General features: G+C 41.1%; 4 protein-coding genes across 4 annotated transcripts; 2 read left to right on the top strand and 2 right to left on the bottom strand.

Moving 5' to 3' along the window:
* The first annotated feature begins 12,543 nt into the window (after positions 1-12,543).
* Positions 12,544-21,830, top strand: c20h2orf81 (chromosome 20 C2orf81 homolog). Its single transcript, XM_075469136.1, has 5 exons — positions 12,544-12,600; positions 16,627-16,694; positions 20,388-20,604; positions 20,760-20,966; positions 21,041-21,830. The coding sequence occupies exons 3-5, from the start codon at positions 20,401-20,403 to the stop codon at positions 21,494-21,496; spliced, it is 867 nt and encodes a 288-aa protein (XP_075325251.1). The 5' UTR covers positions 12,544-12,600; positions 16,627-16,694; positions 20,388-20,400; the 3' UTR covers positions 21,497-21,830.
* Positions 15,639-19,670, bottom strand: wdr54 (WD repeat domain 54). Its single transcript, XM_075469135.1, has 10 exons — positions 19,525-19,670; positions 19,027-19,308; positions 18,619-18,681; positions 18,379-18,445; positions 18,041-18,097; positions 17,838-17,965; positions 17,540-17,640; positions 17,183-17,345; positions 16,181-16,255; positions 15,639-16,033 (listed from the first exon to the last, which is right to left on the bottom strand). Exons 2-10 carry the CDS (start codon positions 19,249-19,251, stop codon positions 15,902-15,904), a joined length of 1,011 nt encoding a protein of 336 aa, XP_075325250.1. The 5' UTR covers positions 19,252-19,308; positions 19,525-19,670; the 3' UTR covers positions 15,639-15,901.
* A 4,337-nt stretch (positions 21,831-26,167) lies between the features above and the next one.
* On the top strand, positions 26,168-43,237 carry nol6 (nucleolar protein 6 (RNA-associated)). The gene is made up of 26 exons (XM_075468757.1): positions 26,168-26,301; positions 26,580-26,789; positions 26,940-27,056; positions 27,143-27,322; positions 27,411-27,579; positions 27,728-27,862; positions 29,013-29,176; positions 29,272-29,392; positions 29,511-29,569; positions 29,672-29,773; positions 29,874-29,989; positions 30,741-30,918; positions 31,101-31,223; positions 31,711-31,859; positions 35,327-35,402; positions 36,670-36,810; positions 36,908-37,025; positions 37,211-37,365; positions 37,958-38,121; positions 38,199-38,351; positions 38,465-38,562; positions 38,731-38,855; positions 41,723-41,812; positions 41,906-42,106; positions 42,663-42,764; positions 42,931-43,237. The coding sequence occupies exons 1-26, from the start codon at positions 26,263-26,265 to the stop codon at positions 43,078-43,080; spliced, it is 3,435 nt and encodes a 1,144-aa protein (XP_075324872.1). The 5' UTR covers positions 26,168-26,262; the 3' UTR covers positions 43,081-43,237.
* LOC142382662 (zinc finger BED domain-containing protein 4-like) lies at positions 31,848-35,409 on the bottom strand. Its single transcript, XM_075468758.1, has 2 exons — positions 33,607-35,409; positions 31,848-33,516 (listed from the first exon to the last, which is right to left on the bottom strand). The coding sequence occupies exons 1-2, from the start codon at positions 35,110-35,112 to the stop codon at positions 32,968-32,970; spliced, it is 2,055 nt and encodes a 684-aa protein (XP_075324873.1). The 5' UTR covers positions 35,113-35,409; the 3' UTR covers positions 31,848-32,967.
* Positions 43,238-57,570: the final 14,333 nt, after the last annotated feature.

The raw sequence follows: 57,570 nt of genomic DNA, 5'->3' as shown, positions 1-57,570 counted from the left end.
AACCAGATGCAAAAAGTGATGCATTGCTCAAATAAAAAATACAATCTACTTTAAATCTGCTTAAAATGTTATTATTGAGCCTGATCTCATCCCCTTTAGCGCCAGAATAAAACATACTTTCATACTTTGCCTTTTTTCAACTTGCAGCCTTAATATTGATGGTGAACCATGATTTTTTTTCCCTTACTTTAACCAGTTTTGTTTGCCTAACTAACTGGAAAAGGAGAAAAGAAAGAAGGAAACAAAGGACAGAAATCATTGGTGTTCAAAAAGAAAGTCCCTCAACATTTTCTATAAAACCACTGTCCCATCTACCAATATGTTCATTGTGTGTCATTATATAAAAAAAGAACTGATGTTCCCAGCAACAAACATCGTTATGGTCGGTGTTTTGACAAATGATAGTGTCTGTGAATGAGAAGTTGAGAAATAATGAGAAATAATTCAATCAGTCCAGTGGACTGGACATTTAGCTACTCAACTCATCATTTCAAGCCAAAAGCCTCATGTCAGAACATCTCGTGTTTATAAGTGGTGTGATATAAATAACATTTGGGGATGAACGACCCAGGATTTAACAAATCTCTCTGGCTTATATAATGTTATTATTTGCATGGGGATGATTAGTATAGTGAAGGCGGATTTCAGGAGGCGTGGTGCTTGCACCTTTGATGATCCTTGCTCCATGGCTCAGACCAGTAATTTTAGCTTGTCCACCTGAGCCAGTCTATTTGTGCAAAGCAGCATGAATTACACAATTCACAATGTGCATTTAGCCTGTTTACAGCAATTGTTTTTATCCTTTGTATTCCCCACCCAGTACGTTTTGAAACTATTTGGGTGTATGCTCAAGTCTGGAAAAACACAATTGAGTTGCACAGGCGTTACCACCTTCTTGGAGGATGTAGCTTAAAGCCATTGTGCAGCACAGATACTAGTGAGGGAGTTGAATGTAAAAATGATTAACTCACTGGTTAATCATCAACAATATGTTTGTGCTGCCCTTATTTACACAGATGTTGCTCAGTCTGTGGTCAGTTTAACTAACTTTACTTGATACTTAATACAGGATAGATGAATAATTTTGAACTCATTTCCACCTGCCAAACTCAGCAACACTACCCTAAAGTTAGAACCACATAATATCCTCAGTAACATACTGCTTGCAGACATCCTGTGAGCAGCAGTGGAACTATAGATGGAGATGGTCAGTCCACTTGTGTAATACAAAAACTGCAAAGTCCATATTGTTAAATCAGCCATATACATTAGTCTAATTAAGCGATTAATCACCATGCCCTTTTGGTTAGTTTATGTAGAGTAAAGCATCATTTTGTAGTTCTACATCAAATCTGTCTCACATTAGACTGCAGGAAGAGGTTCACCTCTACAGGAATCTAACAACACATTGACTTCTGGGTTTTAACAGGATCAGTTGGATCTGAACTGGCGAAAAAACAAAAAACAGTGACCCTGGGTTGGACTAGCAACTCCAGTCAGGTTAGACTATTGGTTTTGTTTTGAAGAGAGCATAGACAGATATAAAAGTTCAGTCTCAAAGTGTTACACCAAGTTATGTGACTTCAATATATCTGCAAGTGAACAGTTCTTGCATTGTTAGCTGCCCACAAACATGGCAGTAAATCATATTTTATTCAAAACACAAATGGTATGTGTGATTTGTGGTAATGACACTTAATAACAAAATGAAAACCAAATGACCAGTTTTTTTCACATGACGTGCTAATACCATGCAATCAAAATTAAAGTCATTGTAGCCATCAAAATATGTGACCTTCCCAAGTTTTGTAAACCTATATACATACCATCTAGCAGCTGTGTTAATTGGAACCTTGTTAGGTTATAGACTGACCATATTACCGAGACAGTAAAATTCTTTTCAGTATAATTTAAGTATTATGGTTGTAAGAAATGTTACATTTTTTTCGATAAAGTTTCATTCAGTTTTATTCACTTGTCTCTTTCGTGCACATTTGGTGTCATATAATTGTAGAATATCTTGCTGCAATGTTGTACAATGATTTCATATTAATATTAATGTGGATTTCTGTTAAAATAAAAAAAATAAGCACCTCATTCTGGTTAATGTGCTTTTACATTTCTTCCAAAATCTAGTCAGGTATGTACTGTTAGCAGGCTAATTGAAGGGCCTTCGGTCTTGGTAATTGTAACTAAGTTTATCAAGTAAAACATTATCCTCCTCAACTGGGCTGAAACTGAATTGATGGACAAAAGAGAGGTAATAGTTCAGTGCACTTTGAGCCAATATGCCATCAATTGCATGAACTTAAAGGGTCAATAAGTTGCAAAACAATGTACACCAACACTTTGCTCCTGTTCAGGTTCTTCAAATGATGATGTGTCCTGCTCTAAATTTTCACCTTCCACGTCTAGTGTCTTTCCCTCCTCAACCTCATCCACTACATTTCTGATTCCACTGGATCAATTCTGAGTAATCTCTGAGCCTCATTCATCCATCTGCTTACTGAAGTATAGACATTGGTTTTAAATGGGAGGTAGCTATTCTGTTGGCACAGAATTTGAATAAAGCAAAGCCTGCCATTTTGAAAATTAAGTTCAAGGCTCTGGTTAGCACCATCGCCTCACAGAAAGAGGTTCCTGGTTCAAATTCCGACTGACACCATTCTGTGTGAAGTTTACATGTTATCCCCGTGAATGCATGGGTTCTCTCCGGGTACTTTGGCTTCCTCCCACTGCCCAAAAGTATGCATGTCAGGTTAATTGGTGACTAAATTGACCTAAAACAAGGAGTGACTATGAGCATGGATGGTTGTTTGTCTTGTTTGTCTCTAAGTGACCCTGGCAACCTGTTCAGGGTGTATCCTGCTCTTGCCCAATGACAGTTGGGATAGGCTCCAGCGCACCTGCCACCCTGAGTTGGATTAAGCGGGTATAGAAAATTGATCAATGGATGGGCTCTGTTAGCCCCACTGTGAAAGCATAGGAAGAAGGGCCAGAATGTCCTTTTCACTGTAAAGTAGGACATAAATGGCACCCAACTAAGATGTTTCAGACTTATGTTTCCAGACATAATGTTTTCCATTCCAACTTGATATTTTATGTGAAGACAGTTCTTGACGTCCATTAACTAGGCCACTTCACCATAATTATTCACTGGCACAAAAACTTATTACAGTAACTTAAAATAATATACAATTGATGATGCAATAGTATGTTGACAGCCTGCATGTACCTCCAACATTATGGCCGTGAAATGCCCTTATATGTAGGTCAAAGAATAGACTCAGTAAGTTCATTGGCCGTACGGACCATGTCCTTGGACAGCTTTTCATATTTTCTGTGTTGCAATAGTTTTAGAAAAAGTGACTATTACTTAAAATTTAACCCCACTGTGGACTATGTACTATGTATGTAACTTCTGTTTTCTGTTTTGAGTCTCATCACAGTGAATAGAAACCAACTAGATTTTTGTTGTCATCACAGAGCAACACAGATACACCAGTGCACAAGTGAAGCTTATAACACTATATACAACTTGCACAAGTCTCTCTGCAAAGAGTTGTATAAAATCATTTTACTGTCTTCAGTTATAGCCTACTGACATCAGCTCTTCGAAATTGAACTCAGTTGTGGAGATCACATAAAAAGACGGTTTAAGTCAAGAGGGTTTTGTACAAAAACAGCTTAATTAAGTCTTTGGCATTTACATTTTATTTTTACTGCAACACAGGCAGCATTTAAAAACGGCGTTCTCTTTACTCATTTTCAACTTGGAAAAAGCTCAGATGTCAGGCAGCTTGGGTTTATTACAGCTCCCCTGTCTCTAACAGATTCCCCAAAACTCCTGCTCAGCAAAGCATCAGATGTATTCACTGTCCTGTGAAGGGAATGGAGCAACCTGCCTGGGCTTGCTCCTGATTCAGCATGCAGGGACTCCTAGGCAACTGTCCTCAAGCTTTTGCCAGTAGGCATGAGAGTCATCTCACATTCACGCAGATGCACATAACCAGTGTGGACAAGTGATGGAACATGTTGCTGCAGCTGTGGTGTTACCTTTGGGATTAACTGTGAGTTTTACAAAATATTCTTCGCTGTGCACTGCATACAATGTTTGCTGAGTTCTGCTGACACACAGCATGAAAGGCTGACTGTCATATGCCCGTCTCTTCCCTGCTTTTGTTAGTCTCATTTTCTACACTGTTCTTCATTGCACATGTAGGTGTACTAGACCTTTATCTTAAAGTGTCGTGTACAGCAATTTTCCATTGCCTGTGACCAGTGCTATAGCACCACGGATGCAGCCACACGGGCACAATAGGGGTATAATGGGAGATCCACATGGTTCTCCGTCACTCTCTCAGTCTCTTTCCTGGGGGAGCAAACTGCTGATGCCATTGGTGTGAAAGGGCAATGTCAGCTACATTTCTACAAACAAATACAGCTGGCCAATGTGTTGCACATCCACCACATATAAATGTACATAAACAAACAATACACAACTCACCATCTACACAAAGAAAAAGATAATCTTTGCCCTGTTGAGATCAATTTCACTCAGCAACTCTGTACCTCCACTGTTGCATGCTACAATGGTCTTTGACACAAGCCATCGAATGACCACAATAACATGTAACTTTGAGTGCTGACGGGCTACAATGGGCCTCTCTTTGGGTCAGAGCCTCTGCTTTTCTTCTGCCTGATCTCCCAGACAAAACAGTATTGTAGAAGCCTCGATTGTGCTTGAACAATTGCTCACAAAAGAGGCAAAGACTTACAGACCCCTTGCCAACTGTACCACATTCTGGACTGTGTGTTGTGGTGGTAAACTGGCATCAGAGACATTCATCCACAGAAAGGTTATTACAACACGACTATTTGATTTGTATTAATTTATATATGTCATTTTTTTAATTCATACGAACTGCTCTGTTGAGTTTTTTCTTGTATGACATCAAATACCATAAATATTCAGTGTCTAAAGAAGTGCTTTTTCATGTCATAATGAATTTGATTCGGTCCTGCAATGTTCTTGTGACCTTTCCAGGATGTACACTGCTTTTCCCCCAATTGCAAGCTATGATAGGCCCCAGCCCGACCCTGAACTGGATTAAGCAGGTACAGAAAATGGATGGATGGATGGATCAATTTGATTTGGGGGAATTTTACAAAATTGCAGTTCAAGTTTTAGTGATTGTGGAATTTATTATCAGTATTACAGATATTATCATTTGTGTAAACAGAATTATTTGATTTGTTTTTACTTTTTTCAACATGTGCACAAACTCTAATCTAATTTATTACTATTCATTACTTATTACTATTATGCATGCCACACCGCAGGGCTCTGTTTAGATTCATCAGTCTGAACTACATGCCTTTAATCTAATCATCCAGGAATGGGCAGTTAGGAGAAACCTTTCCTCCAAGTCTGTAAGTGCTTGGTCCAATGCATTTTTTCACACAACATTTCCTTTTACTGTATCATGTTCTTACAGGGCCATTATTTGCAGCATATTGTGCAAATGGTTTTACTATTTTACCTTTGATCAAGCTCTCCAAGCCCAATAAATCTGAATCTCAAATGTGCCCAGATGTGACACAAATAAATGGTGCTTGGGCCCTTATTACAGACTTTTATACATCACATATTGTGCTCGTGGATGTGTTGTACATACTTATATGTGCATTTAATTGATGTGCTTATGTTTACTGACCTTAAAAAAGACAGGGATAGCTGAGTTACCAGGTGTCACTTTTTCAGTGTGTACAAGCTTCAAAGAGACAATGATATAATCCCCACAAAGATTCAATCCCCCATTCTCCATGCATCCATTCACCTCCGTCAGAGGTTGCAATCAAGACCTGGGCCAGCTGGGCACCTGGCCTCTTTGGCCCACTGTCTGGGCTCCATGTATCTCTTCAGGGCGTCACTTGGGCGCTATGAATAGACACGGGTGTGTGCTCATTGCTGTCAGCTGGGCATTGGCACATGTGGCTCATGTCAGCACGGCTGCAGCGCAATGCTCCAGAGTGGCGTCACTGCACCGAAAGCACATCCAAATCGCCATGGAAACAGTGACTAGCACAGCTACCTCTGCCCTGACATACATAGGTTGCGTTTTCCAGATAAACTCTGATGTCTCTCTCAATCTCTGCCTGCTTTTATTCCTCTTCCCTGTTGGTGTCTCTTGTCTATGTGACTTATGACGCTCAACGGGGAACTGGAGGTTTGAAATTCCATCTAGAAGGCTTTCATTTCACAGGTTTTTCGAATTTTAAGGTTGTTTTTGCTCTAATTGAAAAGTACACAAATGCAATTGTAATTTGATCATATCTGTATTTATGTAGTGTACAGGCTCTAAGGTCTACTTTGTATAAAGTTCAAATGTGTGTTTGTGTGCCTGTAACGTTCTCCTCCGGTGAGTCAGTGGCCAGAGAAGTAGCTTAGTTAGGTTCGCCAAGTACATGGTGAGCGTCACGGCTCTTCTCTCAGCTGACTTTCTCATAGCCACAACTTCTCTCTTTTTTCTTCTGGTCCATACACGCTGACATGCAGTGTCAGAGTGACTATCCTTAATGGACGGGTATGTGGGTCACTGCATTTTTCACAGACAGCAAAGAGTTTTCTCAAGACAAATAGACAGATTGCTGTGTTTGTACTTTCGCTCCATTTACCACTTTGTGCTTATTCACATATCATTTACTCTGTCCAGGCTGACAAGCCAGCTGGCAGGGACAGGTACTAACTTGATAAACAAGATTAAATACGGAGTTATTCAGCAGCTGCTTCCTCCACCTAATTGGGTTTTTAGGTTTTAAATCTCCTGAGATCACGGTTGCCGCCAGTCCCTGCTCTCAAAGTTTCAGTTTCTGAATGATAATAATCATTCATGTTCCTCCATGTCTCCTAATCTTTCAGTGCATTTCTGCATAGAGGCAGCAATAGATAGTTTAGTGTAATAGACAGATAAAATAGTGTACAAAAGTTTAAGAATAACTGTAAATAGCCATAACAGAAATATTATCTTCTTCTCAGCCTTGCTCTCTTGCACACAGAGGGTGTACATAGGCAGGTCATATCACAGTCAAGGAAGTACGTTAAAAAAGAACAAAAGAACCGACAATAAGTAAGTCTCAGAATTTAAACCAGTGCGACAGTACATTTTTGGTCATGGGTTTTGAAGATTTTTGTGTTATTTTTGTCAATTTCTTAATTAGCTTACTTACTGCTTCATAAAAAAAGTTTGTTCTATTGTACATGAAAGTTGATGTTGCTTCCTCTGTTTGATGCGTTACACCTGTGCCCAGTCTTTACTTGTTTTCTGTTATCATCATTTGTATTACTACTCTTCTGCTTTTTTGTGTTAGTTATCTGCTTCCTTCTATTCTTTGTCAGTCTGTTCTCAGTTCCACTCTTTCTAGCCAGATACTTATTTATTTCTTATTTTCTGGATAACTTTTTGGACTAGGTTATACTATTTTTTCCCTCTATTTTCTCTCCAGCATCACACAGTTGACGTTTCTCTTTGTTGTCTGCCCTGGGGTCCTCACGTTAACTCAAACCTGACAACAAGGTTGTGAGCATGCAGATTCATGCATGCAGGCACACATTTAATGGGTGTATATTTATGGTGTAACCCCATTAGGAGTGAATGACAGAACAGCTGGGGTATGTTAAGATGGTCAGTTGGTTACCAACTTGTTCAGTTCAATAAAAAAAAAAATCTAATAGGTAATTGCTTTGTCTTTGCAATATTCTAGCATTTTATCTATCTCCCTTCACTCCCCAGAAAGCTTTCATTTACATTTGCAAAGCAAATTATCAGATGAGGTTTCCACATTAGTGGTACAGCATCATATTGGGTTAAATAATGATTAAATATGATTGGGTTAAGAAGAGACTTCTGGGGGAAGACAATGAGGTAAAGCCAAGGAAAATAGTAGAGTAACGGAATTCTGAAGAATTGTTGACCTAGTGGAAAACTGACAGATTTTTAAGTATAGATTTCACAGTCTCCAACAGTATCCAGCAGTTAGAGTTCACATTATTGTGCTGACACATGGATGTTGCTTTGTGCGAGAACAGGGATGGACACATGCAAGCATGTTCTGTAACCATGCAAATGACGGTAGAAAAGTGACTAGAACAAAAATGAATAAAAAAGGAATGCATTTTTTATTTAAACTTCCTCTGATCTGGATGAAAAAGGGTTTTGTTGTCTCTGGGGAATGAACTTGACATAGCATTGTTTTGCTTAGCTTTACTTAATCTTTGCTTAATCTTACTATATAAAGTTGCCCTCTGTGAGATGGTACTGTTTGTGCATTTTAATAAGCAACCAATTCATTTTTCTTCATTGTTTAAAATAGTTTTTGTTGCAATAGTCCAAAAAACTCTAAACACATACCACAATCTTATGATTGAAAAAATGGGGATTTTTTTTCCTGCTCCCAAATAGGGGACAGGTTCTAAACTGCTTTTTTGTGTTCACACACACATGCAGTTATATCTAGCTATAAGTATACCCTACATACTATTTGTACATGTAGATAAACACAAAGAACACACAACCTGACATCTGAAGGAAATGTTTGTCCATTGAATTCAGGTTGTGCCCTGAAGATGCCCATTCATCTCTTTCTCATTAACCCTATTAGCAGTCTCACTGGCAGATCACCATGATAAGGGTTGCCAGGATGTTGCTGTTATTATTGCTCTAACTCTATTTTGAGACTCAATAACTATCTCACCCACACACTAGATGTAATGAGAGGAGTTTCTAGTGTGTGTGAAAAAGAGCAGTCAACCAACTCGTTTTTTTCAGTTTCACAACACTGAATCTGACCAGATCTGAGAGTGCATTTGTGCTCTATTGTGTAGTCAAATTTATTATGCATTCACAACAAAATCGCATTATTAGAATTAATCAATTCCTCAATCTAATCATAAATGCAGACCCACTGAAAGTAGGTACAGATACATACACACACACCGGCAGACAAGTCAGATCTGAGACCGACTTTATTTTGAAAAAGGTCCAAAAAAACAAATCCATCATCATTTCAATGGTGCCATCTGCACATACGGTAAACACACACACACATACAAAACACACACGGACTCCAGCATCAGCACATCAGTATCAGTCAAATCAGTCAAGCAAAACGTTACCCTGTGCTAGGCAACCATGCCATCCTGGGGCAGATGGCAGTGTCTGATCATGTTTATTTTACTTTAATCCAATGCATTTAAGTCCCATTGCCTACCCATGCTCTCTAAATGACATTAATAGATTTACGCCTATTTTGGGTGCGTGTGTGTGTGCACACCTATATCTATTTCCCACTTCAAAACAACTTAGATGGTTATATATCACATACAAAGAATCAATGCTGGGCTCAAGAATGAGTCAAAGTTCATGTGCTTCTCCCTAACTGCTTTCTACCTTCAATCAGAGCTGAGTAGGCCTCCTCTGACACCAACTTCGGCCTGTGGTGTTCCTTACTTTGCTTTCTCTGGCTCTCATTTCAAGATGTGTTTTTTTCCAGCCCTTTGTCTAGAATTTCCATCTTGACTTAGATACTATAAATGACTGGTCCATCACGTCTGCAGACGGTGAAATGGCAGGGCTACCACTGAGCTTTATCAAGTACTTTTGCAAACATCTGTCACTTTTAGATTAAGCTATGCTGTGATTACAGTGATATAATGTGAAGCCCAAAGTCATGCTCTGTCTCCTCAGACCAAAACTTATAAACTACCTTATTGCTTTGAATTGATTAAATAGTGAGACGTAAATCCCTGGTAGTTCCAATTTTTTGTTTTCATCCTTGGGATCTCAGGTTCACATGACTTCCAGACAAGCTTCAGAGTGCAGTCATTATAGAAAATGTAGACATTTTCCCCAGATTAAGGACACATATACACAGGACAGGTGTCATAACATGTATGGATGTGGCTTTCTGTGTTACGCAGTAGTGATGTAAGCTGTAGAGGTGGGCATGCTACCTTTGCTTAACTGTAATCCAGTGTGTAGCAATGAAACAGATCTATCCTGCTGCACCAGTATCCACTTTGCTGGTTCACCTTTGTTAACGAACTGGATCTGTTTTCCAAGTCTTTGTGTCACACCAGTAACTCCACATTCCAGTTATGAGAATCATCAAAAAGAAATCAGATTTACACTCCCTCTACGTAATCTGCTTCATTTGTCTTTGTGCTTTTGAGGATCTCTGCATATTTTGCTGGATACCATTTGACCATGTTGAACCCATATAAAATACAGTCCATTTGAAAAAAATGTAATGTAACCTGGATTTTTTACAAAATGATTCCAACATGCTTTATGTGAGCAAATGTAGTTTATATTGTGAGCATTCTTCTCATAAATTTGACTAATCTAGGTATTTAAACAGTGACCATTTTAGAAGGTGGTAATGAATACATTTATCAGTGCATAAGTCTAAATTTGATTTTATTCATTTTTTTGCCTTGCCTAGAAAATCAGTCCTACCCTCCTAGCAGGTGTTGGTTTTCAAGATATTCATCTGGTAGGTTGTTACAAGCACCTTGGAGAACTTGCCACAGCTTTTCTGTGGATTTAGTGTGTCTCAGGTGCTTGTGTTCCTTTAGTTATCCCATACTGACTTGATAATGTTGTGATAAGGGCTATGTGAGCGACCATACCATCTGGTGCATGTTTCCCCATTTTCGTTCACAGTGAGGACATTCGTTAACACAGGATGATTTGAGGTTATGATGTTTTATTTGGGGTTTTGTTGTCATGACTGTGAATTAATTTGGTACTGATCAGACTGGTGATATTGTGAAAAGGAGGAGAACCTGAAGCACGTGAAGTGCTTAAACTTTTGAACAGTACTACATGTGGCTATATTGTACCACAACAATGGACGAATGCTATTTTTGGATGATTTAAAGATGCTGTTTGGAACATAGTTTGTCTCTGGCTTCATCTGCCTTAACACCATATGTTTCCATCTGCATAGCTGTCAGTAAACAGTGGCAGTGTTTATCACCCCTATCACCAAGGTTTCTTATACATTTCCATCCCATTTCAACATGCCTCCAATGTTACTTATATTTATTCAATGAATCCTTGGGAACTGGTTCCCGATTGCTTCGTCAGAGAGCTGATCTGTCTGTGGCTGCAAGCTGGAGGGGCTTTCGGCTCTTCATCCCCCCTCCCGGGTCTCTGTCCCAACAGGCTTAGTGACAAAGGCAAGTGCAGCTGCCACAAGGCTGGATGGTTAAGAAATAAATTGCCCTACCTCCACCACAATAATGAAGTCACATACACAATCTGATTAAATAGATATGCATGTTGTGGTAATCACACACACACACACACACATTCAGAGACAAGCATTTACCACACCTGCAAATCCAAGTGGTTTTAACCGGCTTGAATGGATCAACTTGTTTTGAGGGATGGAATCTAATGTCCCGGGTTTGGTCGAAACCCATAGGCAGTTTGGGCTGTGCACTGAACAAACTTGTCTTTTTTATTTACTTTTAACAAAAGCAATGTGAGACATACATATCTTAAGAGCTATACAGCTGGTTAGTCTATGGAGTTTAGTCTCATTCATACCATGCTTAGTTTTCTACGTCATCACTTCTAAGCAACACTTTTGGGCCTGTCATTGAATGTGTTGTGTTGTGTTGAATGTGCTATGTGTATTTTTTCCCCTCACTTTCATTAAAAATAGATTGCAAACTGTCTACCAAATGATAAGAGTGGGAGAATGTTTCTCTAAATCCAATATTGCTTGGCCCTCATGCATGCAGTCAGAACCATATCTGAGAACATTTTGTGTTGAGGTTTGATCTGTACAACCTCGTGTCCTCAGCTGTGTTAACACCTAAGAGCCAACTATTGACGAGTGCTGTGGCATTGCACAGCATGAGTGGCCCTGAGGCTGTGACGGCCACACAGCACTGTTGACACGGTTAACAGGGAGATAAATGACTGCTGTTGTTTGTCTCTGTACTTTTCTAATATATTTAAGGTCAAATACTCTTTTTCCAGTCTTAGCCCTTGTCGGGCTCTTCTGCACCTCTCCAGAACTTCTATGCTGTTTTAGTTCTTCGCTTCACTTGTGTATCACTTGTGACCAACCTTTTCCTCCCTTTGTGCTGTTCCAGTTAGTTATGTAATCTCAGCGTTGGTGTCATTTGGGACCTCATATCGACAGTTTAGTTCTTTACTGTCCCTCTTCAGTCCCCCTGATTGGCTGACCCGTTCTAGGCAGCTGGGAAGTTTGACACAACATTACGCACTCAAAATGATCGATTCCATAAAAAAAGCGTGTGTGGTCATGTCATTGTGGTGAATGTTTGTGCTTTACATTTGACCCCGCCAAATCACATGCATGACGGCCATTGGCACCTACCAAATTTAAGTTACATAACTTGCCATGTGCATGGGTTTAAAACAGTCTTGTCAGCTGATGTTATGTGACCAGTGTTGACTGCAAACTAGAAAAGACTAGAACACCGAGATTTAATACATGCTTAGCCATAGACTTACAAACAGTGCACAATTCCTCTGACCTGATTCTTCTTATCCAGTCACGGTAAGATGGGATTATGATACCTGGTTGCCTGATGGGAACTTAAAAAAAACAAGTCCAATTCTAAACCAGCATAGCTGTGCTGATAGGATTTATTTTCAGTAAGGGCAATTTCTGCACATCTTCATTCCTTGATAGCCATATCTCTGTTACAGCCAGGGTTTTGTCTTGCAATGTTTTGTGAGGTCATTTCTCAAACACGAGGAGCAGATTGCAGTTGTTTTCAGGGAATGGTCTTTTTAGGTCTTTGTTTTCATTGGTAGAAAAAAGTAAGACCCACGGCACATACACTGAAGCATTTATTGTGCCAAGAAGTGTCAGAATGCGAGGGAATCACATATATCCAGACCATGTTTTGAATGGTAATGTTGTAATAACTAAAACAAAATAAACACATGAAAGTACAAAATGTACTTTCATGCGTTTATTTCATATGAATTTTGTTACAAATTTGTGTAAATGGCAGGTAGAGACGGTTAAAAGAGCTAATCTAAGAAATGAACGCATATTATGAAATGAAAAAGTATGACCTTCTTCTGTGACATGCCCATATTTACTAGCTGATATGAGAAATGTGGCTCCTGTGATCTGCACAAAGTATCTGTTAGATACGGTTCTTTTAGTTGGAAGCTCAAGAACTGACCGGAGTAATTCAAGTGAAAATGAAGTCTTTAATGGATGGCCACAAGTGCAGTATTTCAGCGCTGGTCTCGGTATGACAGAACTCTCGCAGGAATCCGTCAGACAGAGCCATGATTTCCGGGTATCATTTGTATTTATAGTCTCATAGGTTGGACTCACATTCGACCGAGTATGATTGGACATGAGCAGGTTCAACATGCTTCATCATATTCTCTGGATCAGCCCAAAACAATGGCCCTCATTTAGGCTGCGGCTACACGAAAACGTTTTTCACTGTAAACGATACTTTTTCTTATCGTTTCGCTGTCGCAGCCACACGGAGCCGGCGTTCCCACTACCCCAAAACGATAGTTTTTGAAAACGGGTTCCAGAGTGGGAAAGTTTGAAAACGGCCTCGTTTCGTTTCCATTGTTACAGCTAAAACGTTTTTGCGTCAGTCACACGTTGACGCTGTGAGCCAATTTTAACACTTCTCTATTGTCTCACAGCGTGGCGTGACACAGTGGCGTGTGTACTGCATCGTTTCATCGTTTTCATCCGTTTTCGTCTGGACCTGAGTCTTTACAGCAGCGCGTTTCCGTGTGGTCGCAAGAATTTTCGTACCCGTTTTCAAAAAAAACCTTGTTTCGTTTTCGTGTAGCCGTAGCCTTATCAAGCCGTCGTAGAAAGCATCGTAGATATGAGCGGAGAACTCGTCGTACGCAGAGGCTCAAGTGAGATTTACAGAACATGCGTACCACACCAATCCCATCGTAAGACCGAGCGGCTGTTGATAAATCCGGCGGCTGAAATCCATCGTAATGATCCTAACCACGCCTTCCATAAAAGGCCGCACCTCTAGAATTTGCGACATGGATAGACGAAAGGCGCCAAAGAAACGCTGTCAACGCTGTTGACAGCTGGGACGGCTGTCAACAGCGTTGGCGATGTAAATCGCAGACCGGACGAGTTATGTATTTTCCCCTACTGTGATGGTCAATAAAATGTGATAAACTCCAGATTAAATGAAATCTAAAATTGAACGATGTTTTACTTTTTCTCCAATAAGATCAGGAAGTAGTGGTCCGATATGAAATTTGCCACCAAAGAAGGTCGCAGCTCTCCGACGCAGCATGTCACAAACAGGGGGGGGGGGGGGGGGCTCCGATCCAGGTTTGGATTTGAGTGCCTTGGAGGGGAGGGTGGCTGGCCTGATCGGAGCTACGTCTTTTTTCCTTGAATAACAGAATGCTTACCAAAAGTCAGAATCGCTGAATAAGTTCCTCTCTCCTCCTGAGCGCTCTTGGCTGTGCAGCCTGGTGGTAGGGATCTCTGGGTATGGGGTCCTCTGGATGTACATCTGGAAATGGCACTCCGCATGCAATAATAATATTGCATACCTTATCGGGCGTAGCCTATATAAGGGTTCCCCCCGCAGCCGAGAGACAGATCCACCTGCCCTTTAGGAGCCCTGTACACCTCTCCACAGTGGCAAGCGTACTATGCGCAGTGTTAAAGCGCCTCTCCTGTACGGCTCATAAGCCACTCATCATTTTCCCGAAAGAAATCCTGCCGGTCCCGGAACACTCTCTCGCGCCTGATGCGCGCGTTCAGGTCCTCTAACAAAGCCAGATCTGCCATCGTTTCGCCATTACCGCGCCGCTAGAATCACCTCTTAAATAGGCGGTTGAATAATGAGCCATCACTCTTCCAATTACGGAGTTGTACTTGTTTAATTTTTTAATTTACGTTTATGTTTATATTTATGTTGAAGTCAAATAAAACATGGGCCTTCTTTGAAGTGATAAGTCTGTAATTTTAACCTAGGGATTTGTTGCGACTCATGAGGCACGCACTAACGCTGCTGTTTATGTATGCTATTGCAGTCACCGCAAGTCAAAATGGAAAAGTGCGTACACTGCTTCAGACCTGTCGTGGCGATTTCATCTTTCCTGCGCTCACGATGGATTTGATAAATGCCAACCTTTGCGCAGAAAAGAACGTACACACGACCTACGCATGTTTTTCGTCTTACGCAAGTTTGATAAATGAGGGCCACTGTGTGTGTGTGAATCTGCCCTTGCTTTCCAAGGCTTTCCTAATTGTTTTGTCTTTCTACTCCTGGATCACTTTAGGTCATAATGGAAAAGTACTGAGACTTATTTCATTCATAATGTCTAAGAACAAAGCCAATTTTAACAGTATCCAACCACAATGTGGAGTTTCTGGAATGGCCTATGTTCAGTCCATAAATCTTTTAGGCAACTCAAACCTGCCCTCTAGTGAACTCTGTTTGGGCTGGACTAACACTGCCCTCGAAAAAAAAAAAAAAAACACAGTCCCATCTACTGTTGCATTGGTGACTTGCAAAATTGAAACCAAAAGACAAAATCGCTCTTAATGAAAGCTTTACTCATACATTTTTAAGTAATACATGATGTCTGACTCCTTTATTTGTTGCAGCTAAATCCAGTAAATTAGTACATAACATATGTACAAAAATTTTAAACACACGCATTCTTTTGTGATTTGGTAATCTCCTTCTAACCTTCGTAAAGATTAAAAACAGGAAAACATTAAAAGGATTCCCCCCAAAAAGGATTTTGTTCAATATACCAAATATATCAAAATCTATACCAAAAACACATTTATACAGTTAGCCTCAGTGATCACAAAGATCTATCTATGTCTGTACATAGCGGATAATCTCACTCAGGTCATATCCTGTCACTGCAAAGGCATAGCCGTCAGCATCACAGAACTTGGCTCCACAAATTTGTGTATCCGTCACGCACTCGTTATACAAATGGCCGACCTAAGGAGGAAGTGAGAAACACATGATCAGATACCGACTGAGTAGGAGGAAAAACATCTTAAATAAAACATCAGGTAGACCCTATGTTCATTTGGGTTTTCACTTATAACAAAAACAAGCCCTGTGTTCTGCAAAATGAACAATTACCTCCACACTGTTGGTTTCTGGTGTCATAGTCAGATGCCACACCCTGACAAAAGAGTCCTCAGCAGCAGACAGGAGCTAAAGGAAGCAAGAAGAACTTTCAGAAAGTGGTATAAGAAGGAAGAATGATTAAGAAAATCATCATAATTCCAACTGTTTTTAACTAAAATAATTTAAATGGTGCTTGAAAGATTGTTGACCTGTGAAGAATTTTCTGAATGTTTGCATAAATATGTCAGTTTGGGGATTTTCCTCACAAGTCAACAAAGACGATTTAAAATGAAGACAAAAGCTTTACAACGGATGATTACTTTGTGGGAAAAATGATCAAAGATTATATAAGTTTGTTAAAACTGTGTGAAACTTTGCTTCCAGTATGCAGTGAAACCTTTTTGTGCATCAATAACTGCAACATTTTTTTTTCTTTTTCAAACCTTCTTTGGTCGAAGGAATTGTGCGTCTAAGCGGGCCCAAAAACCATAACATTGTCACCACCACGCTGCAGGAAGGAGATAAGGTTGGTGTGCTCATGAAAGCAGAGAGCTCTATTTTAGACTCGTGTGTCTGTAAAACATTTTTTCTACATCTGTTACATAAACTGCAGTTGGGCACCAATGTTCTTTCAGAGCAGTGGCTTTCTTGTTACATCCTTGCCATTGCCACAACCATTGTTGTTCAGTGTTCTTGTGATGGTAAACTCATAAACATAAGAAACCAAAGTGAGAGAGACTTCATTTGCTTATGAGTGACCTTGAGTTCCTATATAATCTCATAGACCATGACACACTTTGTTCTGGAGAGATCTTTGCTAATTGGCCACTCCTGATCAGGGTCACGGTGGTCATGAATTTCCTCCATCTGTACAAAATGTCTGCCTGTAGATTAGTAAAGCCCAACAACTAAGAAATTGTTTTGTTACCTTTTCCCCACAAACAAATCTCAACTGAGAGAAGAAAAACATTATTTCCCAATCCCTTTCCTATACATTTGGTTTATAAGACTCACCAGTCCAGAAAAAGGAGCAATGTCCAGTGAGTATATCCAGCGAGCGTGAGCATTGACCTCGGCATGTAGAATTCCTGTTACTGCCTCATAGAGACGGATCAGGCCCGTGCCATAACCTGCCACCACTGTACCTTTCCACAACTTGACAGATGAGCAACTCACGCTGACAGCAGCGAGAATCAATGCCATCCGAGAATAAAGAGAAAGGATAATCAACATTTATTTACATAAGCACAGAAAACTTTGAATTTCTCCCATTGGGGGATGACTAAAGTATTTTTCTATTCTACTTTCTTCTAAAACAGTCAAAAGACACCAGAGACGTTTCACAAAACTTAAATATTGTCAAATTCTCACTCAAAACCAGGGATCTTGTTGAGAAGCTGAAATTCCTCCCCAGACCTCCACATACACAAGTTGCCCCCGTCATCTGCTGTGATCAGATTAGCCGTGTACTCCTAAAGCGACAGAGACGACATGGGGAAGGGATTATGTAATTTGTAGAACTGCTGTAGTTCCTGTGGGTATTATATAAAGTAATAATTTATTTAGATGGTCTGTTATTCATGGAAAACCTCAAATCATCCTGTGTTAACGAATGTTCAAACTGACAGCACACACACACACACACACACACACACACACACACACACACCTGACAGCGAGAACACTCCGAGGCCACATCAGTGATGGACTCCTTGTGCTCCTCCAGGACTTCAGACAAGGTAATATTACTACCTTTGCTGGGGACATCAAATACTAAGATGGCACCAGATGAAACACCTGGGGAAAGAGACAACCACACTTTAGAGTTTTTTTTCTGTATGAATTATAAAATATATTCAACTCAGTACTTACCGACACATATATAATTCTCAGCCACAGCCGATATTCCTCGAGCAAACACTGCCTGTGCTGGGACAGAAATGAGCTCTGTCAGTGCACAATACTGGACGTAATACTCTGGTTAAATTATTCCTTCAAACAAGCAACTGTTTGAGTGTTAAAAAAGGTCACATCTAAGAACAATAACAGTGGGTGTATTGGAAATGTATTAGAAACAAAAAAATAATCACATCACCCGATATAATAACCCTCTTAATATACGACCATTTTAATGCTAATGACAGAAACAGGCCTTGCTCTGAGTGAATGCATCAGTGTGCAGTCATTTCAAAGTATTTCCAAAAGTTTACCTGTAGGTGTTTCAGGTGTATCCAGTGCATGCCAGTACACCATGATAGAGCCATCGGATTCATACATCTAAAAACACAAGATTTATATGAAAGTCAGTGGCTGCAAAGACACACGTGCTTTTTGTTACGCAATAACACAAATTCAGTGTAACACAACCCCTATAAGTGTACAAGTAGCAAAAGGAAGCAATACTTCCTCCAATCAAATGCCAGTGACGTCGGAGAGGAGCAGAGACTAACCTGGATGCCCTTCTGAGATGTCACCACCAGCAGATCACGAGAGGGCAGAACACAGAAAGCAGCCTGTTGCAAGAAAATTGAACAGCATCTTTATTCTATGGCCACATACATAATGCAATAATGAAATTGCCTAGCAGGGCAAGTGTATGCACATCTGTGGGTCATTGTCTTGATCTAGCTCATTTCAAATGAACACATTTTCAAATGTTTGAGTTGGGTACAAACAATTCTACCAGAGAAAACGTCTCACTGCGAGACAATGCACTAGAAGCCGTGCACATACATTTAAGAGGAATGAATTGAATGGGTGCCTCGCCAGCACTCCAGTAAAACATGGGTAAATGCTGAGGGTAGGTGAGGATTAGCTCACATTAAAAGCTCACAGTAGAAGTTGCACTGTGGCCTGACCTGCATGATGAGCGACGTGCTGGTTGCGACATTGGGCTCCTTGGACTGCAGCTGACGGTGGGAGTAGTTGAGGCCGTCCCAGGACTCGCTGACCATGTTCACCACGTTAGCATGGGCCACCGTGAAGTAGGTGAGGCGCCTCGCTGCAATGCGCAGCACGTCGAGGTTGTTGTACAACGCTGATGCGCTGTTTTTGATCTGGATGCTCTTCTCTTTGCGATACATGGCGCCACCTTGTTTTAAGTGCACTGATTGTTTGACAGCGTGAGATATGATGTCGGTCTAAAAGAAGACAAGCACAATACAGTCACCACACGTTTAGTCCGCACATATAGTTTTTTAGTTAAGCACACCAATTAGCAAACCGTTACCTCGCATGACATGGAAACGCAAAGTACACAACATTAGCAGCAAGCTAGGCATGTTGGCAAGACGGCAACCGCACATACAAAGGATAAAAGCGGAAACCGTACATTTTGATAGCCACGCTGAACATACCTTTCTCTGGGACTACACGAATTTGGTCTCACCCTCCATCGGCGCACTCGTCATCAATTATTACGCAGGTAAACAAAGCACTTTTCAGGTTAGCAAAAGGATTACCGATGCGTGCTCCGCAGCCATAGAGACGACGCACTTCGACGTATTACGTAGAGAGCGTACCGGTTGCTTAGCAACCAGAGACAACGACGCATAGGATACAAAGATCCGCAAGGTGAAGCCTAAAACTACTCGATTTGAATCTCTGTTAGCGTAATTGTGATTTTTAACGGTAGCATAGTTTATCAACTAAGTGCCTCTCTTATTAAGAGATGATTAGCTATTATTGGAACTGTTGTGACATTATGCGCATCGTCTACCCTCTCAATTGTTGTTTTGTGTTGGAGGTCCCAAGATGGAAATCTCTAGCAAACAGATTAAATACTACATTACATTTGGCTATTGGGACAATTGCACTTTTTCCATTTATTTTATTTTGGTTTCATTTCTTCATTTCCTTCTGCTCATGCAAACAGGGAAGAGTTTGCTTTGCATTTCACGATGATAACCCCAAATTGTGAAAACAATTGCATTTATTACATATTTTTGCATGATTAGATTTCCTATGCATAAGCTGCATGCTAAATATTAATTTTGAAATGTATGTTATGTCCTCACGTGCTGTGCTCATTAATGCCATAAATTAATGCTCCCCTTTTCACATGTGATTGGAAGCGTAATCTACAATGCCTGTCATCTTAAAAACTCGGTTTTGCTATTTTCCTCGGTATATTCATGTGTCATTGTGTTTTTTTGTTTTTTTTTTAAACTCATGTTTGGTCTCTATTATCCGATCATTTGTATTTCATATTTCACACAAGCCTTTGAGCCAAGATGCCTCGCTCTGCACCCAAGTCCAAAGCTGACAAGCATAGACCCAAACCTTCTGTCAAAGAGACCACACCTCAACGCGTTAATCAGGCCATGTGGACCAATATGTTGATCCAAGAGGATGCCGATGAAGTAGTGGGGGAGATTATGGATGAACTAATAAGCAAAGTAATGGACGGCTGTTATAAGGTGCACATGGAAAGACAGGTAAAACTGAAATTCAGTTCAATATGATGCTCGGTGACACTGACATTCACGAATTGACCAGTGAAACAATCTATCATCTTCATCTGTTACACCCATACATGACATACGTAATGATATTGTTACACGTACTGACGCTGTTTGTCTTTGTCATTTAGCTTGCACCTTTCACCGCTTCCTGGGCCAAGAGTTACATCACAGAGGTTCTAGAGCACCAATTTTTGAGCCTAGATGCAGAAGGACCGGAGGAAGCATTTAGAGCAGAGGATTCTGAGCCTATGCCAGCGCTTCCAGATTCCTGGGCTCAAGGATGTGTGCCTGTCGTACATGCTCATACTCATCGACCTCATCACACTAAACAGCAAGTATGTATCTCTTTTTGCAACTTCATCTTATGTATACATATGTATATAAATAATTATATATTGTTTTCCAACAGGAGGTTGATACTGACCACGCTCCAGTGCATATAAAACAAAGTGTCCAAAAGCAAAGTAATGTAAAAGACTCTCTTCAAAATCAAGCTGAAAAAGAAACGAGTCCAAGAAAGTCTGTGAGTGACACATACTACAACGTGCTCAGTTCTTGTCCCCCACCAAAAACTAACCGTCAGAGGAAGCAGCATGTGACTATACCTCCAAAGATTGTTCCAAGCAAATTACTACCATCCCTGTCTTGCTCAACTGCGAAACAGAATGTGGAGGTAGAGGGTAAAACAATGGAACAGAAAACTGCATCGAGACATCAGCATAAAGGCTGCAAGCCCATACCAAAGCTGGATCCTCTCTCCTTGCCTCGACATTGGATTGTTTCTCAGTACGAGATTATGGATGACGACACAAAACCCAACCCCCAAAAACTGAACCGAAATCAAACCAGCAGCAAAAAACACTAAAGCCACTAACCAGTTGCAAGGAGGAGACAGAATACTCCCAGAGGACCACACAAAGGAATCCACCTGTGCCACCATATCCAGTTGACCGGGTTACTACAAGTCCATCACCTCAGGTCAACCCACTGTCTCATTCCTCAAACTGTGACGCCTGATTTTAGGATTTAGTGACTGTATTTGTTTTAAGGGCTCAACGAGCTACATGTTGATTAAATAAAAGCAGTCGCTCTAATACATGAGTATGTTCCATTGTGTCTGCTGCAGACAATGTTGTAAAAAAAATAAAAATGAAATATGGTTTGTAAAAGTTCCGCCTCTTCATGTAACTGTAAGTCCCTCTATACGCTTTGACTTGCATATGTCAATGCGTATGAAATCATTGTTCTTGTGTTTTACCTAAAACTTGCTGCTCTCTGTAATCCATATTAGGACAATGAGGATTTAAAGCTTTGCTTCTATTTCAGTATATTAAAAAGAAAGCTATTTTCTGTGTACTTTTTTTTTGTAAAATCATTGCAAAGGAAAAGAAAGAAGTGCCTCATATGGACCTACAATGCTGTGACTTCTAACAGGAAAGACTCTTAAGATATTCCCCAGAATCAGACATGGATTTACAGCAGATATGACATTTATATGCATATACACTATGCACATATGTACGTTTTCATTTACTTAACAAATTAAAGTCCTCCGTATACACCATAGCATTTTTAATTTAATTTAAAGTAATGCAGTTGGTCTAAAATCTTGTTGAAATTCTTTTCTTAACATCATCAAGTTCAGTTTTCGTTACCGCTGTTTTGGAGATGATTCAACACCAATATCCCACAGTTCTAGTTTTTCATTCTGATGTTAAAATCAACACTGACTGGGTGTTCATCTTGCAAATATCATTGAAGAGCCATTCGCTTGTATGGCTGCCCCTCAGTGGCTTCAGCCCCCCTAAAATATTCTTAAGCCCCTCTAAATAATTTTATGTTCATTTATTGAAATTTTATTATTTTTTTTTTTTACAAAAAAATGCCAAGAAATTCAATATAATGTGGCCAGAATATGAGTTTAAATAAATAATCATACAACCAGTCATTATTAACTTAAATATGATCATAAATCTTAGTTTCCCTATAGTGAAAGGTAGAGAGTCAGGGTCAGAGCGTCGTTATCCAATCCATTCCACTTGTTCATAGAGCACGCCCACATCACTGAAATCCAGTCCACGTTTTCCCTGCAACCTAGGTTGCACTCCTCTCGGCACCTGGGTACCTGCAGCATATGTACCGGGAGCTGAGCACACAGAACCAAAAAATGGATATACGAAATTTTTTCAAGAGAGTAAGTATTCATCACTGCTGTTGGTGACAATAAACTAGCTCCAGCCCCCCAGCTAACAACAGAAAGTCCCATGTAATTAATGAACGAAATGCTCCCTGTTTGACAAATAAAAACCGGGCTTGCAGAGAGCCCCCTGTCCAGGAGACAGCGTGTGTTGTGTGCTGAAGAAGATCTCTGTGCACGTCTTACCTTAGTTGTTTTGCAGTCAAAAGTTACATTTCAGCTCTAAAAGAATGCTGTTACATAGCTAACTAGTTAATCTGAAATGCACTGTGAAGGTCCTGGTTGTTTATAGAGTTAGCTGTGCAGTCTTTTTTTTTTTTACCACTATCTTTGGGGTGACTTCCTTCTGGAGCATCAGCTCCAGCATCAGATACACACGGTGAACCAGGAGCTGAGCTCATTCACGTATGATTATGTGGATAATAATGACAATAAGAATGATGATAATAATGATTAAGATACAACTCCCACAGTTTATTGGCCTTCTATTGATGACCCCTAATAAATTATGAAAGCATTTATATCACCATTTTGAATAAAGGGTCTAATGCTTCTTACTGATCTTATGAGACTCTGCTCTATTTCCTCACGTATTAAATTTCCATTTATCTCGGAAAAGTTTATATGAATGTGTCTTCTTCCACCAACAACGTCTCGGGGTTTGTTGCAAGAATTGTAGTTACACTCAAAGGACACAAGATGGCACTGTACTTCAAGTTAAGGATAGGGTTTATTTTTGTACGAGCAGCCGACCCCACCAGGATGTTTGACATATTTTTCTTACTCCCATTTGTCTGATATAGCCAAATTGAAGCCATACTGTATTTGAAAAATACTTTATCTCTCTGTCAATGATGTTGATTAAACTATTTTATCTATTTATGAATGGACATTTTCAACTGACGTGTTCTCAAATGTTCTCTAAAGTCAGTTGAATTTACATTTTGACGCTGAACTTTCTGAGTCAATATCAATTCACTTATCATCAACTATTTCATAACTATACTATATGTGCAACTACTGTAAGCCTAATTCCAAAGTCAAACAAGGTTATGTACAAGTCACTATTTTTTGCTCAGCATTGAGTTCAATTGCAAATTACTAATCAAAGACTTTTCCAAGGAGCTTATGCAAAACATGACTGAAAACAAGCCCTTAATTATCAGATTTAATTCAAGAAATGTGAAACAACATTTATAATTTCACAATAATATAGTTGCTGTCATTGTTGGTGTTATACACTCTGGAGCGTGATACATCAACTTTGAATTCACAACTCATGTTATCTTTTTTAGCAGAGGTTTCTTTTCCAGGAATGAGCGAAGGTGGCCATCAATAGGCAGGAGGGGAAAGCCAGAGAGAAAATGACAAACAATCCATACAAGTTGCTCTTTCCAACCAAAAAAAATAGATCTATTCAGTATCTCTAGCTGCAGAAAGACACAGGAAGAGACAAAACAAATCTACACCACAGCTGGGAGACAAAAAATGAAGAAAGTTTGAAAGTAACACAGTTTAATCCACGGTTAGTTGTTTCAAATACTCCCTCAAAAATATGGAAAAGACCAAGAAAGAAATGTGTGAAAAAGGACCAGCCTGGTTTGTCATTATTAGACTAATGCTGCGTGTACACCAAGAGCGACCTACGCTACGTTTCGTTTCTTGGTTAGCAATTGGATTGGCTCATTCTTGTCCTCTCTACATATACAGCGCATGCCATGTGCACTTGGGCACGTTTGAAAGTTTCACGACGCTGAAGTTGGCCTCCGATTCGTAAATTAAAGGGATAGGCATAAAGGGCCATATCACTGCACAATTTGCATTTTGATCGCCCAAAACAAGGTCCTGTATGGAAACTACATTAGTTAGACTGCTCAAATCTGGATGGAATTATTCTAAAGAGGCTGTAGATTCATTAAAACCTTATTTGGGATTTGTGAAACCTTTTTCTGATTTGTGAAAAGGCAGAACAGGGCCATATTACTGCTTTTTTTGCATTTTGATCGGCCAAAAGAAGGTCCTGTATGGAAACTACATTACTTAGACTGCTCAAATCTGGATGGAATTATTATAAAGAGGCTGTTGATTCATTAAAACCTTGTTTGGGATTTGTGAAACCTTTTTCTGATTTGTGAATCCAAAAAAGCAGTAAAATGGCCCAGTTCTGCATTTTCACAAATCAGAAAAAGGTTTCACAAATCCCAGACAAGGTTTTAATGAATCTATAGCCACTTTAAAAATAATTCCATCCAGATTTGAGCAGTGTAAGTATTGCAGTTTCCATACAGGACCTTGTTTTGGCCGATCAAAATGCAAAATATCCAGTGAAATGGCCCTTTATGCCCATCTCTTTAATTTACGAATCGGAGGCCAACTTCGGCGTCGTGAATGTTTCGGCAGTCTAAATGTAATCACATTAGCCACCTACAGAGGGCAGTGTTTCACCACGGATGACAGACAAATGACATAGGATTTTGGCAGTTGCAGAGACACAACTGTTCAGTCATTATTGATATGTTTTCTTTCGCGCTGACATGTTTAAGGCATATTTCTCTGTGAATATTGTGTTTATTTCAGTTCATAGTGAAACCTGTATTTTAAGGGTAGAGGGTGGAGACAGATGTGAGCCTCTGTTAAATGCTTTCTTTATTTCATTCTAATCTTCCAGGAAGGTGCATCAGCTGGAGCTTGTTGGAGGTTTGAAGCTACACTCAAGTTCATCTCCAACACTGAAAGGCAGCCTGAATGATGTAACACTGCACTTCGAATAAAAACTAAAGCTGTCTTTAACAGGAAGAAACCTCTGGCTGATCAGTCTTGGTAAAAATGGCCAAATGCCTTGAATGTTTTTGGACAGCCAGAGAGAAGATTACAGCAAACAGTACAGGCAGGTTGGTCCGTCCAACCTGGGATCAGACACATTAATTCAGTATATCCAGCTGCAGAAATACACAGGTTGAGACAAAAAAAATCTACACAACAAAATTAAAAACGTGTGAAAGTAGCTCAGCTTAAATACATGGGTGGTAAAAACAAACAAAAAAAATATGAAGAGGAAAGATTGCTCTGCTGGAACAACACGGTTCTTTGACGTCTACGTCATATGACATGAACTTGCAACAATTGATGAAAATAAATAAAGATTTTTTTTAAATGACTTTGTGTTTTTGTTTGCTTGCTGTATTTCCGTCTTCCACCAACGAGTGGCGCCACTCAGGGGTACTGTGTGTGCAACCTACCTTGTCGAAGCAGGCGGGACGGTGTTGGAGCAGTAAGCCAATCATCCTTCAGTTCCGCCGCCTGTGACCCAATCAGAGACATGGTTGTGTTATAGCACGTTTAACTAATCCTTAGCACATGTGAGCGTAAAGGAGCTGTGTTGCGCTACACTTTCCTCATATCTGATTTATCGTAACTTTGGAAACCTTTTAAACATGAAAAAGAAGCAGAGAGTTGCCGAGGAACCCGCAGAGGTAAGACTGGTGACATTCATACAGTGCAGACCAGCAGCCTGGACACTTTAATTCAGCGATGGTTCACATGCTCTCCTGTAATATTGCATTTGTTACGTTGCTAATACTCTCTTAATGTATCAGACTCATTAAAAAATCAACTGAAATAATTGTTCAAAACATTAACAAATGAATACGTTTTTGTTTTTTTAACAATCGGTGAATCTGTTGTGAAGAGTTATTTTTACATCATGGTTATGCGACACGTTTAAAGGCGAGCTGTTGCTCCTGATTTACAGACGCATCCCTCAGATCCATCCCATGATGACGATGAGAAGGAGAAAAATGAGGCTCCTGCTAATGCCAAAAGGAGCAAACGTGAGGAGGAGGTGGTCTATCACCCGGTTAAGCTGTCCCGAAATGATCTGTACAGACCTCCTACAGCAGAGGAACTGAACCAGCTGAAAGAGACAGAAAGCCTGTTCCACTGCAGTCTTCTCAAAATGCAGGTGAGACTAATGATGTAAACATGAATTTAAGGGGAAAAAAAAGAGAAGAAGCGAGAATAATCTGGTTGGAGCTTTTAAGCAGTCGTCTGACGGAAACAATAACTATGCAAACAGTCCAAGTACAAACCCAGAATTTCTCACCAATGACAGATGGAGGAACTGCTGAAAGAGGTTGCATTGAGTGAACGTAAGAGACGGCACATCGACTCATTCATTCAGACCATCACCAGCCTGCTCCAGACTGTGCCAGAGTCACCAGAAGTTGAGGTATGCATTACTATGAGGCTCAACTTCCACTCAACCACTTCCAACCCTCTCACTAGTTGTGACACAATTTGTCTCTGCGTGTTCAGGTAAATGACCACTCGTGGCTGTCTGGTGCAGTGAAGGTTCCTCTTCTCCTGGTGCCCAAAACAACTAAGGGCAAATTCCACATGGCCCCTCCAGCTTCCATCGATCTGATCGGGAGCTACCCTCTGGGCACATGCACCAAGCCGCACATAATGGTGGACCTGGCTGTCACAATCCCAGCTGTAAGTTATCACTCAAGGTCTCGAGAGTCTGATGTCTGAAGGAAAGACACTGCAAAATAAACAACACTAATTTTCTCTCTGCTACCAGGATGTCCTCCACCCAAAAGATCCCATAAACCAAAGGTATGCAAGGAAAAGGGCTCTCTACCTGGCAGGTCTCGCCCAGCATCTCAAGTCCTCCTCTGAAATCGGGACCATGCGTTATTCCTGTCTCCATGGCAATCGACTGCGACCCGTACTGCTGCTAATCCCTCCCGGTACTTAAGTTTAAATTAACATCGTACTGCAAAAAAATTCTTACAACCTGTAATTGTGTGGCTCCCACACTGTGTGGTTTTGTTCAGAAATTTTGAGATGAGGTTGTGATTTGAGGCTGAAGTATGTTGTGGTATTCCCATCTTTTAGGTAAAGACCCATCCAGTTTCTCGGTCCGTGTTCACGTCTGTCCGCCTCCTGCTTTCTTCAAGCCCAGCCGTTTCCACCCCCAGAGGAATAACATCCGGACAGAGTGGTACACCGGACTGCAGTCATCCCAGTCTGGTAAGACCGTTTACCGTGCAACTGGTTCTCAAAGTTTAATTCAGAAACTCAAATTCTCCAGGAATTTAACAAACTTCAGCTTGGTATTTTCTGTTTGATCTTGCTAAGAAACAGACAAACGCCACCGGCCACATTTAAGAATTACTTGCTGACGCTGCAGCAAGGTTCAGCTGATATTCGAGTCCACTGGCCAGCACAATTCTTTAGCCACTTTCACACATGCTCTGGAATCCTGAAATATTCTCGAACTGTTCCAGAGCGGTGACATGTGAGAACACGGATGTTTGCAGCTTTTGCTCTGGACTTCTTTCTTCTTTTCCCTTCCTTTGCCCCTCAGTAAAATATCCAGAACATCAGAGGGTAAGATGATGTACGAACATGTCGGCTTATGTTCCAGAGCATTTGCTGCCACTCTGTAAGTGAGCACGTGTTTGTGCTGCTCAGAATATGTCCTTTCTACTGACTTCTGTGCTGTGGCTATTGCAGATATACGCGGATACATGCATTAGGAGCCTTATCTGCTGCAATTAGACTTTTGTACTGAAAGGCACTATTTCCACAGCGTAATTTCTGCAACATTTGCTGTCTCCTGCGTACTCCAGAGCCCTGCATGCCCTTCCTGCTGTTCTAGTGTGAAAATGGCTTCTGTGAAAAAGCCTTTTTAGATGGAAAATGAAATTTCACTGAATCATCAAGGCTGCATGATGGTGTGATTGGCACTACTGCCTCACAGCAAGGAGCTTCCTGGTTCTGATCTGGCAGGTATAAACCATGTAAATAAACAGGGAAAAGGGATGGATGGCTGAATATCACCAAATTCTGGTTGGAAGTATGAAGATATGAAGCCTGTTGAGAAACAGAAAGAGAGAAGGCTCTCGACATCAGTACAACAAAACTGAACGAGGAACTATGCTGCGGAACAAAAACACGTCAGCACTGCTACTTGCATAAAATAAAAAGAAGCTGTGTATGAACATTTGAGGCAATGTCACTTTGTTTGTATGCTTGTTCGTTCTTTTTTTTTACCTTTCAATCAAACCAAAGCAAGTCACAAAATGCATCATCTAGGAACCCCCAAACTCTTGCACAATTTTGTGTGTGTGTGTTTCTCAAACCAACCAAAATGTATAATTATTCTTATTTTTTTCAGAGAGAATTGAACCTCCTACTCCACATTACAATAGTTCAGCTCTGGGGGATTTACTGCCCAGGGCTCACCTCCAGTTTCTTTCTGCTGTCTGCTCCCAGTGCTCAGCATTCGCTGATGGGGTGGCTTTGCTGAAAGTATGGCTCCATCAAAGAGAGCTCGACCAGGTAGGAAGCTTGCAGTGGCCCATTCGCTTAATTCTTTTCACAATATATATTGATCTGAGACCTCATGCCTGTATTGCTCCTTCAATGTCTTACAGGGCGCTGGTTGTTTTAATGGTTTCCTGGCCTCTATGCTGTTGGCGTATCTGCTCACCACTCACAGAATCAGTAATACCATGACAGCCTATCAGCTGCTTCGTAATAGCTTGAACTTTTTAGGTAAAGAAGAAAAAAAATTCTAAACCACTTACTGAAATGTATAAGTCTGACTTGTTGTACTTTGCTTTTCACTGGTTGGAATGTGTTGCAGTGTACTCACGTCTTGTTTAATCTTCAGCTTCTACAGACCTGACCGTTAATGGAATTAGCCTTGCTAAGCATTCTGACTCTACAGCTGTGAGTGGCCGAACTCAAATGCAAAACAGTGATCATATGCTTGAGGTTTTTTTTATACTTTGATTTACATCCATAATTACATTTCTTTTCATTTCTCCGCAGCCATCTCTGACGGAGTTCCACGATGCTTTCCAGGTTGTGTTTGTGGACCCTTCAGGACATCTTAACATGTGCGCTGACATGACTGCCTGTGCCTACAAGCAGGTGTGTACAGTTCAAACAGCTGTGTGTGCAGTCACAATGCGTTGGCCCAGGGAGATGAAGCGACTGGTTTTGACTTTTCTCTTTCAATTTTGGTTTGCAGCTGCAGCATGAGGCATCTGTGTCAATGGAGTTCTGGGATAAGCCCACAGTAGATGGGTTCCACTGCCTCCTCATGACTCCCAAACCCATGATGAGGACAAGTGATCATGTCTTCCAGTATGTCTGTCTGTCAACTAATGGAACGAAACCTAGCTACACCCAGCATATCCTGTGCACTACAGTAGCAGCTTGGTTTCCATACCTCACTTTCAACATTTCTATAAATGTTTATAGATTCTAAGTAACCATTATGGACTCCCGCTGCTCAGTCACAGAAGACATTTTTCCATGAAATGGCACGGTACAGTTCGGTACATTAACGTTTTATTTAGCACAGCTCCTCCTTACTTTGTTTTCCATCGCATACAGTATCCCCTCGGTGTGTGCAGGATCAGCTGACACATCCTCACTGTGTGTGTGTTCATTACATTACATTGATTTAGCAGATGCTTTTACCCAATGCGACATACAAGTTAGGAGTATTGAGTGTTAGTTGCACCCAATGAGTTAGCAACAACCTTTCAGCTCAGAAGGGTTTGAATATCTTTAGGGAGACGTAACAACTGAGTGCTACGGAGCTTAGCTCCAGGCAGCAGAGAAACATTTATGCTCTGTAAACTCATCAGTGATTTACGCAGCGTGTGATGTGTGCACACAAGTGATATCAATGATTCATATAAGTTGTGTGCCAGAAACGATTCTGAAACCACAAAATGTACCTTTCCAGCTTGTTCTGTACCATGTAATAGAAAAGCGCCGATGGTCGCGGTTAGGCTCTCTAATGTTGATGCTGGGAAGAAAAAGCCCCAGAAATCACAGCAGCAAGTTTTCTCCTTTGAGCTCTTCTGTTTTTCCATCCTGCACTTAGGTTGTGTGACTTGGTGAAACTTCAGTCCAGCTGTAAGAAACAGAATCTGCTCAATGAGCTGATGGACCACAGTGGAAATTACGTCCAGACGGCGCTCCCTTTTATTTTGTCGCTGCTCGAGCGAGGACTTGGCCAAAGGATTCACCTCCTCACCCACTCCCTCACTCCTGACCCTCAGGTTGTAAAGAATTATATTAAAAGTCTCAGTGACAGTGCAATTTCTCTTGTCTCATATGGAATCATCAGTCATAGAATTACTTTAACAGTATAGATTTTTGTCTTTAAAAAGCCTTCTTTTCAATAAATGTAATTTTGAAGAAGTCTGTTTTCTTAACTTTTTCTTTTCTCTTCCCCTCGCAGTGGTGTGTTGAGAGTGAAGCGCCAAAGTACAAAGCTCAGCCTCCCCTCTCCTTCGGGTTGCTGTTAAGGCCAGAGCTGGCAGCGACTGTCCTGGAAAGAGGTCCCCCTGCTGACAGCCCACAGGTAATGTCACCGGTCCCTCCTCTTACTCTCTCTGTGCAGTTATTTCCTGGAGATCCAATTGAAGTTAAAGGGTCATGTCACATTGGACAAAAAGTTGAATTTTTTTTTGTAAAAAAGTTACCAAAAAGTAACATTTTTTGAAAATGGAAAAACTATGACGATATCATTTGCTTCAACGTTATACTGCTATTCAGTTTTTATCAACTTTATGCTTGTTTATTTTTAAATCCCTTTCTTTGTCTTAGATTTTGAAAGAGCAGCTCAGTTTAATTCATATTGTTTTACTACAAGTTTAGTTGGGGCACTTTACTACAGCTTTACTTGTAGAAGCACTTGTACGATCATCTATAACTTTTCCCTTTTCTGGTTTGTTTTCCGTTTAGTTTTAGTTTTTTTTAACTTCCATCATTCACGTTTTACGATGCTTGTATCACTGTGCGTGTCACACTCTGTGTCACTATAAAAGAAATGGTGGTTCTCCTGCTAGGCGGCTGAATTCCGTCAACTGTGGGGGACTCGCTCTGAGCTTCGCCGCTTCCAGGATGGCGCCATAACTGAAGCTGCGTTGTGGGATGGAGAGAGCATGTGCCAAAAGCGACTGGTTCCCAAACAGATCATCACACATTTGCTTCAGCTGTATGTATTTCCTCTCGGCAATGCACAGAGACACACAATAAATGACATTATGACTGGTAGTAATACAGTTGTTGATGTGGTGAATTGAGTTTCTAGATTTTGACAATACAGATACTCGGGATGAACTGTTAGCAGCCAGTAAATGATCTGACTGATTTGATACAGGTGCTGATAACAAAGTCAGATCATTGATCAGCTATCAGACAAATGTCATCAATACGCTTAGAGATACATATTACTCAAGTCTGATGTTTTGGATATTTACAAATATGCTAAAGCCCAAAAATGCAGAATTGGTGAACAGTCTCCAGTTTGCCGACCTGATGTCCTTTGTTTTAGAGAGATGTTGGTTTGCAAAAGGAAATCAAGACAGCACCCTTTAATTGTTTTGGACAGCACAAAGAAAACTCCACTTACTGTATCACACACTTGGTGTTAAAGAGTCCAATCTGTACTCTGGGTGAACACCAACACGTGTGCCCATATAAGCTGTCAATTTGGCATGACTGATTCAAATACGTTGCTGCTGCATGATAACCCTTCTTAATTCCCCCCTGCTAAGATGTAAGAAGCAGCTATAGATATTGTTGATGGTGCAGATATTTTTCTAAAAGGTTTCCTGCACTTAAATTTCCAAATACTCACTCTGAAAATCTGTTGAGGTTGTCAGTTTTTCCTGTCACTCTTGAAACGCCTCAAATATGTTCCTTTGGAATAGATTTGAGTTCATTTTTTGCTCGTAATAAGAAGTGCTGTGTGGTTCACTGCAACCGAACACAATACCTACAGAAGTAATGATGATCATAAAACCGTGAGTCAGAAAGGTTCCCTTATCAGTATCTGCAGATGGAGTTCAGTTTTTGGGTTTGGCACGGTGTTTGCGTACATAAAGTCTAAATATTCACAGTTTAGCAAATGTTGACTAATGACTAATATAACTTTTTGCTAATGAATACATTTTAGCTTATAGTGCAGTTAACAACATTTACGGCCAAAGTGAACCTGCTCTCTCAATACTTCCATTCTCTTGTTGTCCCTTACTTCTTGCATCCACCACTCCCCTAACCTCCCCCTGTTTGCTATAAGAATTGAGCATATATTGTCAACATTATGAATTTCTGTTCACGAAGATCATCATGTTTACGTGCTCTGGGCTCAGCCTTGTGCGCATCGTTGCAAAGGTTTGTCCAGCATCAGACAGCAAAGAGGGCAGTGAAACGCTGGGTACACACAAATAATGTCTCGCCAGAGTGGCCAGTGTGGGGAATCGTGGTCCATTTACCCTCCACCAGTCAAGAGGGTTTATATCCAGAGAGGGAGCAATGTCCCTCAGGTAGTAATCCACCTGAGCCTCAGAGTCTGTGGCATAGGGAGAACTGTAGTTGTCCCCTAGAAGCAGCATCATGGTGTTTTTAGTGTCACTTCTCATTTCTGAGGGCATAGCCACCTGGCTAAAGTCAGGTGTGACTGGGATTTCCTGCTGTTCATCCTTTGTTCCTACAGTAGAACTCATTAAACCTAATTTTGAAACCAGTTCATGCAGTTTAACTTTAGCAGCCAGTCTCCCCGTCGGCGTCAGGAAGCTGAGATGTTTGTGACGAGGGTCCAACATGGAGGCAATCAGAGCTGGCTTGGAAGCCAGTTCACTGGAGTCGACCTGCAGCCAGTAAAATGAAAAGACAACAGTTATGTTAAAGGGATGAGTCCATGTAGAACAAGTTTCAAGTAAGCGCTGGTTTATGCTTACCTCCATTTGACTCCTAAGTGATTTCTGAACTTTTAGCTTGAAATCTGACACTTGTTCAACATCATTCTCTTTCGTTACAAGGTGCGTTTGAATGAGGCTGAATGTTATCGGGTAGATGTTTGAAATGGACACCTCCGTCTCAGCCGATATGACTGTCGTTGCCCATTTCAGCGTGGCTAGCACCGGTGTAAAATTCTGAATTATTTGCCAGCAGTCGTCTTCTATCTCAAGGGCCTGTGCTTCCTGTCTGTTGGTGATCGTGCGATCAGAGAGAACAGCTTTAATGGCCCACCGTTGCTCAAGCAAGCGTTCGAACATGTCACAAATGCTGTCCCATCTAGCTTTGCGGGACTTGATGAGCTTGTCCTGTGGCAGGCACATCTGCACTTGCTTCTGCTCCAGGGCTTCACTTGCCAGCGAGTTGTGACTGAAGTGGCGGACTAGTCTCCCTGCAGCTGCGACGATGCGGACCAGATCCTCACTCAGCCCTTCAGTGACTGCAAGCTGCAGTGTCGTGGCAAAGCAAGTGGCATACTCCCAAGAGACACGGGCGCTCGCTTGGGCTGACAGGATGCTCTCCGTGTTGTTATGAACACATGCCGTAATTTTCCCCGCGATGCCCCAGGCCTGCACAGTGCTGTGAAGCCTCTCTGTCATGCTGTCTGTAGTAGTGTGGCACTTGGACAGCCTGTGTGTCTGCAGCACAGCTGACCTCCCCTGCCAGTCCTCTGTTATGAATGAACAGGAAATCGTAACGTACCTCTGAAGTGGCAGTGCTGTCCAGAAATCGGCAGTGAGAGCCACTTTGTCCACTTTACCCAGCTGCACCACAAGTTCCTCTGCTTTCACCTCGAAATGGCCTTCAATAGTGCGTGTGATATCGCCAGAAGATGGCATTTTATAGTTCTGCACAGTGTGTGCTAGTAGGTCGCGAAAACCTTCGCCATGAACCACGCTGATGGGAAACATGTCCTTTTCTATCATTCTGGAGATGAGTTCAGTCACCTCTGCATGCGTGGCCAGTGACACGCCATCGCTGGGTGCATTGTCTGAGTGTTTGTTTTTTATGTGGTACATCATGCTGGTAGTGCTGCTCCTGTATTTCAACTTGGTGTCGCACATGGTGCAGTGAACTTCGTCGTCCACTTTGATGAAAATGTCCCAAACGGAGCTCCGCTTCTGGCGTTTCCTCTCTCCATTGTCCCGCTCGGGAGGGGCGGCTGCCATGTTTATGTTGGGTGACATAACGGCAACCTGCGCTCCGTCTGAACTAGAAGTACCCTCCTCCTCGATGCATTGAACCGCGCAAATAACTGGCTTCTCTTCTTCGTCCAGCGGTGATACGCATATATGATGCCTGGTCATGTGGGCCATCATGGAGCTGGTGGTGCCTCCGCCGGAGTACTTTAATCTGCCGTCGCATTTCATGCAGCGGACTAAGTTTGAGGTGCCTACTTGTTCAAAGCAATCCCACACGGAGCTCCGTCTTCTCCCCGTGCGCTTCATATTTTAAGGAAACTTGTGCGCCAAATGTACTGCAAATGTTATTCCACCGTTATTTCGGGGGGGCTGTGGTGTAGAAGTAGAAAAATAAAGAAATTATTATTTGCGACCTATTATGTCGTTATTTTTTCCGGTTTATCGGGTTGTCTGTTGGGTGAATTGTGTTCAAATATATTTTTAAAAACTGAATATTGAAGCCAATTTAATTTTCCATCAGGCACGCAGACATCCCCGAGTCCTGTGTGCGATATGTCGGGGCGATGGCGGATGACGTCATCAAAACGGGAAGTGAGGTAAATCGCTGAGTGATCGATCTATCCGTTGTATCTTCAAATTAAAATGTGGAATACCTCGGCAAATAGAATACTTTCTGCTCTGCTACATGTATCAGACAGTTTTAAGATACTGTAAACAATATATAATACAAGTTAAATATAAGACCAGCTTTAAGTGGTGTCCATTTTTTTATATACACTGCATGGCCAAAAAAGAAAAGGTCAGACTAAAATTTTGTGGGGCCACCTTCAGCTAATATGATAGGAAGTTTTTGCCCGAACATTTTCAGTAACAACTTCTTGTCAGAAGTCAAGAAGTGCATGTGACCTTTTACCACAAACAACAGCAACAAAAACTAACTCAAATGAAAGGATGTTACATCTAAACATTTGTTGCCTTTTTGCAGGCAAACTGCATTTTGTTTAACAAAACCTATTTTAAGGTCGTCTAAAGGACAGAACACACTGGCGTCTCTCCTTATATAGATTGTTTTCTAAACCTCCCACAGCAGCAGCAGCTGGTCATGCGACAGCGTCTCACTTCTGAACTGTTCTATTTTCAAGCATTGCTGCTTCTAAAAAAAAAAATAAATAAATTTTCCATCATCCCCGTTCCACAATGGCACAACGCAGCTTCTTTCTTTAATTGTTTTTCCTCCTTGCTTTTGCAGCAGCACTCATCTCAAAATCAGATTTGTTGTGAAATAACAGGAGCCATAAGACCCACAATCCCATTACTGAATTATTCCAGAAACACATTGTTCTATGGCTAAGAAACCAGGTTTATGGATTGTGTACCCACACAATAGTTTAAACTAATGTTGGAATGTGGCTGCAAACATTTCCATAGTAAACATTTCATTGTATAATCCAAATAATTTAGTAATGTAGAAAGTAATTGTGTTTTATAGTTGAATTTCATTTAAAATTCCACTAAACGGTGCAACGATGGGCAGCCTACCAACTGTGTACACTGCTCTGCTGCTTTTAAGTCATGTCACTGTTCAAAATAAGTATCTTTTCAATTTGATAATTAGAACCAGGCTATTACACTATGGGACCTATAATAAAAGTCCCCACACCTCGTTTTTTTTCTGTGGTCAGATGCAGCGCAGTGCGGCATCAGTGTGTTTTGGGCTTACGGAAGGAAGAATGAATATTAATTGAACAAAAATGTAGTGGTTGCATCTATTTTAAGTATAAGATTCAATTCAATGCCATTGAAAGCATACATATTTGTTTTACTGTTTTTCTAATCCAGTGGACTACATGCTCTGCCCCTCAGGTGCCGAGTACTGGAGAAGAGGAGAGTTTAGTGGTGGTTCAGTCTTACGATGACCTGAGTAGGAAATTGTGGAGGCTGGAAGATCTGCCTCTAGCCATTACTGCAGTGCAAGGAGCCCACCCTGCACTTAGATACACACAGGTAAAGCGTCATGTCAATGACGGCAAACCGTCTGTTTTTAAACATTGGAGTGAATTTGGCTTGCCAACGGTTCCGGTATTTCTACTGTGCCTCCTAGGTCTTTCCCCCTCGGCCACTGAAGCCGGATTATTCCTTCTTTGAGAGAGAAAAGACGTCCAAAATGCTGGTGCCAAAAGAAGGGAAACCTTGTCCAGCTTATATCACTCCTGTCACAGGTTGGCGCTTCATCTGTCAGCAGTTATTGAAGACGTTGTTCACTGATCTTTATTACATTAAAATAAAAGCACTTTATTGTTATCTTGTTGACTGGCAGTAAACTATAGTTAAAATAATTCAGTCAACTCACTTCAACATTTAGCTTCATCCAAAAATCACTGCAATGCTTATTTTGTTCTTGTAGTGATCTGTCACATGGAGGGAAGTGGAAAGTGGCCACATGACCGCCTTGCAATCCGCCATATCCGAGCTGCCCTCCACATTCGGCTGGCAGAGTTACTCAAGAAGCACCATAATTACACATGCAGGCCCTGTCCCACGCACCTGGATGTCTGGAAGGTATATTTTCAAACTTGAAAACACGTGGCACACAAGTTTAAAGTTTCCCTGGGCAGATTAAAGGTTTAATTTTTTTTTTTGGTTCTTCATAGTATTGTTGATTCCTGCTGTCCTTTCAAGTAGATTTACTTTGAAATGCACGTGGCATAATGAAGTCAGGAGCTGTCAGTAATATCAGGAGAAACCAACCTTTTTTTCCCAGAGAGCAGGCACTTGGAAACTGTAAAAAAAAAAAAAAAACTCAGACCAAACCAGACTCTGGTCGAGTGACTGTTATCCATGACTGGATGGTGTGAGAGAATGGAAAATAAAAGTACGAGGAGGGAGGGAGGAGATAAATTAGCAAGAAGGAGATTGACAGAGAGTGGTAAAAGAACAAAGTACAGACAACAGACCGTTCGAAGTTAATGTCATGAAATTGTGGGATAGATGTTTAACTAAGGGATGGTTCAGAGTCACCTTAGCCAGTGATACCTACAAGCGTTAACAAAAAGGAAAAGGTCCAGGACCAGACATTACATACGGTGCGGTTTGAGACGGTGCAGCTTGGTAACCAAGCACTTTGCATGTGCGGCTCTCCCTTTGCTTTTAGGAAGGCTTGGTGTTTCGGATCCAGGTGGCCTATCATCGTGAGCCTCAGGTGCTGAGGGAGAGTGTGAATACAGAGGGGCTGCTGGTTGTGAGGGACAACGAGGAGGCTCAGGTTCTGGAAATGACCACCATTCACAAGCCTCTACTAACCAGCACATTACATGGGTAAATTGATAACAATTTGCTTGCCTTGAATGCTCATGTGTCTCCTCCACCCCTAAATCTTCCATCTCTTTTGGTAGGCTCCAGCAGCAGCACCCATGTTTTGGAGCAGTTTGTCGCCTGGCTAAGCGCTGGCTGGCGGCTCAGCTCTTCAGTGATGACATTACCGAGGACACCGCAGATCTGCTGGTGGCATCGCTTTTCCTGCATCCTGAACCCTTTTCTCCTCCTAGGTAACTGCCATATCTGTTTTTAGGTCATCAGCCTCATACGCAGAGGAAGCACTTTTCCTGACCTCCTGCTTTGCTTAGTAGATCACGTGAGTGAATTTCTCTGTCTTCCTCAGTTCTCCTCAGGCGGGCTTCCTTCGTTTCCTTCATCTGCTTTCGTCCTTTGACTGGAGGAACAACCCGCTGGTCGTCAACCTGAACAACCAGCTCACAGGCAAGTGCTCTCCCACACACCCCCTTTTCCCTCTGCATGACACAAACAAATCACTCCTGACCTTTTTTTTTCTTTTCTTGCACGCCCAAAGATGTCAACATCCTGCCAATATGCATTGCTGTTGCTTTTCCAAGTTTGATTGTTGTTCACCTCTCTTGTCACGTGCAGCTGCCGACTACACAGAGATCAAGAATGGCTTCATGGCCTCCAGAGAGTCTCTGCCCGTCATGTTTATAGCAACGCCTAAAGACAAAAATGTGTCTATGTGGACCAAACGAGCACCAAGTGTACAGGTCAGCGGACACACAAACACAAATACACCAGCATGCGATGCACAGTGGTGCATTAATTAGTGACACTCGCTGCTCAAATACTACATTTGGTCTGTCATCATTAAGTGAGACGAACTGAAGAACTTGACAGCTTTGCTCTGAAGTACATTAAAAGATTTTAAGGCTTTTTCTACTCAGTTTATTCATTACACATGTAAACACAGTAAGTGTTATAAACAGCGGTGTAGAAAAGAGTTGCATGTCCTCGGCAGAAAGCAGTCACATAGTTTTCCAATGCGAGAGCCTTTTCTTAATGCACACTGAAATGACACAAAACCACTTTTAATGTATTAGTTGTTAATACCTATAGGAAGCGATAGGAACTTATTACTGTAAACAAATATAGTGATACTAAGGCTTTTTTATATTGACTTAGTTGTTTCAGTACTTACAACGGGCAGATAGCCGTGCTTTTTTCTTAAAGCTGGAAACCGACTGTTCTGTAGTCTTTCCAAAACATGGTGTAAATCAATAATCTGGAAAATCAGAAGGTGTTAATAAATAAACGATCCCCAAATTATGAATGAGATCATAAAGCCTTTCTGCCTTTGAAGAATGTTTACATCAGCGGTTCTTTCAACTTGATAACATTCTCATAGCATTACTCGTCTGTTGGAGCGCATCAGGTGTAACTCACCAGTTGCTTTGCGTTGTTGTCCTCTGTCGACGTGATGAAAGTTAAATATTTAGTTTCATATCCCTCTGTTTGGATGTGACCAAAGCTGCAAAAGAGTCTTAGGGCACATATTATTATATAAAAGAGAACCGCACACCAGCTTCCCATGGTGTGTAGCTGACCCAGATAGGCTTCCTGTGCTCGCCTACCTCAGTCTCCCGACAAGTCTGACTTTAACAGCGAGCCTCTCCTGGCATCCTGCTTTATAACAGAGGCCAAGCATGAGAAAGTAGTGCTTCGTGATGTCATGTCAGAGACATCCGCTCTTGAGTTTCATTTCATGTGCCACACTTGATATTTGGGAAGATTTTTGTCATCACATCAAAGGTTGATCTGAAAGTGTTTACAGACAAAAGTTGGGACCCACTTAACTGTTTCTTTTGAATGAGATGGTGTCTCTGCACAGCTTCCGCTGGCTTCGTAGGTTCGAACGTTATTTCCATTATTAGTCTTCAAATTTGGAATAACAGTTTTCAGACATTCAGTTGTACAGATGGAGTATTGAGTAGAAAAGCAAAATAAGCATGAGCAAATGGCACCTTAGTAGAAGCCAGAAGCACTGTAACGTTGATATGAACAGCATCTCTCTGGCAGTTGAGAGTTATACATGTCTTAAAAATTATTAAATTTTAAATGATAAAAGCATTCACTCTCTGCTCTAAATGTGTCCAAATATCAGTTGGCAAGTAGCAGTAGCTTGCATGCGCTCCTCCAGCGCGCACCATTAAATACATAAAGCCAAGTTTAGACTATTAGATTTTCCACTTACATCGTTTGAGAGAGAAAATGTCCTTGTGTGTTCCTAAATCCTGGTTAATCTGACCAATCTGTATGAAGCAGTTCCAGCTGTCAAGCTTACAAGTCTCTCTCTCGTCATCAGTGTTAAAGTATGATTTTAATTTAAAAAAAAAAAAAAGCTCCTGGTTGATCATTTTGTTTTTCTCACCTGAGTGTTGAAGAGAAAGTAGCTGTTTCTCTCTGTGCCGTCTTTTTCTTTAGTCTGTTACATCACATGTCGGGAACATCAGTGACACATGAGGGCTCTGACCAGCGTTTAACCAAAATTCTTCAGTTTGTTGAGCAAATTGTGGTTTCTTCACTGGCTCTCCATCACGTTTGTTGAATGTCTTGAAATGACTATAGAAAATGACTAATTATTGTGTTTGTTGAACCGAACTTTTGAGGTGCAGCAGATTGTACAAAATCCAGCTTCCCAAAACCAGATTAACACACACAGAGAATGCTGTTGGGGATCAAATCACTTCATCATGCACATGCTCAAATAGACTCTCCACACACGCGCCAGAGTTCCATTTTTGTAAAAACATTAGATGTTATTGTAGACTAACGGAACCAAATTCCCAATAAAGCTGCTCCTACTCACATATTTTTCTGTTTGTTTTGTCAGATGCATCGGAAATTGTCAGTTTTGTTTGTTTGTTGGCGTCTCTACAATTTCTCTAATCGGCCACTAGGGGGCAGATGATTGCAGTGTCAGCAATGTACATTAGTCTTAAACATGTTATCTATCCATAATATTTCACATTGGAGTGACCTATGAATGGTAATGAGTTAGAAACTTGTTTAACCACAATCAGTGATGTACATGAATGCAGTAAAATTAGTATGTTCATGAGTGGAGTTTTCACCTTTGATAACTATGATGTTCATTGTGAGACGAAGGTGTTTTTCACAGCGCCTCTTGTGGCTAATGTGCTTTCATCTGTGAAAATATCAAAGAAAACTGCTCTAAAAACTGAACCACAGTTTGATTTTGAGCTCCTAAATGGTTAATAATGAAATGGATCAGTGCGGAGATGTGCATGTAGCTCTAGGGGCTCAGAGAGGCAGTACATCGTGCGGCCCCTGTTCCAGGACTTCGTAGCACTCCGTGACACAGTGTTTCATTTATGGAGGATATTTTAGAGGTCATTAAAAAAAAGTGGGAAAGGAACATGAACTTAGTTTAGAAATTCAAATTGTGATCTATGGATTTGGACTAATTCAGTTTTAAAATGAGAGAAGTGAACTTTGAACTAGTTCTTGTGAAGTGTGAGCTCATGACACTGACCACAGTTTTGATTTATATTCAGCATGACATTTTGGAAAGAAAGGCTCTAGTGTCCTAAAGCTGCTTTCTGTGTGCTTCCAGATGCTGCAGCGTGTGATGATGGTGGCTGCAGAGAGTCTTAAGGTACTGGAACATCAGCTGATGGACGGCAGCCAAGCACAAGATGTCAGGGTGGGTTACAAAAAAAGAAAAAAGTTTACTTTCTTAATTAACCGTGATTTGGTATCTCAGCAGTTTAACGCATGTGCCTGTGTGTTTGTGTAGGTGATCATGCGTCCTCCGCTGGATGCCTACGATGTTTTGATCCATCTGAATCCGAAGCAGGTTCCGCTGCTCAGCCAGGCAGTGGATCCTCCAGCCGTCACCTTCAGCAGGGGCGTCATGACGGGCAGTGCGGCCCAGTCCGGAGGGGCCCTGCCAGTCATCGACTACAACCCCGTGTGCCTCTACCTGACAGAGTTAAGAGTGAGTCCAGTCTATACAGGGATGTCACGTTTAAAGCATGGTGCGGTATACATAACTCAAAGCAAATCAATTCATAACTGTATTTATTGAAACAACTTTTGGAGGTATTGCCATTAAAACAAATATTACTGGACACAAATATTACTATTACTGGACACACTCATCACAAAAAGTGCATAGGATTTATAAAACTTAAAATAACAAAATGGGGATGATCAGTACAGACAAAAAAAGTGCATAGGCTTTATAAAACTATAAAAAATATATACATATATTGCAAACATCCCTTGCAGCGAAATGCATCAATTGCATGTGTCCTATCATTAAAGGCATTAAAAAAAAAAAAAACACGATACTTGGCGTCCAGAATCGATGCAGTAGATCGCGAAAATTAGAATCCGGATGCATCGCCATGACGATTATTTTGCACACCCCTAGTATTAGCAATGCTTAGTTAAAGCAGGAAGTAAAAATGTATATGCAAGTTATGGCGGAGCTGTTAAGGACAGAAGTGAATCTAATGCACTGAGCATCCTTTTTTACATTTTTTTTGCAGGAGGCGTTTGGAGACCTGGCCCTCTTTTTCTGTGATCCCTACGGTGGAACAGTGATTTCAGTTTTATGGAAACCAAAGGCCTTTGTTCCTGCGCCCTTTAAGGTATGGGAAAATCCACGAAGAAGTATCATATTAAAGAATAGTGTTTTGGACTGCCGACAGAATGCTTTTTGATTGTATCGTGACTTTGCTTCACTTCCATCCCACTGACACTCACATGTGATCACTCATCAGTCCCACGTGATGTTTTTACATTTCTTTTCATCAGACATCACAAGTGTGTGCCCGGACTGTGGAGGTGACTGAGGATGAAGCAAATACTGTTCCCAATGTGGAAGCAATCCTGGAAGACTTCCGGGTCATGGGAAAGGGATTGATCAAATCGGTTGAGGCCAAAACTGAGAAGTGGTCGTTTTAGAAACTCAGACTACCACTCTCACCGTGGATTTGAAGAATTTTACATTTTTACAAGAGTGGCTACATTAATACCTTGGTTTAGAAATGACTTGCAGCATCCTGTTTACGAAAACTTGCCATGTGATTGTTTTGGTGTAAATGTTTAGATTTAAGATTAAATTGCTAATTACATTTATTGGTGAGTTAAAAAAAAATATGTTTGAAAGCTGTCTCAGTTCTGGTTATTTCCTCAAAGTGAAGCTGAATTTCTGAGAGGATTATTTGCTGCCTTTTTGTTATTCGTGGTTTGTAATATCTCACGTTTTAGAAAATGAGTTGGACACCACACAGTCTGCACCAGAATGAATAAGCTTCAACTATGGTCTTGTCATTTAGTTTTTTGTTTCTCAGTCGCAATCGACCAGATGACTTATCAAGTGAATAAGTTAAGTCCACAATTAAAACAAGTTGCAGCTCCATTAAACAGTAAAATGCTGAATGTTGAACCCAGTCATCTTGAAAATTGTAGCTTGAGACTGAAAACTCTAACTGGAGTCTGAGTAGGGATGGGAATTGATAAGATTTTTACGATTCCAATTCCATTTTCGATTCTGCTTAACGATTCGGTTCTTTATCGGTTCCCTTATCGATTCTCATTTGGAGATAAAGGACAACAAACCGGTCGTTTAGCATCAACTTTGTTTAGTTTAGAAGTAACACGAGTCATGACCTTACAAACCCAACAACGGTGAGGTCCACATTGGTCTATCATGGCCTGGGTAATTTAACTCTTCCCTGCTCTGGTGAAAGGAGAAGCTGGGGGTAGACGTGTGTTCGGATGTTCACAATTTAGCCCTCCGAAAAGGCTTGACAGGTAGCACAAATGCTATAACTCGTGTTTGTCATATGTCTTCTTTTATTTGTATTCAAATGACCGCAGGTCATAAACCTGAAACAATCAAACCAAGTAATAATATTAATGAAATTATAACTTTTTTAAATATCTTTTTCATTTCAATAAACAGAAACATAAGCACTGAAATGATTTCCATTCATAACATCAATGTTTGGATTACATAACACACAGTAGACCCAAAAGTAAATACTATTTCGTATTGGCTTACAATTATATCGTCACGAAATCTAGCCAACGCTAACCGGAAGTAGGCGAGCGCTAACCAAACGCTAGATAATATTTAAATTATCATAATGTTTAACAAATAAATCGTCTTGCCATTTAGCTTGTAAACTAAACACATAATACACCAAAGGGTGGTAAACTTGAACAGCACAAGTTTATTCTTAATCTAAATGACTCTGTTAACAGCTGCTACTTACCAATGGGCTGTGCTCCTGTCTATGATCTGGGTAACTACTGCTGCGATAGACAAAGCCAGCAGCCGAACGGACTTACAGACAGCTTTTTAAAATAAAATGCTCAAATACCGAAACTATTTGAAATAATTCAGACCCATATAATTATAAAATAATTTAAATACCAATATCTTGACAACGTGAACTGGGGGTAGTACCACCAGCCTCTGGCTCTAAGCCAGTCAGGCTCTGTCTCTCATGATTTCATCTAAATGTAATGCATGAGAAGGCATTCATTTAAAGCAATACAATGTAACTTCTCAAAAAGCCCACTCTGGAGCTCCCCCTACAGGCTTGGAGGTAATGTACGGTTACACTGTCGTAAATACAACACCCTTTCGCTTTCACGTTTCACGTTTGTTGACGAACCGGCGAGGAGTCGGAAGGTGCAAGCTATGTCGACCGAGAAGGTAAGAGTAATCAAATGTACCTGGGAGCGTGAGAGGGGTCTATTTGTTTTTGCGGTAGGTGTGCCAGAAAGCAAGTCGAAGTACTTCCGCTCAGCTCCCGGGCCGGTCCAGCAAAAGCCCCTTTCACACTGCCGAATAACCCGCGTTTAATTCGCGAATTTAGTGTGTCCGCTGTTGTGTTCACACTGCCGACCCGGGCTGCCGCGTCAACTCGACTCGCCTTTCGACCCGCGTCGGACCCTAGTCTTTTTGCCGAGCCGAGTTTGATGTGAACACAATCGACGCGGGTCGGACGTGGGCGTGACGTGAGGAGTTTAAAAGACAGAATGGACAGCTGATTCAGAACAACAGCGACAGGTGAGGACAAGTTTTACTCTGTTTTAGCCTACATCAAGTTCGAGACATTTTTTAATATGGCCAACTGGTGAGACAAGGAGGTCCGCGAGCTCCTCAGCCCCCGAGCAGAGGACGTTATTTACCGCCACATGTCGGGGACGGTGAAGGATGGACCTCTGCTGGAAGGGCTGGCGAGAAAGATGGGAGAGCGCGGTTTCCCACGCAGCAAGACGCACCATAAAGTAACATCTCCATGAACTGCATTGCAAAAACGAGTTTTCAAGGTGTCCCGCCATCGTTTGTTTGAAAAATTTGATGCAGACAGGTGTATTTAACCCTACCTCCGGCGCATGGCTTGTGACTACGTCATTGTACACGCCCAGCATTTTATGTGTTTCGTGTGACGCTCTGCCACTAGGCAACTCCCCCTGAACTCGGCTTCAGGCGACACGGGTCACCCTGACACGCCAAGCGTTCACATTGCTCGACGCGGGTCGAAGGTGCAATTTGGACCCGCTAAGGTAGCGGGTCGCAGTGTGAAAGGGGCTATAGTTACATAGCGCAGTTTTTCCCACTCAGACTCCCGAAGGGCATAGGAGACAGGCCAATCGTAATATTAAAACTCATTCTAGCTGCACAATTTTTTTCAAGCTGTTATTTTAAGGTAGAAATGTTACATAGTATTGCTTTAACCTTAACCGTTACTAACAGCAGGTTTTATAATGAGGCAAATGGCGCTTACATGATAGGCAGTGTTTGTTAGTTAGTTAGTTACCTGCATTGTTAGCCGAGGACATGCTAACGTTGCTGCTGGGTTCAGATTCACCGACGGTAGTCGGGAGCGGATCGAAAACGCAACATTCATTCATAGTTATTGCATGTTGGTAGTATGTCCTCCCTTTGGTGAAATATTCACGTTGCAAGTCTTTTTTTAGGGATGTGTAATCAAACTTTCGAGCGTTTGTACCGCTTGGGCGCCATGTCTTACGGTGGCCGACACGTGGAGACGTGCTGCAAACGGCGAAACAAATCCGACAATGCGGCAATAACAAAAACGACCGGAGCACACGCGCTGTAAACCCCAAAACACATGCAAGACAGAAACGCTGCAAACATCAAAACCAGTGTTGCCATAGTTACTTTGAAACAGTAATCCGACTACTGATTACTTCTTCAAAAAGTAACTTAGTTAAGTTACTGACTACTTGCTTTCAAAAGTAACTAAGTTAGATTACTTTTAGTTACTTTCAGCAGAGGCTGATACCCCGCCCCTATAACATGAAAATGACTACCAGTTCTGCCAATACTCACTTTATTGACATGCATTTTAACCGGAACATCAAAAATGACACTGGCATTTGCAAACTTTTTCTTGAAATAGGCTTACATGTTTTTTAAATAAAAAAAAAATAAGACGGTCTTTCTTGACTTTACTTAAAATATAAAAAAACCTCTTACGTAAAAAAGTAATACATAATACCTATATTGAACATCCCTTGAACCTGTAGTTGTCTAACATTAGAGCAGCAAGAAGTGGTTTTATGAAACAAAAACAGTATAAAAAAAATCTAAATACTCTTTCTTCACTTCATTTAACTGAAATACTTATTACAAATTAAATGCTTTTTTTGACTTCATTAAATCTAACTTAAATACTTCTTATAAAAAATTAAGTAGCGTTTCTTGACTCAATTTAACATAAACACTTCTTTAAAGGGACACTATGTAATAAATTAAGTCATTTATTAGCTCAAATCAACATATTCATTCATAAGTTAGTCCTCATTGGTGTAAAATGATCTCTGTCAAAAATCTCACTTATCCTCCTGAGTGAAGAATAACTTGTCTGTATCTACATAGAGCAGGTAAGCTCTATGGAGGCTGCCATGTCCTTCCGGTCTATGAAAAATGACGAAGTGCCGAGAGGGACATAAAGCACTTCGAATCGCGATTTCCCCACCAGGCCTACAAGCAGAAATGACGTCATTGTGACGTCATTTCCGCCAAATGGCTTATTACAGCCGCTAATGCTAAATAGATTTTATTCCTTGGCACATATGTCTTTGTGTTCATTAGCTTTCTTTTTGTAAGTGCATCATCTTCTTATTATTATTATTATTCCTATGCTCCCCCTGGATATCTTCTTTTTGGCGTTATGCTCACATTTGTAAACTGTTATTTTGTTGATTTACTAATAAAGTTTAAAAAAAAATGCTAAATAGATTTTATCTCGTAAATGATCCCACTAATAATGCACTGATTGTTACCAAACTTCTGCCGTAGTACACATAGGCTCTTAACTCACAAAACGAGGCATTAGAAAGTTTGTAAGTTTACCGGGAATTTATTTACCGCTGCTAATGCTCCTATTGCTAACGCAGGCTAATGCTAAGGCTGCGTCGACGTCACTTCCGGTAACTCCCGGAATATGACTAATTGCATTGCTTGCACACCAAAGGAGATGTTATGTTATCTGACATGTTATCTGTCATCTGTATTTATAGTGTTGTTGTATGTGTGTTATATAATCCTTTGTACTGTGTGTCTTGATTTCTTTTTGTTTGTATGGACCTTGAGTCTGAAGCTATAGCTTCTTGAATCTTGACACATTCCGCTTGCCGTAGTTCAAGAAGTTGCAGCGCACATTTGAAAACGTGAGGCGCTAGAGAGCAAATTCATTCAACTTTGCAAAATAAAATTGCACCACTAGATGGGGGAAGAAATTACATAGTGTCCCTTTAAAAAATAAAATAAAATAGACATTCTTGACTCCATGCATTTAACTCTGATAGCATCTATCTATGAATTACGGTAACACTTAAATTATATTGAACATGTAGTTGTCCCGCATTAGAGCAGCAAGGAGTGGTTTTACAAAACATCAGTCATTCACTCGCAGCGATGCAGACAAACGGACGTTCATATCACGTAACCTGCTGATAACTATTGGCCCAAGCCAGTATGACAGTCAAGTTTTAGACCGAAAAATGTCACGTTTATCCACTCGTTGACCAATAAAAGTTTAAACAAACCTGATTGATCGTCAGACCCGTCTCTTTGCAGAAATGTTTGTATGCTAGTCGCCTACAACTGCAGCTGTTACTGAATTACCCAAAACTACAACTGACGAAGTATACATATAGATAAACACCCGTACACTCATTCAGATATCATAGAAGATGTAATACAGTACAAAGACGTTAACAAGTCATCTTTGATTGCGACCAGGTAAGATAAAAAGCTAGCTAGCCCTCTGCATAGCACTGCCTGAAACGTAGGTTATATGTTATAAAGTTAGCATGAATAGCTAAACCTATCAACTATCGTCTGTGACAGGCACTGATGAAAACTGTAGTTTAGATTGGTGTATTTATTTAAAATGATTAGGGAAAGTGAGTAAAATGTAACAAATGATTTCGCTGGTGTTTAACATTTTAGTGGGACAGATCAGTTTTACTGGGTAGGTCGATGTAAAATAACGAGTGACTTCAGGCGAACCCCGCTCCCGTCGCGGACACTGATATAACTCATAAGAAAACGAAATTATCCCAAATTATTTCAATACAAATGTATGGTTGTAATAATTGTGAATATATGTTGACAAAAGCCAAATATATGTTCCCCTGAAATGCAGAAATAGTAACGCACGATGTTTTAGATAAGTAACTTCAATCTGACTACTAGTTTTGAAATAGTAGTTGCGTTAGACTACTCGTTACTGAAAAAAGTAGTCCGACTACAGTAACGCGTTACTAATTAACGCGTTACCGGCATTACTGATCAAAACACATGCAAGACAGAAACGCGCTGCAAACATCAAAACACATGCAAGACAGAAACGCTGCAAACATCAAAACACATGCAAGACAGAAACGCACTGCAAACATCAAAACACATGCAAGACAGAAACGCTGCAAACAAAACACATGCAAGACAGAAACGCTGCAAACTTCAAAACACAACAAAAGTTCGCCAGGCCAGTAGGGGGTCTCGAACTGTGGGATAGGGGATCGACTATGGGAGATGGATCTACCATATTAATGAAAGAGAAGAAAGTCAAAAGGTAGTTGTCATTTATGTCTTTTTTAAACACTTGGCCGTAATCTTTTACTTTATTATAGAAGAGCAGCGGAGTTATGTCGCTATTATAAGGTAAAAGATTACGGCCAAGTGTTTAAAAAAGGCATAAATGACAACGTACCTTTTGACTTTCTTCTCTTTCATTAATATGGTAGATCTCCCATAGATATCCCCTATCCCACAGGTCGAGACCGCCTAGTGGCCTGGCGAACTTTTGTTGTGTTTTGAAGTTTGCAGCGTTTCTGTCTTGCATGTGTTTTGATGTTTGCAGCGTTTCTGTCTTGCATGTGTTTTGATGTATGCAGCGTTTCTGTCTTGCATGTGTTATGAAGTTTGCAGCGCATTTTTTTCTTGCATGTGTTTTGATGTATGCAGCGTTTCTGTCTTGCATGTGTTATGAAGTTTGCAGCGCATTTTTTTCTTGCATGTGTTTTGAAGTTTGCAGCGTTTCTGTCTTGCATGTGTTATGAAGTTTGCAGCACATTTTTTTTCTTGCATGTGTTTTGATGTTTACAGCGTTTCTGTCTTGCATGTGTTTTGATGTTTACAGCGTTTCTGTCTTGCATGTGTTTTGATGTTTACAGCGTTTCTGTCTTGCATGTGTTTTGATGTTTGCAGCGTTTCTGTCTTGCATGTGTTTTGATGTTGGCAGCGTTTCTGTCTTGCATGTGTTTTGATGTTTGCAGTGCGTTTCTTTCTTGCATGTGTTTTGATGTTGGCAGCGTTTATGTCTTGCATGTGTTTTGATGTTTGCAGCGTTTCTGTCTTGCATGTGTTTTGATGTTGGCAGCGTTTATGTCTTGCATGTGTTTTGATGTTTGCAGTGCGTTTCTGTCTTGCATGTGTTTTGATGTTTGCAGCGCGTGTGCTCCGGTCGTTTTTGTGATTGCCGCATTTTTCTCTTGCAACATTTTATTGTTGGATTTGTTTCGCTGTTTGCAGCGCGTTTGCACGTGTCGGCCACCGTAATGTCTATTGTTGACTGCTGGCTGCACTGGACTCGCCACACAACGTTGCGTGGTGACGTCATTCACGCCCACTGGAATTGATAAGGGAATCGTTTGCAAAATCGCTAAACGATTCCAAGAAATTGAAACACTGGGAACCGGTTCTCGATTCCCATCCCTAAGTCTGAGGTTGTCTCTTTACTGCTCACGTCATGCATTGTGAATTGTATTTTGTACAACAAGCAGAGGCATGATTGTCATACTGCAGTGGGGATTCGTCATATCTCATTTCTAGGGAAACTATCAATGGAGATGACACCCACAGCCTTGAGGTTGTTGGTATTGGACAAGATAAAAAGTTAGTCATTTTGAAACACGACGCACAACTTTAATATTTTCATAAAGTGTATGCAAAAAGACCATCATAGCCAGACAATATCGGATAAGTTGAGCTTGCCAAGCATTGCTTCACTTCACTTCACTCGTTTTAAATCTTGCTCCTGTAGCTGTGTGCCTCTATCAGATGATGAAGAACTGTGCAGACCAAAGAAATCAGGACTGGTAGATCGTGTTAGAGCCTCACGGCTCTGACTGCAAATACTCTCCCTTCAGCTGGCCCCCCCAGACAGATGAAAGAAATCTCAGCCATGGCATGCAGAAGTATGTACCTGCATGTACTGTTTTTAAGAGGTCAGAAATGATTTTGGGAGAGAGGCCATAAAGGGCCTTGAGAATAATCAGGAAAATAAATTCTAAAACGCACTCAAATTCAGACTGAATTGACCCGAAACATGAGTGATGCGATCACGTGTCTTGGTTGTAGATGAAAGCAGGGTTCTGCACCATCTGGAGTTGATCGACGTATTTGTGGTGCAGGCACGTAAAAAGGTTTCTGCCCCTTTCAGGTGCTGTGAGATGTGTGGAAGATGTTTGTCTTAAAGCTGCAGTCTGCAACTCTTTTTCAAGCATAATGCCTGGAACTGTCCAGGGATTCTGAAAGTAGTACATTAAATACCCCAATACAAAAAAAAATGAGTTCTCTAGGTCCCCTATATGTCCCACTAGGTCCCTCCAAAGCCAGCAGGTTTGTTTACAAAATTGCAGACCGGACCGGTAAAAGGTAACCAATCAGGTTTACGAGCTGGGCTCTGCTGCCTGTCAATCACCGATTGTGCACGCGCGATACAAGGTAGGCTCGTCCCCACGCTTATTTATCTGGACTATTGAACTTCATTACGGGCTAGTTTACTTACTGTGTCTTCCATGATCGTAAATGACAGGTGAGTTGATGAATGAGGAGTCGTGTAGGCGCATCTGGCGTGCACCTAGATGTGCACGAGTTCTCATGTGTTTTGAAGGGGCGGGACAGGAAGTTGAATAACTTTTTATTTTTCGGTTAAAAAATAAGCATTTCTTGCATTTTGCGACTACGGAGGTCACCGTTTTCAACTTCAAGCGTTCTGATAGATCATGTAAACTCTTAAAATGCCAAAAAGTAGGACTTTACGTATGACAACAACAAATCCTGCAGACTGCAGCTTTAAGATTGCATAGGTGAAATATTTCAAAGATATTAAAATCATAGGCTTTTTTTTTGTTTGTTTTCTATATTTTTTTTTTGAGGGCTAATGGAATTCCCCCTCTTGGAAATCTGCCTTTATTTTTCCTGTTAAAAGGGAATGATACAGCTCAAAAGTCATTAGCCCACCTCCAAACTGTCTCCTTGTCAAGACTATTGGGTTCTATGTGAGTAAACTTTTTATTTTCTTTATTTTTGAGAAATATCTGATCAGATTTTCTGTAAGGCTTTAGAAAAAGGCACAATATAATGATATGTCAGGAAAACGGGCAACATTGTGCGGTCTTTTGTATTGCTTGATCAAGAAAGTGGAAAACTAAGCCGATTACTGAACACTGATAAGTTGCAGCTGACAGTTTGGAAAAATAATACGAACACATCTCAGAGGATTGAGGCTGAATATATTGCTTCCAGCCATCACCGAGTCACCAAAGGCGTTTGCTGGGAACTGGTCCATGGTCAACTATTCTGTATAAGCTGCTGAACAGTTAGGTACTGCTCTACATCACACCCACTGCCAGCTACAACTAGCTTTTAACACTGTACAGCATAACTTTTGTGATTTAAACCTTGCTCTGAATACCAGCAAAACATATGTTTTCAAATATAAAAAGAAAAAAATAGCTACTGAATCCTGTGTCTGTGGCTTAAAGGCAAAGCGTCATAGTCAAAGTAGTCAGTCATCTCAACACAAATACCTACATGTTGGAAAAGATCATTTTCTGTTCTTCAGGCTTCATACCCAGCGACTGATGAGGAGGGAAACAAAAAAAAGGCACATTTTTTGGGATGTGTGCATCTGTATAAACTTTATGCTGTAGAAATGTTGTGGAAATGCTTCTATGATAGCCAAGCATGTTTAAAAGAGATTTTGAAGTTCTGTGGCTCCATTTCCTGGTTAAAGATGAAATTATCAAACCACAGGGGGGGGGGGGGCTGACAGCAGAAGTTCTGTTCCCACAAGCCGTTTCATTAAATGGGAAAAATATGCAACATATAAATGTTCCAACTCTATCTGGTGAATATTTCAGGATGATTGGGAAGTCCTCTTAACAGAGCTTTGTGAGAAACCCCAGTTTGATTTCACAGGAACTGGCTCATGTTTGATTGTACACAATCCCTGGTTTATGTCTGTAAATGTCCTGTTAAAAAAGATGCCAAAAGATGGGTGATTTTCAACTTTCATAACCTCTGTACAATAATTGGCCGGGGAATTAACGAGGTAAAACATCTGCAATTCACAATACATTCTCAGAGAATTTTACCCTGGAAATGCAACTGCGGTCAAGTGAGCAGACGTTCGTCTTTTCCTGATTTAAAGTGCGCCCGTATTACAGAATTTATGGTAAATATAGCAAGTCCATGATACGGAGCGTGCAAATATTTTACTCAACTGTAAAATCCTTTTGATCCATAATTTCTGACAAAGGTGTGTACACTTGAACTCCGGAACATCCTGACTATTCACTCACTCAGTATCCAACTCATCAACTGTATCATTTTGGAGAAATTCAGCCTCAAAGTTCATTATTTATAAGTGAAAAAGGCATTATGCGCAATATTTATGCTACTGTAAAATCCCTTTGATCCATAATTTCTGACAAAGGTGTGTACACTTGAACTCAGGAACATCCTGACTGTTCACTCACTCAGTATCAAGCTCATTAACTGTATCATTTTGGAGAAATTCAGTCTCAAAGTTCATTATTTTGATGTGAAAAAGGCATTATTTGCAATATTTATGCTACTGTAAAATTCCTTTCATCCATAATTTCTGACAAAGGCGTGTATACTTGAACTCAGGAACATCCTGACTGTTCACTCATTCAGTATCAAGCTCATTCACTGTATTATTTTGTCACTGCAGTTTAATTCTTTTGATACTTCTCAAATAATTTTGTTCTATTTCTGAAGAAAGCAAAATTCAAAGTCATGACTGAAACTTTGACTGATTGACTCACTTAGTGAATTTTTTTCTAAAAAACCACTTTGTAAACCTATTCTCTATACGCTAAAACAAGTAAATCATTATTTTATTTATTATAAGAACAATTTTTAGTGGTGGCAGTAGTGGTAAATCTAATATTTTCAACTTTCTGTTAGTGATTAACACAGAGACCAGCTGTGCCATGTGCTCAGCAGTTAAACCACCACTTAAAGGGCCTGACTTAACAAACTGGGTAAGTTGTTTAAAAGGTTTTCTCCACACATTTTGCATGCCTTGTTTCAAAGTGGATGACGGCAAGCAAGAGCCTAAAATGATGAGAAATGACAGCCAATCATATGTGCTAGGACAATCAGAGGTTCACTCCTCAGCCATAGGGATATGCATGTTTTCCTATCAAGAATTCCAAACAAAAAGTGTGCATTAGATTGAGATTTCAACAATGACAACATTTTGATCTGGAGAATAATCAAATGAAGATAGTCATCAAAAGGTTGTGGAACATAATTACTTAATGATTTCCATGAAGAAATCCAAAACATTTCTGGCCTTTGCCCTTTTACAGATTCAGTGTGACTCCTGTTGCAGGTGGTTCCATGTTGAGTGCATCGACATGGACTCGGAAACATTTCAGCAGGCAGAGAGTAGTGAATGGAATTGTGTGATTTGTGAACATTGAATAAACAACTTCAACAATGATTTCAGACTATATCTACAGTTTATAGTCACTTCCTGCTCACACATCCACATTTTACTAGTGAATGATGTTATTTCTTTCCCAAATGTGTGCTGATGGTTTACAAATCCCATAACGGTTTAAGACCAAAATACATCTGTGATATGTTCAGAGAATATAAACCTAGCAGAGCTCTTAGATCCAAGGACTCAGGTCAGCTGGTCCAGTCCAGAGTCCAGACTAAACATGGAGAAGCAGCATTCCTGAGTTCAAGTATACACGCCTTTGTCAGAAATTATGGATCAAAGGGATTTTACAGTAGCGTAAATATCGTGCATAATGCCCTTTTCACTTCAAAATAATGAACTTTGAGACTGCATTTCTCCAAAATGATACAGTTAATGAGCTTGATCCTAAGTGAGTGAACAGTCAGGATGTTCCTGAGTTCAAGTGTACACTAGCCTGGAAAACCAGCGCCAACTGCTGGACGGCAAAATGTTTTGCCTGCGGTTGGGTCTGGCCTCGATCCACTTGTCATTTTGAAAATACTGCCCTGAATCTGGCAGATGGCAACTAAACCAATCACAACGCAGAGATGTGTTTTGAATCAACGCGGGCGGGCCAGAGGGTTCTGGTGCGGGGTTTTGAGGGAGTGACGACAGAGCAGTGCGACGTTGGGCAGTGGAAGCGAACATAGACAAGCGAAAGCACAACAAGAAAGATGGCGGCGGCAATGGAACAGTGCTCGTTTGATTCAGCCTTGGCACACAGCCATTATAACGAACAGCCTTGCCACTCTGTATTAAGCCCCATTGTACCGGCTTTTTGGCTGCAGTTCCACCAGAATTCCACTGGGAGCGTCGGTGGAGACCAGAATGAATGGGGCCCTATGGAGCTAGATGCTACAAATGGTCAGTTTCACCTAAGTCTCCTCAAGAGCGCTCAGATTTGAATGTAGTTTCTGAGAGCTGAACATGGGTTTCAAGTAAAAAATCTACTGAACGAGTACATATATCGCTTTGATTTCTTACTGGTTGGCTTCTTGTTGTCCACAACGCGCTAGCATTGTGCTAATGACAGCTGGTCGACCCGCTATGTATGACGTCATATACACTTCAAATCCTTTTTTTAAGCAAATGAGTGGCTCTAAAAATCTAAAACTCAGCCATGGGTATTTTCTAAACACCCTTTTTCGAAAACAACATTCGAATTACTAGAGAAAAAATTATATCTTGAGATAAGGGCACGAAAGGGCGTATAGCTCCATAGGACTCCATTCATTCTGGTCTCCAAAATTGGGCGCCCCACGTGGAAAGAGGGTGGAACTGCAACCAAAATCGCCTCGTTGGAAACCGGAAATGCACCGTGAGTGGCGTATCTGTCCTATTATAGAATCTGTGCTTGGCATCAGTTTTGGAAGAGTCCCCTCCCACCAAAGCTTTCTGTCGCGCTTACTACGTCACAGTCAGTTGCGCTGATTGGTCAGAGCGTTGGCCTATAGGCACAGACGCGGTTTGAAAGACAACGGGTTGTGCTCATCAACAATGTTCCGTTGTATCCATTGATCGGTGCCAGACTAAATTAGACATCCAATCCATTTAGGCTGGTTTATCAGGCTAAGTGTACACACCTTTGTCAGAAATTATGGATGAAAGGGATTTTACAGTAGCATAAATATTGCAAATAATGCCCTTTTCACTCATAAATAATGAACTTTGAGACTGAATTTCTCCAAAATGATACAGTTAATGAGTTGGATACTGAGTAAGTGAATAGTCAGGATGTTCCGGAGTTCAAGTGTACACACCTTTGTCAGAAATTATGGATCAAAAGGATTTTACAGTTGAGTAAATTATTTGCACGCTCCGTATCATGGACCTCCTGCATTTGCCATAATTTCTGTAATACGGGCGCACTTTAAATCAGGAAAAGACGAACGTCTGCTCACTTGACCGCAGTGAAATGCAATTCCATTCCTTCTCCAAGACGTCGTGTCAATGGAGATCGAGGAGAGTCCATGTGTTATGTTACACATGTAGAAACAAGAAAGGTAGCAGGAGCATCAGGTTTTCTTTCACGTACTGTATGTTAGCCTACATCTTGTGTAGGAGTGCATATTGCGTGACAACCACTCTTGTGTCCCATCTGGGATCCGTCTAATGCCCCTTTCACACTGCCGAATAACCCGCGTTTAATCCACGAATTTAGCGTGTCCGCTGTTGTGTTCACACTGCCGACCCGGGCTGCCGCGTCAACTCGACTCGCCTTTCGACCCGCGTCGGACCCTAGTCTTTTTGCCGAGCCGAGTTTGGTGTGAACGCAATCGACGCGGGTCGGACGTAGGCATGACGTGAGGAGTTTAAAAGAAAGAATGGACAGCTGATTCAGAACAACAGCGACAGGTGAGGACAAGTTTTGCTCTGTTTTAGCCTACATCAAGTTGGAGACATTTTTTAATATGGCCAACTGGGGAGACAAGGAGGTCCCCGAGCTCCTCAGCCTCCGAGCAGAGGACGTTATTTACCGCCACATTTCGGGGACGGTGAAGGATGGACCTCTGCTGGAAGGGCTGGCGAAAAAGATGGGAGAGCGCGGTTTCCCACGCAGCAAGACGCAGGTGACCAACAAATTGTAACCACTTTGTAACCATCCACACCCCGGAAAGTAACATCTCCATGAACTGCAAATACAATTGCATAAACGATATCTCAAGGTGTCCCGCCATCGTTTGTTTGAAAAATTTGATGCAGACAGGTGTATTTAACCCTACCTCCGACGCATGGCTTGTGCCTACGTCATTGTACACGCCCAGCATTTTATGTGTTTCGTGTGACGTGCTGCCACTAGGCAATGCCCCCTGAACTCAGCTTCAGGCGACACGGGTCACCAACACGCCAAGCGTTCACATTATGGCAAGCCTAAAGTGCCATATTGCGCATCTAAGTATCACGTTAAGATAGAAATTCACCTGCTACAAGCGCCCGTTTCCCTGAAATTTTGCCGTTTTTGTCGCCGTCTTTCACCAACAAGCGCCGCTTTTTACGTCCCCAATGATGGTTCCGCAAGACGCGCGTTGTCTAGGTAACGACGCACGTAAGGAACGCTCGTGTTGACCTGACAATACGCGCGTTCAAGACGTGCGTTTTCCTAATATGATAACAATGT

The sequence above is a fragment of the Odontesthes bonariensis genome, chromosome 6, assembly GCF_027942865.1.
Source record: "Odontesthes bonariensis isolate fOdoBon6 chromosome 6, fOdoBon6.hap1, whole genome shotgun sequence".
In the NCBI taxonomy this organism is placed as follows: domain Eukaryota; kingdom Metazoa; phylum Chordata; class Actinopteri; order Atheriniformes; family Atherinopsidae; genus Odontesthes; species Odontesthes bonariensis.
Note: the sequence above shows the minus strand (reverse complement) of the source record. Positions and strands in the feature narration are given on the sequence as shown.

What these genes read in the sequence shown, in the direction of transcription:
- nol6 (XM_075468757.1), top strand. Translation starts at nt 26,263, where the DNA reads ATGAAAAAGAAGCAGAGAGTTGCCGAGGAACCCGCAGAG. An exon ending in ATCAAAGAGAGCTCGACCAG is followed by an intron (nt 29,177 to 29,271) that starts GTAGGAAGCTTG and finishes AATGTCTTACAG; the next exon opens with GGCGCTGGTTGTTTTAATGG. An exon ending in AGCATTCTGACTCTACAGCT is followed by an intron (nt 29,570 to 29,671) that starts GTGAGTGGCCGA and finishes ATTTCTCCGCAG; the next exon opens with CCATCTCTGACGGAGTTCCA.
- c20h2orf81 (XM_075469136.1), top strand. Translation starts at nt 20,401, where the DNA reads ATGCCTCGCTCTGCACCCAAGTCCAAAGCTGACAAGCATAGACCCAAA. An exon ending in AGGTGCACATGGAAAGACAG is followed by an intron (nt 20,605 to 20,759) that starts GTAAAACTGAAA and finishes TTTGTCATTTAG; the next exon opens with CTTGCACCTTTCACCGCTTC. An exon ending in CTCATCACACTAAACAGCAA is followed by an intron (nt 20,967 to 21,040) that starts GTATGTATCTCT and finishes GTTTTCCAACAG; the next exon opens with GAGGTTGATACTGACCACGC.
- LOC142382662 (XM_075468758.1), bottom strand. Translation starts at nt 35,112, where the DNA reads ATGAAGCGCACGGGGAGAAGACGGAGCTCCGTGTGGGATTGCTTTGAA. An exon ending in CACTTAGGAGTCAAATGGAG is followed by an intron (nt 33,517 to 33,606) that starts GTAAGCATAAAC and finishes TACTGGCTGCAG; the next exon opens with GTCGACTCCAGTGAACTGGC.
- wdr54 (XM_075469135.1), bottom strand. Translation starts at nt 19,251, where the DNA reads ATGTATCGCAAAGAGAAGAGCATCCAGATCAAAAACAGCGCATCAGCG. An exon ending in TACACCTGAAACACCTACAG is followed by an intron (nt 18,098 to 18,378) that starts GTAAACTTTTGG and finishes TTTCTGTCCCAG; the next exon opens with CACAGGCAGTGTTTGCTCGA. An exon ending in TTGCTCCTTTTTCTGGACTG is followed by an intron (nt 16,256 to 17,182) that starts GTGAGTCTTATA and finishes TGCTTCCTTTAG; the next exon opens with CTCCTGTCTGCTGCTGAGGA.